Raw genomic sequence first — 72,089 nt, 5'->3', positions numbered from 1 at the left:
AACAGGGGCCAGTGTGCATCCTTGTCCCTTGTATGTGAGCTCTGCCCTCAGACCTCGGAAGAGAACCTTCAGAACAGAGTAAATCACCAACTGTTTTCCCTTCTTGGTGAACTGATCTCCTAGAAGGCTTTCTTTGTCCTTCCACCCCCCACCCCCTGCTCTCTCCCTTCCCCTCACCCAAAGCTTGAAATCCCCTGCCTTCCCCCATCTCAGCCTCCTCCCCAATCCTTGCCCGACAAAGGAACATTAGAGAAGCAGCAGAAGCCCTACCAGGCGAGGGGAGAGCGCTTCCGGTTTCTTCTAGAGGTCCATTTTATCAGTCCCATCGCTTCTCCCCTGGGAACGCAGGACCTCAAAGGTTAGTGATTCACCTGGGGCAGGCTTGGTATTGATCGGCTGGCAAGCAATTGCAACTTAAAATGGCTAAACAAAGACGCAGTTCCTTTACTCATTTTAGTTTTCAAAATCCTCTCTCATTCAGATTGCCCTCTCGATTTCCCTGAAGCAGTTACCGTTATTATCTTGTTACCATATCCGCCTCACAGAAAGCAAAGCAGTGCTGAGGATGGCCCTTCTCGGACTCCGGCGAGAGCTGTGTTTCAAGGCTGCCCCGTGGATGGATGGTCTCAGAGCAGAGTTTCGTCAGTCATCTCGTCAGAATGATTTGGGGGGTGAACTATTCAGATTCCTGCTCCCTCATCCCCTTGTGGAGGCGTAGGGGAAGGAGGACAATTCTGATTCAGTAAGTCCAGGCTGGTGCTTGGGAATTTCTATTTCTCCAAGTGTTCCTGGCCATTCTGATATATAGTCAAATTGAGGACTCATCGCTCCAAGAGCATATGAGCAGCTTTTCTTCCCAATTCAGAAATTAGCTGGGTTTTTGTGTGTGTGTGTTTTGTTTTGTTTTGTTTTTTAAACTTGTGGACTCTCAGACTCTCTGAAAGCCTAGTTTTCCCTCTGAAGAGAACGGCATGTTGAGATGTCTCCCTGCTCGGCTGCACACCCTCCACCTCCCTGTCCCTGCTCACAGCCAAGCAAGGGACTCATCTCCCAGCTGGTGGGCAAGTCCTGTCTGCCAGACCGCTCTGCAGTAACCTCTTGAAAATTCATCATCGAAATGTGCAGAAATGACCGTTTGGAGTCGCTATCCTATTTCTCTGCGATGTGACACTCGTCCAAAGGGATCGTATGTGGAGGAAACGTGCCCCTTTGACAGAGATGTTATTTCAGTGGGTCTCCTCTTTCAAAGGGTTCCCCCTTTATCTGCACTATCAAATTGTTCCTGGTTCCATAAAAGCAGGACAGCTATTGTGATGGAAATGTATATACACCGCTTAAATTCTGAGCTTATTTGTTGTTTGAAAGAAGCTGCTGGAAACTGACTAGATCAGGTGTGTCCTGGGCCTTCATCCAGGCGGCCAATTCAAAGGCTGGTCCTGAAGAGAAGGCCTCCGCCCTCTTCCTTATTCAAGTTACAAAGGCCACCGAGGAGGAAGCCTGAGCCTCGAACCAGCTGAGCACAGAGCCAGCCATCTCCTCACCCTCTCAGAGTCCTGAGTGCCTGCTTGGCGGTAAGGGCCTGGGCTTTGCGGCAATAATCTCACAATTCATCTCCTGGGAGAGCTCACTGATCCTTTTTCAAGTACAGCAACACTTTTTTTGGTATTTACTTTTCCCATACCAGAGGTGGACTTCTGCTCCCATGTACCAGATTTCACAAGAGATTAAGAACTACTCCTGACACACTCCAGAGTGAATACCTAAGGTCTGGTCTGCGGGCAGCAACCCATGGTCATTCTTGAGAAATTTTCTGAGCGGTCACCACAGGAGAGAAAAGAGAGCATTTCTAAATTTGGCAAGGACTTAAAGTCACAGTAGGAACAGAAGCGTTAATACCTGAAGCACAAACATATTAAAGACAATCATAAACACAGTCACAGCTTCAAGGGATTTTTAACTTATGTGTCCCTGTTGCCAAAACTTAAACTTAGACATATCGGCCCAAGTATAGGCCACACTGCTCAATATCTGTGAGCAAGGTGGAGACATCCATTTTTCTCTTAAAATGAGTGGGGAAAAATAGATAAATGAGAGGCCATACATAGGGTGTAATGGACTAGAAACTGGGAGATGAGTTCACATCCCAATTCCATCATCAGTTGTGTTTTTGCCCATGTACCTCAACCCCACATGTATTTCTTAATAAATGATAACAGTGAAAGAAGGCAGATCGGAAGGAAGTTTAGGGATAACTTCACTAAGTCCCACATTTGATAGATAAAGAAGCTGACCACTCTGAAAGTTAACTGATACGACCAAGGGAACTCAGCAATACTTAGCGTGGGCCAAACCCTGTGCTTCCTGACTTCTAATCAGTGCTGTTTCTCATAGTGGCCTCAGTTTTATCACTCAGCACATGGGGACATTAATGCTTATCCTACCTACCTCATAAAAGTCTTGGAAAAGTCAACTGAGATAATATGTGGGTTGGATGGAATTATCTCTAAGGTAAAGTGGTATTTAAAGACCATATATTGGTTCTTTTCCTGTTTTCCTTATCATAATGAATGGCCCCACCACCCATTCTGTTACACAAGATAAAAGCCTTGATACTTCCCTTTCTCACACCTCCAAATCCAATCCATCACTAAATCCTATTGAACTTCCTTTAAAGGCATCTTGAGTCTGTCTACTTTTTACCATGCCTGACTCACTCATCTAGCTACCACCATCTCTCACTTGGACCACTGCAACAGCCTCTTAATTGGTTTTCCTTCATCTACTCTTACCCCCTAAAATGAATTCTCAACACAGAAACAAGAGTGACCTTTAAAAATTCAATCATGGTCATGCTCATTCCTGCTTAACACCCTTCAGGGACTTCCATTGCTTTTTAAGTAAAATTCTTAACCCAGTTATATAGCATCAAAAAATAAAATACTTAGCAAAAAATTTAACACAAGTATAAAGCTTATACTCTGAAAACTATAAACATTTTTTTAAAGAAATTAAAGAAGAACTAAATAAATGGAAAAACACCTCATGTTCAGGGACCTGAAGACTTAATATCATTAAAATGGCAACTCCCCCAATTGATCTACAAATTCAATCCAGTCTCTATCAAAATGCCAGCTGGCTTCTGTGCAGAAATTGACAAGCCTGTCTTAAAATTCATATGGATATTCAAGGGAAACAGAATAGCCAAAACAATCTTGAAAAAGAAGAACAGAGTAGGAAGACTCATACTTTCTGATTTTGAAAACTACTACAAAGCTACAGTAATCAAAACAGTGTGGTTATGGCATAAAGATAGACATACTCATCAGCAGAATAGAATCAAGAGTCAAGAAATAACACTTTCACATTTACAGTCAATTACATTTTGACAAGAGTGCCAAAATGATTCAATGGGAAATGAATAGACATTTCAATAAATATTGCTGGGAAAACTGGATATTCATATGCAAAAGAATAATGTTAAATCCCCTTCCTCATACCATACACAAAAAATTAACTCAAAATGGATCACAGATTTAAATTTAAAAGCTAAAACAATAAAACTCTTAGAAGGAAATATTGGAGAAAATCTCCGTGACCCTGAGTTAGGCAAAGCCTTCTTAGATATGACATCAAAAGCACCAGTGACAAAAGAAAAAATTAGATAAATTGTATTACATCAAAATTTAAGACTTTTGTGCTTCAAAAGATATTATCATGAAAATTAAGAAAACTCCACTGAATGGGAGAAAATATTTGCAAATCATACATTTAATAATGGGCTTGTGCCTAGAATATATTAAAAACTCATAATTCAATAATAAAAATACAAATAACCCATTTTTAAAACAGGTTATGAGTAAGGATCAGTCCAGGCAAAGTATAAATAAGTCATCAAAATATGTGATTCCTAGAATAAAATTGTCCTAGGAATTCAGAGAAAAGAACAATGCACATAGGCTGGAGGAACAGAGTTTGAGCTCTGTCCTTTGGGGGATTATTAACATCATGATCTCCAAGTTTTAGGGCCTGTGTGTCCAGTAAAAATAGAAACCACTGAGTAGGGTTTGAAGAGAAAATGATCTGGAATTCTGGGCACAGGCATCTGTTGGAGGAATAGTAAGGAAGCCATTGGGGCAGGGCAGAGTGAGGAACAGAGGGAGATTAGTAGACAGAGAAAGAAGGTTACAGAAGCCAGATTGATTAGGGCTTTTAGGCCAAGGCACTGACTTTGTTTTTCACTCTGAGTGAGATGAAGAGTCAGCAGATGATTCCAAACAGAGTGACATGCTCTGGCTTCAGTTGACATCAAGGATATCAGTTAGAAGATTGTATACAAAAACTCAGGTGAGAGATAATGATGGCTTGGATCTGAAAATAACAGTGGAAGTGGTGAGAAGTGGTCAGATTTCAGAATAGTTTGAAGGTACAGCCCAATGTAGATACCCCAGAGGAGATGGCAAAAGTAGGCAGTTTTTCAAGGAGTGCGACCAACATTTGAAAAATGCCTCCCAGGGCAGAATCTCTCAGAACCCAGGAAGTGGGAGTTCGAGAAGCATTCATTGCCAGTGACTCCAGCCTTGCAGCAATTGCTGCAGCCTTGCTGCAATCCCCAGAAGACAACCAGGAGAGGCCATGTCAGAACATCTTCATTTCATACCCAGGCTGCTCATTATGGTCCTTATGGATTTCTCTTTATCTGATCTGTCCAAGCTACACACAGACAAGCACCCATCCTAAGGCTATTCTTTATCCTTTACATGGTCATCTTATCTAACATGGTAAAGAGATTATTATACACAGCAATTTGCTTCATGATTTAAGATGCTGGACTACTCCTAGATTGAACAGCAGAACTGTTTAACTGTGGGAGAGCTATCAAAGTTCAGATCCAGAAAGCCCACTACCAACTCAGCTGGGTTTTCAAAAACACATATTATTTTATAATAAGTACCTTGGGAACTTTAAAATCATGCAGCATTTTCACTTCTTATAGCTCATAAACCATGTCCCAAGCGTCAACTCAGATCCAAAGCTTGGCCTGATAAACCCAGATGCTAATTTTTTTCCAAGAGAAAGGAATAAAAGTTTGCAGATTGTGTACCTTTGTGCCACACTCTTTTATGATATCTTATAAATCTTCCTTTTGAGAAGTAAGCTCACACTTGGAGAGGTTAACAAACATGCCAGAAGTTACACGGCAAAGAAGTGGCAGAATCGGAAATGATAAAATCCGTAGCTCTGCTCCATCACGCATCCCAGATCTGCACAGCATTCCTCTGCTCCTCAGAACTCATCAGCCCTTTAGCTCTCCTGGTGCAGTCAAAGGAGGTCCCTCTGGAATAACCATATGTGGATTCAGAAAAGGCAAGTTCCCCTTGAACCCTTTGTGATATGAGATATATGACCCCAAAGAATGAGTCACGACTTGCCTTTATTATTTTGGTCCTTCTTAGATTTTAAATATTTGAGACGTTTTGGTCCACAAACAAGGTCCATGCCCCTACAAAGTTCCTAGAGCAGGGCATGTGGAGCCTGCCACAATCTTCAGCAGCAAAGACATGATCAATCACAGATTTCCATTTCCAACAAACACACTTGTGTTTAATAACAAGGCACAGGCTGGGTGGTGGGGGGGGGGGGGTTCTGATTTCATCCCCATTTTACAGATGGGGAAAATGAGGTTCGGAGAGGTTAATTCACCCCAAACTCACACAACTAGTAACAATAGCAGGGCCTTTGCTTAGTGCAACAGCACAGGATTATTCCCATTGTTTCTATGAATAACAAATAGTCAGTGTGCTCATCTAGAGCTTACCGCGAAAGAGACATATTAACTAATTCAGCCCTCACAACAACCCTGTGGGCGGGGTGCTAGTATTATCATCCCCATTTTACACATGAGGAGACTGAGGCACAGTGATATTAAGTAAATTGTTCAAGGTCACAGAGCTGGTAGGAGGCAGGTTCAGGATTCACATCCAGACAACCTGGGTCCACCGACCACATGCCACTAACCACCCTGCCATGATCCTCTCTCTGCCTCTCCCAGCAGTGCCAGCTTTGGACAAGATTGTCTGACTCTAAGTTGTGGGCTCCCTCATGTCTCTTTTGGCAAATGCAAAGCCCAGGTTCCAGCCCAAGGGGACGGGCACACAATGGGAGGAGAAAGTATGTTGGGTGAATGCAATCTGCAGCAGGTGCACGGCTCTGCAATGAGGCAGAACTGGTTCCCCAGCCCAATGACTCTGCAGGCAACTAATGAGTTACACAAATACACACCCAGCTGAGTGATGCCTGGGAGACTGGTCCTCGCATGTGCGCTTGCGCTGTCTCTCTCTCTCTCTCTCTCTCTCTCACACACACACACACACACACATGCTCACACTCACCTGCTGCATATTAGAATTTCCTCCATCACCCACCTTTACAAGTGGCCCTGCCAGTGGAGGAGAGGAAAAAAAACAAAGATCTGTAGATCTGGTTGGTTTGCAGCTGCCAAAGGGACAGGTTTGCTGGCAAGCAGTGAATAGAGTGCACACTCTGTGGGATCCTGGCTTTGTCCAAAGCCGGGCAACATGGTGTTTTCTCCAGAGGGGTGTCAGGGTGAATGTGTGTGTGCATGTGCGTGTGGGGGGTCACAGTAGGGACTACGGCACCAGAGGAGTAAGTAACACATAAGGAAATAGATCCACAGATATCAAAGGCAAGAAATACAGGCACAGTGATCAGGAAAACACAGTCATTCTGACATGGGGACAGAGATCGCGTTTCTCGTTCATGTGGAGCCAAGAACTTATGCCTATATTGACTGAGAAAGCCCCAGTCACAGGGACACAGGTGAGTGTGACCACAGCAGGAGGTGCTGTACCTCTAGTCTTAGAGCTGCATCTACACCCGGATGGTAATTGAAGGACCTTAGCTGGGACCGGGCCCCTCAAACTGCTACCCCCTTGGGTGCCCCTGGGTCCACACAAAGCCTGATGATCAGGCAACTCACTTGGAAAGATCCCAACGCTTCCGTAAAGAGCCAGGGAGACCTTCCATTCTGGACCATCTGTCCCAGCACAGAAGTGCTGGGGCAGTGGGAAGTGGTCCCAGGAATGGCTAGTGGTTAGGAAAAAAGAATAAACACACAGGGAAGAGGAAATGAGCATAAAAAACACCTCCCAAAATGCAAATCTTGCACAGTGCTTCTGACCCAAGGGTCCTAGTCACACACTGTTTTTAGTGATTTGAGGTAAACCAGGAGGCAAGGTGGGAGTTCTAGGAATGGGACATTAGGATCACCAGTGAGGTGAGAAGTGGTAAAGAGTATACTTAGCTGTAAGCATTTTTGATCTCCTCCCAACCCCTCCCACTCTCCACTCTTAATGGAAGAAATTCATGAATCTTGCACTGGGCTGCTGTTACCTGCCTGGGACGGTTAACAGAGTTAATGGAGTTTTAAGGGGGCAGAATGAGATAAAACTGGAGAAGAATGAGAAGCTGAGATTCCCACTGGACGGGACTGAAGGAGAAAGGGACAGCTCTGCTAAGGAGAGGGGAGGGGAGAGGGTTGAGAGTAGAAATCCCACCCTGGATGCTGAGTTGAGGAGTCTGCACGTAGTGAGTGGAAGGGAGGAAGGGAAGGACCTTGGAAGCAGGAAGGGGAGGTGGGGCGGTGAGGGGAGTTGGGGACGGAGAGAGACCCAGAGAGAAGTTATGCTCTGGTGATGAGCTGAATACCTTTCTTGTCATTTTCTTTTTATTTCACTTGTTTCATATTTTAAAAACCTCGGGAAACATTTAAATCATTTTCCAATTAATTTGCACATTGGGTCGATGTCTTCAAGTGAGGAGGGGGGTTTAGATGAGTCACAAGGCAATTTTATTAGGGTTTCATTCCCTTTCAAACTCCATGGGCTCCCATGGAGTTTAAATAGAGAAGGAGCAGGGCAAGGCTAGCAGACGGAGGCTGGGTCTTCCTCTATCTCAGCCAGAATCACTATGCTCCGTTTTTAAAAATCAGTTTCATGGATAGCAATGATTTAGTTCGTGTCCCTTATCCTATCAAGAAATAAACTGAGCCCTGGAATTCGTGACTCGCCCAAGGTCCAGCTGCTTAGCTCTTGAGCCAGCACCAAGCCTAGAGTCCATCTTTCTCTCCATATACATTTCTACCTCTGGACACACAAATATTTCCGATCCATCCTGTGCTCTCCTCCCTATCTGGGCGCAGGCAATTTAGGCTTTCATTGGGAATGTGAAAAAAAAAATCTAAAACCTAGAGAGAAACTATCCCACAACTACGACATCCATTATATACAAATGCCACCAAACCAGTTGGAACACTAGCTACTAGAAAGAAAAAGTGCACCAATACCCAGTATCTTGTGTTTACTTTCAGAGCAATAAAGTTTGATTCTATGTATTTATTTACTTAATTCTAAACTCAACCATGATCATCTTCAAACAACTCCCTGCTTAGTCCAGTGACAACCTGGAAGTAAAACGGCATCTTTCCTTGACTCCCTGGCTGAGAATTCAGCCTTACCACCGGCCCCAGCAGCTCCTTAAAGACACCTGCACTTTCCTTCCTAACACCTCAGGTCCAACAGCTACTGTCAACCAAATACCATGGAAGCTCCTTTCCCTATTAAATAAAAACAGAGAGTTAGGACTCTGAGAGGTGACCTAACCAGCCCCAGGCTTAGTAATCTCTGACTCCTATTTCTCACCTGTTCTCTGCTTTTTATGGAAAGGTATGCGCTGAGGCCGTCTCTGCTCCCCAACTGTTTCTAAGTATCTTCAAAGACTCACTCAGTCCATGATTCAGCACAGCTCAGGAATCTGGTTTTGTAAAAAAGGTGAGACCGTTTGGAAACACCACCAGCCTATGCTGAACAAAGCTGCAGCATTTAACACACTAATTAATAATTAAGGAGAAACAACAATGAAACAGCTTTCTTCACACTAAAAAAAATTCAAAATATTCAGGCAACTCAAACAGAATCTGAAATGTGTTGATTTAATTTCAACCAACATCAATCAGTAGGTTGAAAGAATTATGTCCAATTTAAAAATGTCCTTTTGACCAATCCAAAAAGATGAGGCGTGACTCTCATCTTTGGGCACCTTGTGTCTTACTTTCCTTCCTAGCACTGTAGCTAGGAGTAGCCTTTTTCTTTTAAGTTCTATGTGGGCCAGTCTAACCCCCTCCCCCACATCCTGTGCTGGGGACTGGAGGTTCCCATGTGATTCTGACTCACCAGCCCTAAGTTTGCCATCCAGGAAGGAAATAGAGCCATGGCATCTAAACAGAATAGAGTCAATCCCAGCATACTGTATTGTGCTGAACTGTGACAGCAAAGATGAAGAAGTAATTTATTCTCCCTGGAGGCATCATGAAGGTTCTCTGCCCCCCTTAGAGTACTGGGTTTTCTATCCGTGGTAGAAGTCTCTGGGGATTTGGGACAGAAGGAACAACATGTATAAAGACATAGGCTATGAGAACACAGGATCCAGCTCAGAGAAGGCTGAGGTTCTGTGCTGCTAGAGCAGCATTGGGAAGGTGATGGGTAGTCAAGGGAGGTGAAAATGGAAAGGAAGATGGAAATAGACAGCATTTGCCACATTTAGAAGATGTGACTTTATTCTGTGTGGATAATTTTTAAATATATGCATTTATCTTTTCTTTCCAAATTACAAAAGTAATACATTCTCATTGAAAAAACTGAAGAATTTTTAAATGGTGGGAAGAATCACCCATAATCCTATCTCCATTGAGGACAACTGTTAACATTTTCACTCAGTATTTCAGATCCACACACACTCAAGGGACCGGATGTACAGATGGTCTTGTAACTTGTCCTTTTCATTTAACCACATATTGTAAATATTTTTCACTTTCTATTATGGGATATTAGACCATTTGTAATTTCGCCATGTTTTAATGAAGCTATAAGGAGCATGCATGTACAATTCTGTTTGTGTAGTTGCTCATTTATTGCCATAATTTAAAGTCACAATTTCTGACTCAAAGCGAATATACATTTTAAGGCCTTATGTGTTTATTGCAAAATAGTTCTTGAGAAAGACTGCACCAATAACTAAATATGAGGAATTAACGTAAATGAGGAAATGTCCTCATTTTCTTGCCATTATGGGTTCTTCCTATTTTTATAATTTTTGCTAATTTGTTGGCACAAATGAATATATCATCATTTAACTTATTTTTGATTACTACAAGGTATAACATTCATTGACCTTTTGATTTTTCTTCTTTTGTGAAATGCCTATTCTTGTTCTTTGACTATTTGTCTATTAGGAGATTTCTTTTTCTGATTTATAAAAGTGCCCCATGCATTAATGATAGAAACTTTTTGTCTGTTGCAAATGCTTTTTCCAATTCATCAATTCTTTGTAATTTTTTTCATGGTAATTTTAGACCTAAACAAGCTTTTACATTTCTACATAAGCAGAACCATTAATCTTTTCTTTTATGCTCAAAAGGACCATTCCCCTTTCTGAGATCAGATGACTATTTGCCTTCATGTTCTTCTATTTAAGAATTTAACACGTTATCAACTTATTTGATGTGTAAGGTGAGATGAGAATCTAATTTACCCCTCTAGTAGGCTGAAAAATTGTCACCCAAAGAGATGAGGTCCTAACCCCTGGAACCTGTGTTACCTTGTAAGTAAAAAGGATCTTGATGATTGAGATTGATTTAAGGATCTTGACATGGGGAGATTATTCTAGATTATCTGGATGGTCCCTAAATCCAAACACAAGTGTCCTTATGAGAGAGACACAGAGGGAGATTTGACACACAGAGAATGGGATAAGGTGATAGCAGATGAAGACAGGGTTTAGAGTGATGCAGCCAGAAGCCAAGGGATGCCAGCAGCCACCGGAAAGTTGGAGAGGCAGGGAACAGATTCTCCCCTAGAGGAGAGAGAGAGGCCCTGACAGTGGCTTGGTTTTGACACGGTAAAACTGATTTCCAACTTCTGGCTTCCAAATCTGAGGGAATAAATTTCTGTTCTTCTAAGCCACCAACTTTGTGGTAATTGATTATAGCAGCCCTAGGAAACTAACACAACACTGCACCAAATAGTTTTCCTAAAACAATAAATATCTATCACTTTCTTACTTGTCTGAAATGTCATCTCTATCCCATATAAAATATTTTTATCTACATGTATGTTTGGTTTTTATTCTTTTTATTCATTAGTCTATTCTTATGTTAGTAAATGCTATTTTAATTATCATACCGTTTCAATGTCATATCATGCAATACAAGAATCCCTTTATTAGTTTTTTAAAAATATATTTATTATTCTTAACAAATTAGTCTTCTAGATAATAGAATTAAGAATAACTTTTCAACTTCTCTAAAAACTTTCATTTGATTAAATGCATTAAATTTACAAGTTAACTTGGAAATTGCCTTTTTAAAATAGTACTGTTCCCATCCCTGTTCTCTTGTTATAAAACTCTTGTTTTATGTCCTGTAGGAACTCCCAAAGTTTCCTTCCTATAGTTCTTGTACATTTCTTAAGTTTCTACCTAGTTTTTCTGTCCTTCCTTCCTCCCTCCCTCCCTTCCTTCCTATCCTCCTCCCCTTCACACTCCCTCTCCATCCCTCCCTGCCTTCCTCCTTCTTCCTTTTTCCTTTTTTTTTCCTTCTGTTGCTGCTTATATAATGTTCTTAAACAGAAAAGTGGCATATGATTTCTTCTTTGGCAGTTAATTTAAATGTCTAACTTTGTTTTGTTATTCTCTTAGGCTAATACTGAAACTCATTTTTAGGTTCTAACAGATGCCACGTGGGTGGTGGCAAAAGGCAATGCAAGTGATGATGTGCGTGTATGTTGGGGCAGGGGAGGGGAGAGTGTGCAGGGGACAACAATGCCTCTTAACTTTTAATTAGCTCCCGATATTTAAGGTATCATTATTCTCATATTTTGAAATTGGGTACAACAGGGCCTTATGACTTTTTAAAAAAAGAAAAATATGCCTCCAAGGGCCATAGTCAGAAGCTCTCCTATAAAGACCTTACATTCTAATTGTTGTCAGCCCTTCGTTTCAGACACGCGTCCCTGTGAATTCTGAGCCTCAATCCGGCCTCAGTTATGTTTGTATTTACACGACGATTTGGCTTCCCAAAACCCTGGGTGTGAGGGTGAGGAAGGCTTTCAAAGCAGAAGAGTTAGTCTACTATTCAGGTCTGAGAAATTGCCCTCTTATCACATCTTCCAGACCAAGACAGTTATAAGATAGAATTTGGTGAATACTTGCTCTGCAAAGAGAGGAGGGGAAGATGTGATTCCATTTTTACCAGTGGGATAAATGAGAAGAAGAAAAAACAAAGCAATCTGCACTTCATTTTCAGCATCCTAAAGGAATAGGCAATGCTGGGCAGATGAGCTGAGACAGTGGTTTCCAACCTTGGGAATAAAGCAAAGCAGATGTTTTAGCCGTACCTTATGCAAAGCACCACATTAACAGTCACTAAAGATTAATTAATGATTATGATAATGACGAGTATTAATTTCAGTAAAGTACTAGAGCAATCTGTAAAAAAAAAAAAAGATATTGTTTTCTTAGCGAGGCAGACTTTTTCATTTTCTTTAACTAATTAACACTCTGCCAAGGAAAAGGGAACATTTATGCCAGAGTTTAAACTGAAAGAAAAAAAAGTCCTTGGGCAAGCTTATATAAAACCCAAGAAAAGTGATACGTAATAAATTAAATATATTGAAATAAGCAAAGCATGAATATTGAACCACTAGACTATTTTCATTTAAAAAGGAGCCATGAGACTAAGGTTCACTCTTAGAGGATGGAAAGTTTCAGGCCTGATTGGCAGTACAAGAAGCTGTCCTGCCTCTTTCTTTATTTGGGAGACTGGCAAACAAAACGCGGCACCAACGTGGCATCAAGCTTCGGGCCAAGCCAAACGTTTGCCAAGGGCTGACCACGTCCCAAAATCTACATGGCTAGGGAACTTGGACACAGAACATCCTGTGCCTCTAGCTGCTTGCACCATTCATCAGCATCACGTAAGAAGCCTGCAGGCACCAAATGACCAGCCAGAATCATTTTGTTGAGGTCCTGGGATGGGGCCAGCCCTGCCTTTATGGAGACCAGTTCCCCTGGGTCAAACCCCAAAGCAGGGGGGTTGTAAGTGCAAACACATGGAGGCACCAACCAGCCAGTGGGTTGGATGGGTGAGGAAGAGTCTTGGGGTCAGAGATAGCAGTTGAGGAAGGGCCCAGAGAGGCAAAATGAGATCCCACTGCCACACAGAGGGGCATCTGTTCCAGCCTCAGCAAAAGGAGGCTCTGTCTCCACAAGAACGTTATTCTCTCTCTCTGGTCCCAGTTTTCATCTCCGTTTGAAAAACCTTCCCTTGGAGATTTATATACAAGTGATTCTAAATGGAAATTTTAAGAAATAAACTATGGGTGTTCAATTGTGCGCCCTTCTGAATGGGGTGATAAAATCTCTTGCGGCCCCACCCCGTCGCTCCCAGGGACGTGAACCCCCTTTGTCCAGCGGACCCTGCCCCTTAGTCATCTGGCAGCCTCCTGGCTTATCAGATCGACTGTCATGGTATCGCAGCGCTTGTGTTCAAATCACCCTTATTTTACTCAATAATGGCCCCAGCTCACAAGAGCACTGATGCTGGTAATGCAAATATGCCAAAGAGAAACTATAAAGTGCTTCCTTTAAGTGAAAAGGTGAAAGTTCCCAACTTGATACGGAAAGAAAAACAATTGTATGCTGAGGTTGCTAAGATCTGTGGTAAAAACCAGTTTTCTAACTGTGAAATTGTGAAGAAAGAAAAAGAAAATTGTGCTAGTTTTGCTGGTGCACCTCAAACTGCAAAAGTTACGGACAAAGTGCATGGTGAGGGCTTAGTTAAGGCAGAAAAAGTGTTAAATTTGTACAATGAGGTATTTTGAGAGAGAGAGAGAGAGAGAGACCACATCCACATCACTTTTATTACAGTATATTGTTATAGTGGTTCTATTTTGTTATTTCTTGTTGTTAACCTCTTCCTGTGCCTAATTTATAAATTAAACTTTATCACAGGTATGTATGTCTAGGAAGAAACATTGTACACGCGGTGTTCAGTACCATCTGTGGTTTCAGGCATCTACTGGGATCTTGGAGCCATGAATAAGAGGAGATTACTATATTTTTTTGGAGACATGCATACCCATGTAAAATTATATTACATTTACTGGTTTAAACTGCCTTATGCCTTTTCACTTAAAAATGTATAATGAACCTCTTTCTACTCATGGATGTATGTAAAAAAAAATAATTTTTAAGGCGGCAGAGTATTCTACTGTTAACCACCACTGTCAATTCTAAGTGTTTCTAACATAAACAATACTGGAGATAAATGCCCACGCATTTTCATAGGAAAAATCCCGAGATAAGGAGATTTTGGATCAAAAAGTCATGTCTTCCCAAAGGCTTCCCATGCCTATTGCCAAACTGCCCTCCAGAAAAATTGTGCCAATTCATCCTCCCTCCAGCAGTGTGAGAGCACGTTTCCCTATGCTCTGCCCAGTGTGATATTATAATTCTTTTTAGTCTTCACCAATTTGATAGGCAAAATTAAAATAATATCTCATTGTTTTTATTTGATAGGCAAATATAGAATGGTAAATCCTTATTTCTATTGAAGAAATTATTAGAGAAACTAAACATTTTTCATTTATTTTTGATAACTTGTTTTTCTTCTTTGGGGATTAGCTATTTATATTCCGTTTTTCTCCCCTGTTTATCCTTTCTAATTTAGTTGTAAAAGTTCTTCATGTATTGAGTACCAGCTATTTGTCTGTCATAATGTTGCAAAAGTTTCTCAGTTTTAACTTTTCCTAATTTAACTTATAGTGTTTTTAATGTGCTGAAGTTTTCATTTTGCCTTAGTTAAACCTGTTAGTCTTTTTCTTTATGGTGTCTACCATTGGTGACCTCTGCTACATATTGATTGAGATTGCTTACTTTATGGTGCATCTTATAGATGAAATATGGGATAATAAAACATACCCTAAGTCAGCTCAGATGCCAAGCTGAGCTCCAGGTATGCCAAATATGCTTTGGCAGAAAAAGGCATGAAATTTTTTCTAGAATCAGAACAAAGAGCCTGAGTGTTAAGAGCCCCAAGATATTCAAAGCTATCTGGAGATGGTATAGTTTTACACTGAAGAAAACTTTACAGGGTATCTCCAAAATGTTACTGAAACGTCATCACTGTGGCAGATTATATTTTCTTCCCAACATGTGACTTTGACCCACCTTCCATGGGGAAGCAGGGTCTGTGGTCCTGCCCCTTGAATCTGGCATTCCAGGGGAAGTAACATTCTGTGACTTCAGAGGCTACGTTATCAAAAAGCAACATAGCTTCCTCCTGGCTCTCTTGGGATACTTGCCTTGAAATCCCTGGTCATCCAGGTGATAATCTGATGAATCTGAAGACACCCTGGGAGGGAAAGTTCAAATCACCCATGTGGAGAGACCACACTGAGAGACCCAAGTAAAACTCCATGAAGGAGAGATACACAGCCAGCCTCCAGGTGCTTTAGCAACTGTCTCCCCACCCCAAGCTGTTCCAGCCCCAGTTCCTTTCAAATCTGAGAGTCTAATAGATATGAAAAATGTAACTACCAGTGTTCCTCCCACAACTTCTTCCCTTCCCATTTGAGGGCACACCAACATTACTTCTAACTGCTAGCACCTACATTTTCCAGCAAAAGGACTTTCTCTGACCCCCGAAGCCCACTCTACATGCCTATTCTATGGATCAGAAGTGCCAGGAATTTATTCCATCCATCTTGCTGAGATTAGCCCTCAACCAATGGCTAATGCACATGGTGTATCAATACCCCAGCTCCCTCACCCTCAGGTTGGATAACTGCAGTTCATGTTCTAAACTGGCCCACAGATTCCCTAGAAGGGTCACATTCTGGTTACCCACAATGATAACTTACTTCATAAAGAAGTTTCCCTTATTTCCCACATTTCTTTTTCTCTCACTTCCCTACTCCCCTGACATTTTGGGGTTTTGTTTTATCTAGGATCACCTCCCAACTAAACTGCATGCACTCACATCTTGTCTCAGAGTCTGCTTCTGAGGGGACCCAAACTCATTTTTTTAAGTGACAGGAAATTATCACGCAGTATAAAAGGGAAAATACCTGATATTGAGATAACATAGATGGGAACCTAACCTAGCCCTGGGGGTCAGAGATGATGCAGGGATTGAGTGAAGGTCTGAAGAGCATGTAGGATTAGGAGTGGGAGGGACAGACTCAGCTTGAAGGGAATTCTAGTCAAAGGGATCAGCATGGCAAAGACCTGGAGGCAAGAGCAAGTATGATTGATGTATTAAAAAACAAAAAATGGAAAAGGTTCAGTGTGGCTGAGACATGGATCAGGAATGGTACAGAGATGAGGGATGAGGCTGGAGAGATAAGAAATGAATAGATCACGAAGGACTTTGTTTACTAGGCTGAGAAGTATGGAGAAATGTGCCTATTTTCAGCAGAAATTTTTAACATTAACGTTCCCAAGCTTTGCTAGGATTCAGACACAAAATGTGGGACTTGGATAGTCTAAGCATTTTCCTGTGTATTTTTCTCAAAAACTAATTCTATCCATCTTGCTCTGCTCTCCCTTATGGTACTTTTTCTCATTCTACCAGAATCCATGACTTTGTCCTTAAGCTCTGGTTTAAAGCTAAGCTTCTCAGTGTGGGGAACATGTCCTGTTGTCTTTGTATACCCAGAGTGCCTAGCACAAATCCCAGGTCATGGTAAATGCTTAGGCATCTTGGTGTCTTAACTTGCCCATCCCTTTCCTGCCTCCCTCTCTCTCTTTCTCTTTGTTCCCTCCTCTCCCAATTCAAAGCATTTTTTGCAGTCAACCCACGTGCGTGTGAATCATCAGTAGCATCTCCCAAAGGGGAAACCCCCTCTGCCAACCAGCTGGTCCAGCCTCATTCCATAAACATTGCTGAGTGGGAACATCCCCATTACACAACCATGATGCAGCCCAGTGTGAGCTGAGCCTTCCTCTCCCATCTCACCAAACTCAGCTTTTCCACCATCTTCCATCTTGTCTTCCTTTTCCTTGAGGGTTTGATTCTTTGCTTTCAATTGCTACTTACTGTCAAGTGGGTATGTCTCGGCCTTCAGAGGGAAAATAAGTACTCATCCAATCGTGAGACACAGCGAAACACTTAAAGAAAAAGATTAGTTCAAAATATAGAGGAATTGTAGGGTTTAGAGTTTAAATGATAGAAATTCTTTAGACCTGGTTGAACAAACGTTTCCAGTAAAGGATCAGATAGTAAATATCTTCAGCTTTGCAGGCCATAGGTCTATTTCGTAACTACTCACTCACTTCTGCCTTTGCAGTGGGAAAGCAGCTATAGACAATACCTACATAAATGGCTGTGGCCGTGTGCCAATACAACTTGACTTACAGTAATAGGTAGTAGGCTAATCGGATCCACAGACCCTAGTGGGTCAACACCCAGTCTAGACCAACTCTCTCATACAAATAAGGACAATGATCCCCAGAGGCAATGGGTTCCTGTTCACCCTGGTAGTTTATGGCAGTGCTGAGCTGAGGACCTGGGCCTCACGGCCGACTAGTCCTTAAGACTTAAGTCCTGCGTTTTCCACTCTGACCTGTATTCCTCACCATCACTCATGCCCAACCAGTTTGTCCCATCCTGATGGTTTAATAAATGTTAATACTCAGGGGTCAAAGACAGATATCAAAACTTTAAAGGTTGTGGACTCTTCCCCAGGTTTCCTGTCATTTCTAATACAATGTATGTCTGTTTTGGGAGTGATCAGCCTCCAAGTTCAGCGGAGTGTGTTTGTGACCCCATGTAGAGGAAAATGCACACTTACAGATAGGCAAGTATATAGACAAAAAGATGGATCTTACTCAAATGAAGAAAACTTTTTCTAGTTTCTTTTTTTGGAACTGAAGTGTGCAAATTTTTAGGAAGAAGGATTTTAAATAATACACATTTGAAGAGGCTGAAGTTGAAAAACCAAGTAAACAAAGCAATAAAACCTAGCTGAATCACTGGTAGAACATTCCAAATTGCTTAGTGTGCTATTAATGACTCTAAAAGGCAAGAAAGACAACATAACTGGTTCCCACAGAGAGCATTGTTTGGTCTCACCTGTCAGCCAAAATTGGCCCTGTGAATTGTCCTAAACATGTTCTCCGTTATGGAAGAACTGATCTGTCCTTTTAAACATAGGTGCCTTGAAGCTGTTCCTTCAGAGTACAAAAGAGGGAGGGCGGGACATTCTTAAAGGCTTAAGCAAAGGCACTGCTGGCCCTTCTCTGACCTGGAGACTTGACAACCAAGGGTTTGGTTTGAGAGGAGAGCAGACAGCAATAAATAATGAATAAAGTCCGTCTACTCCCTTCTAGTCCCAAGGGTTTGCTCTAACTATTAGATCATTCCCAGAACTCAGGAATAGTGGCTATAGATATATAGCTAGGGACAAGTTTTACCTGTGCACACTGGTGACTTTCATTTCCCATTGGCCATTTCAGCCATTCTCCAAAAACAAGCCCTGATCAATTTCAGTAGGGTCATCTTCAAAATGGCTCAACAGCATTCCAAAGTATTAATTAATAAATTAAATGACACGGCTCTATAGCTGGAGGGGTCATGTTTATTCTAACAACGACTTAGGAATTATATCAAGTTACGGTCCTGATAATTAATGTTGGCAGCTACTGCAGTGAAAATAACAGACTTTCCTTCCCTACTCTTTGCTCTAACCACTTTTTAAAATTTAACACTCAGCACCAAAAATCTCCCACCAACAGGAAGTCAAAGAACACTGATAACTGACTAAAGGTAAAACTCATTCTTGAAAGTAAGGGATTTAAACTAAGGCACCTGCTCACCCCCACCCCCAATCCAGGTCACCAGCCCAGATTTGCACCTGTGTTGCCTAGATATTTAAATTTTATATTTACTTTCATATTTATTTAATAAAAGAAAAGCTAAATTCCCTGATGTTATTACAGCATTGAGAGATACTCCCATCTCTACATATTTCCCTGCATCAGTTTTTCTCAACTGTTCCTAAAACTTAATCAATATATGCCTAGTGAAGAAATGAATAAGAGAGTGAATAGAAGAATCATAGGAAAAATAAGAAGAATCACTCTATTCACTATGCCTGAAAAAAGAAAGCAGTAATCTTTCACATGTTCTGTTTCATAGAAATATTTCAAGGAGAGATTTTTTCCTCCAACCCATCAGAAACTATTGATAACAACATTTTACATAATATAGTAGGGGAGGAAAACTATTTCCTGAGAGCCTATTATGCCAGGCATTTTGCTTAGATTATTTTATTTATTTGTCGTCACTTTCCCGGGAGATTATTGTCATCACTATTTTATACACGAGGAAACTGAAGCTCACAGAGATTGTGTTTTGACTGAGGTCACAAAGCAGTAAGTAATGGACCCCAGATTTAAAGCTAGCTCTATTTGACCCCAAAGTCTTTATTTTCTGTAGCAACCCTTCCTCTGCTGAAGTAAGGGAAGAAACGTCTCCTGCAAAATGAAATTACCATAATACTTGTATTATGAGGGAAGAAGAACAAATTCATTATTTAGAAAAATGTTTTAGTCCCATTTCAAAGCTGTAGACACTAAAAGGACAGAATATTAAGGTTCCCCTTGAAGTTCCAGGTGACATCAATAAAAACTCGAAACTCTAAGTTCCCAACTTACTTTCTTTTGTCTAGTAAATCATATTGATTTTGACACTTTGCAGAGATTTGATGTGAACAATAGACTTGGAAAATTTTAAAACAAGTGAATGAAATTCTCGATGAAATTATTCTTAACTCAAGTCTCAAACGGAGAACGTCGTTAGTGCCATTGTAAATATTAATGAAGTGTAAAGAATTTACTAGAACACCTGATCAATGATGCAGCTTCACGAATGGGCAGTCATAAATAATATTTTTATTAGTAGTGAGAAATTTCTTTTATTATTTAAATCCATTAAGGAATGACTTTAGTGCTTTGGAAGGCCGGTCTTATAGATCTGTCTGTGTTACACCGTTTGGGGGAAGAAATGGCCTCTCTATTACTGTTCTTATACAACCCACTGGAACTCACGCATTGATTTTTATGTATAACTAGCCACAGAGTCGTCTTCTTCTTTTCTTGCTTTTATGGGACACTGGTCATGCCTGAAGTTTAATGGACTAAATATTATGTATTTTTTTGAAATACCTGGTAGGGTACCTCCTCCACAACCAAGCCTCATACTAAAGTCTCTATTTTGCGCAGAGGTGGGAAGATGCTAATTTGTAAATAATGATAGTGAGAAATAACCACTGGATTATTTAAGCAAAGACACTCTAACACAAATAAAAACTAGGTCTACGAACAACTTCGCATACGTAAAACTCCCAGATTGCCTTGATTTAACCAGCCGTTGGGCATTGTATAGATACACCCTAAGTCCACTGTCTTGTGAGGAGGAAAGAACAAAGATAATCAAATCATCTAAGTTTTTTCCTATGTAATACGGTGATGCCGTACTCAGAGTTTTGTAGGGAGGATTCAGTCACATAATGGATAGAAAATAATGTGGAGTTCTCATAAGTAGCCACTGAAATGGTTGTGGTTGCTGTTCTTATTACTATTTCTCCTTCTGTCGTAATCACCTCACAGCCCTCATTCAGTCACCTAATCTGCTCATCGGTATGGTGCATGCAAAGTGATTCAGCTTCTTTGGGAGGATGTCGTGGGGCAAGACAGCATCGCTGCTCTAAAAGGGGCCATGGTCCAGAAAACCAGTCAGGAAAACACAAATGGTACAGCACTTTCTTTCTTGCCTTTTGTGTGGTCAGAAGTCCTCAATTCCATTCTCCTGTTACCAGTCCCTAAAAACTAAGGGGATAGCTGTTAAACCTCAAGAGATACACTTTGAGAAGGGAGGGTGCTCAGAAACACTGTGTTTTCTTAAACTTAAATTGAGTAAGAAACTGTGATTCAAAACATTTCCCAACAGAGGATCTGTGAATCAAGCACAGGGGTACATTGCTTTCTTTCAAAGCAAAGATCCTTGATGTGGTGACCATCTTCAATAGGTTGCTGATAGGGTCGTTTCAAAGACGTTGTCCTTCTCAGTCTATTCCCAGTGGCTCATCACTCAACACAGAAACTGAACTGAAAAGTGGACTCCTGGGCCAGTTAGGATCATTGAAAGGCTGGCCGTCCTGAGTTTCCATGGAAGTTTGATTTTGATTCCTATTCAAACTGGTCCAGAGTGCTTTCTGGCCTTGTATCTTTCCACCTATACTCCAAATTTTCTCCCATATACAGCTTTTTAAAGAGAATGTCTAACCCATACACATCTCAGAAATTTCTCCTCCCCTCTCTCATCTTCCCAGCTCCCAACTGTGGCCACAGTATTAGACTAGGATGGCACTTGATCCAAGCAAGTAGATCAGATCTACTCTTCCAGGGGCTTGGAGTTGAGACCTAGAGATTGGGCCAATTAGCTATGGGGACAGGAAGTGGAAGATCATATAGATTCAGAGACTGAGATGGCTATTGCAGGTGGCCATGGTAACCACCTCTAAGTTGGTGAGCAAATCAGAGAAAGGGTCTGCAGATAAAGAAAGATGAAATGCACACGAGAAGATAAGGAAAATAAGATGCAATCTTCCAGTGATTTCCCAATTCCTATGAGGCCTGGCTATCCTTCCTATACGTGTGTTTCCGTAGGATTCCTTTACATCCTGTAATAAACCTCTTATTCACTTGAGCTTCCTTGAAAGGATTTCAATTCCCAGAAACCAAAAGCGTCCTGGCTGAAACATTCTCTAGCCACTCTGGCAGGTTATTTTGAACCAAACATCTCCCTGCCCTAGTCTCCCAGGGCATCAATCACTTTCGACCTTAGGGACTGCCCAACTGGTAGAAGCTGTGTTGGTTGTTGATGAGAAATGGGAAGGAAGCAGACACAGAAACTCATGAGAAGTAAACAGTGAGTAACACTGAAGAGATCAAAGTTCTGTTCTGCCCTAAACAAGAAGGTGGGGCACTGCGACTGCCTTTGAAATGCAGGTTGTCTTTTCACTTCTGCCTTGGGTAGGTCTTTGGTTGTTTCCATAACATTTGGAGTAAGAACTAAAGGGGTCCCCACGACTCGGCCCCATTCCTTTATTCTGAGAAGAAAGCTGACCAAAATTGACTCCCATGTGTACACACACACACATATATTATTTTCTCTGGTTGAATAGATAAGAAGTCTCTATGGTGTTTAATCACTGCAGGTAATTAATAAAGTCTTCCCTAAAGAATAAACAGAATCATTCGTGAATAAATACCACCCTAAAAGGGACCTAAGGCACCAAAGAGAAGGAAGAGAGTGATTTCAAAGGGGAAAGGGGAAAAAGTTGTGGTTTTTGTTTGTCTCATTTTTATACCTCTATAGAATTTGAAGACTTGAAGACAGAGTATGGTTCAGTAGCTTTCCTTTTCCTTGGACTTGGAATCGAAGAGCTTCTTATTAGGAAGAGGAAGAGACAGGGGCATAGAGAGAACCATACAACAGGAAAATGACAAATGCCCTAAGAGGACAAAAAGGTGTGGGACATTGGAGGAGGAAAATACAAATCCCATATGGGAAATAAACAAGGAGGACATCATGGTGACGAGCAGAATCAAAGGAATATTTGGGGGCAAATGGGGGATTGTGGAATAGATGTGGTTGGAACTACAGAGCCTTGGCAGGCACATTTAGAGCACATCGCCTCCAGTGACTGCCACCAGAGGAAGCTGGATGTGGTCATCCCACAATATATGTCTCTGTGGTCATAGCAACTCTGGGAACAAAGGATTGGGTATCTGAATATAGTTGTTCCCACTTCCAGGAAAGAGAATAGGAAATGGGTTACTATCAGGAGAAAGGGGGATCACCAGCGGGCTGTGGCCATTTCCCTGGGCATGGCGGGGCGACGGTGGGGGGCGGTGGAGGGAGGGACGGTGAAGGGGGGTGGGTGGCAGTCGAAGCCCTCAGATGCTGCACATCTCCATAGACCCTGCAGGCTTCCCCCAAAGCACCGGTGCATTTATGCAGCTGGGGGAGCAAGACTGGGAGGGGGTGCTCTCCCACTGCTCAGTGAGCTAATTAGCAGGTTATGTAGAAGGGTCCCTATGGTTGTCTGTGCTTGGAACCCACAGGGTCTGCCAATCCAGGGCAGGTTTTTAGGTGGGTCTCTGGGTTCCCACACTCCAGAATTTCCACACCACACGTGACACAAGCATTCAGGCCCCAGGAGTGAGCATGTGCCAAAGAATTGGGCTCTGACTCTCTCTCAGTTAACTCTGTTTGCACCCATGGTCCAGGGCAAGGAGCCCATCTGTGCCACTCTTGGTCTGGGGTGGAGACTTTCTTATCTCCTTTCAAGAGAATCTTATCAGTTCTCAGCTTTGTCCAGAGAAGCCAGTCCTGTCTCCCTCTAACTCATGAGACCAGACAATTGCCTTTCCCATGTTAGTTATAAAACTTTTTCCTCTAAGCCACACATCTGCTGTGTGTCACCATGTGCCACATGACCTCAGCTCTTTCCCCACTATGGCTCCCTCTTTATCACTGCTTCTTGAAATTCCCCTCTCTTGCTCTTGAATTCAACCAGGTATGTTAAACTCCTTAAGTTTTAAAGCATTTGTATGCATTCAGACTGGGGTGGAGGATTCCCATGTAAGCCCAGTGTACCATCTTGGTTGAAAGCACTTCTCATCTAATAAGTGACAAAGCTGACTTTCAAAACCTAGGTATTCTGAATCTAAAACCAGGGGTAATTTTTTTTAACACATTTCTTCCTGAGCACCTCAACAAGGTTGAAAGACCTAGCCAAAGTGAATTTTAACAAAGGAAGAATAGAGGTAAACTCGTGGAATTATTATGTCCCAAAGCTATTACAGGTTAAAACCATACATTTGAGAAGGTTTTAGGAAACTGCATGGAATGAAACTACTGTCGATTAGGGTATTCTAGAGGCTGATCCTGACTTTCTGAACCTGGCATTGGAGGCAGCTGTGTGAACAGGGGTCTAGCCCAGCCAGGTAATCCCCATGTCCTTTCTGGCCACAGCAAGAAGGAGTCGCTGCTTGCAGGTGCTGATTCTCATATACGGATCATCTCCCATCGGCTGGTGAACATAAACATACACATTCCAGGGGAAAGCCAACAAGACGATGCTAAGAGCATGGTCTTTGCTTTGGGAAAAAGTGAAGCTGGTCATGCAACCTGGAATGTCTGCAGAGACAGGCTGCAGAAAAAAATAGGAGCTGCAAACACTCCTAGAAGAGAGAGAGTTTTGCTCTTCACCTGCTACAACCCTCAGGTAGGCCGTCATGTGCTTTACACCAAATTTCCAGGTACCTGGCAGCAGAATCTCATCACAAACACAGCTAGATTATCCATAATTTCCGTTTCCACTCATGCTACCTCCTATAATGCAAGTAACTGAGTAGTGATTGAGTATGGATTGTACCATAACAATTCAGTTAACTGATCTGGTTGGGAAATGGAGTGCTTGGTTAAGTGAGTTTCCTTTTTCTAAATAATGTAGGAGGTTAGAACCTGTGCCTGAAATCTCCTGTACGCATATGTAGATATACAGATTGACAAATTAATAAACATTTATCAAGTACAAAATATAAAAGCTTGGGTGTTGGCACAAGCTTGGCTTTCCATCAAGGTTGTACATCTTGTTGACCATGTGATCTTGGTGAAGTTACTTAACTCCCGAGTCTCGATTTCCTCACCTGTAGATTGGGACGATAAGCCCCATTTCCTAGCATTATCGTGGGGATTATGTGAGGCCCCAGATGCAGAATGTTTGGCATGGATCCTGATATAGAATCCATGCTCACTAAGTAGCACCTATTATTGCTGCTATTACTGTGAAACTGAAACTGCATCACTGCTGAGGAGGCTCTCACAGCATGACAGTCAAGGATAGACTCAGAGCAATCCACAACAAAAGTCACTTGGAGAAGGTGGGGTTGGAAAACAAAGCCAACAATTGCCCTAGAGGTTTGTACAAGAGAAAGTGGGCAAGTTACAGCTAGATCCCGGGCACCCCGGCTGGGGACTGAGCTGACGCTGCTTGAGTCAGTGCCCCAAAGCCCATGTGGTTCCCTGTTGACAGATGAGGGATTTCCTTGTCCCTATAAGATGCAAATCCCCAAGAGGTTCCCTTTAAGAGTCATTTTTGGACTGGATGCTATAACACAGCATTTGGAGCCAAGAGTGCTCTTCTGTGTGATAATAGCTCAGGAAGAAGAAGCATGGCCTGGAGTCTAGCTGAGAAGATTAGGTTGTTGTCATTCATGGAATTCCAGCTAACAAACTGTCATCCAGCAGGACACAGTTTAGGCAGATCGGGAGACATTTACTCTTAAGAAAAGCCACCCCCTCTTTGGCTTCTCCCGTCCCTCCTCTGGAGCCCCTCTCTGGTTTCCCACACACTGTGTTTGTTCCTCTGGGCATTGCTTCTCAGGAGGCTGGGAAAAAAAGAGATTGGGTTTTCCAAGGTTACCAAACTTATCTGTCTTCCTTGGCTGTACAAACAACTCGTGTGAAGGCCACCCAGATTTCTGCAATTAAAGAGAAGCTTGCAGAGAAGGGGATGGCCAAGGCTGTTTCATATTCTGCCAAGTTGAGGGTCAAGTTGCCTCTGTGGGAGAACTCCCCTGCCATTGCTAACCAAGCAGCTGTCTGGCCACGGGGCGGGAGGGCGGATGTGATGGAGAGCTAGAGTCCCAAGTAGCTTTTCTGGCCTCTGTGCAATGTTCTGAACTCAGTCAGAGTCTGCTCGTGGACCTCAAGTTGAAAGTGATTTCACATTAGCAACAGAGATTCAAAGAGGGAAAATCAAATAAAACTTGATGACCTGTAGCAGCGGTTCTCAGAGTCCAACCTAGACTGGTAGCACCGGCACTACCTGGGAAACGGTTAGCAAGCCAATTCTTGGGCCGCACCCCATTCCTGCTTGCTGATTCAGAAACTCTGAGGATTGGGCCTCGGAAGTGGTTTAGAAAGCCCTTCAGGTGCTTCTGATACATGTTAAAGTTGAGAATCACGGGCTTCTGGAAACCCCGGCAGTGGGAATAAAGAAAATCATTCTAGAGTCTTATGAGAAGCACAGTGTGGCCAAATAGGTACTCCTGTCCTAATTCCTACGTCCATGTGCCCATAATGATATAAGAAAGGAGGGGCGTGTAGAGGTAGGCGATGGTTTGAACAGAGCAAATAGACAAGGTGGACACACCTGAGCCTGTGTGAGTGGTGGTTAGTGTCTGTTTTCAGTTGCTCATTTATTAATTAATGTTTTCAGTGGTATATAAAGGTTTCTGTTTATCTTTCAGAAATAGCCATCATTACGCACAGAATTCTCAAACTAGCAAGGTGGGGAGGTTGTCTAGGACAGGCAAGGAAGCAGAGAGAACAGCAACACCACGAGTCCTGAAGGTCAACACCGGAAGTCAGCAAATCCCAGTGATACGGCTCAGAGAAGAGAAGAGGAGACGCGCTGAAAAGGGAAGAGAAGCAGAGAAAGAAAATAGAAGGAGTGGACGTGCACAATCCCACCCCAACATTGCAGGGCCAGGAGCTAAAGGACAAATAGAGATCCAGATACTGTAGGTCTCAGTTTTTTAAAGTTATAAATTAATTGCACATCAAGTGAACAGATTATTAAGCAAAACATGTAATCTTCCCCTACCTCAACAGATATGTCTTAGCAAACGGAAAGTCCAGGGTCGGTAAATTCAGTACTCTTGGACTCTTCAGAGTTCCAGAAAGCAATTGTGCAAGGAGAAAGGGCACCCATCCTGGCCTCTGGCCCACAACCCCACTTCCTTTCTCTTCCTGTCCTGGCTCAGTCCCCACACCACCAGGGGGTTCATTCATACACACAGATACGCTGTCAGTGAGTCCTGCCCCATCCACGCCCCTTGTAAATAGCCCTTCTTGGCTACTACTCCAACCTAAGAGGAGCACCACAGCTGGACCAGAGGCTGGACCCAGGGAAGATGCCCATAAAGGCTCTGGAAAGACTCAGGGTCTTTGGGGCAGAGAATTCTGCATGGTCTTGAAGTGTGGGTTCTAGGTGCACTTGACCCCTCGGCTTGTGAATTCTTCACCCCATGGGGAATGGACAGGAAAACGAGAGAAGTTCCCTGGAAGCATGGGTCCAGGACATGGGCCATCTTGCTCAGGGCTAAGGGTGTGACAGAGAGAAAAAAGGAGGGAGAACAGAGGAAATAGCAGGTGATAAAGACCTTAGAAGACATCCTTCAGAAAGTGGCTTTTACTGTTACCCATACATGAGGGACCAGGTATTCTTCTGGATTTCAAGCTATGAGTCTTCCTCTAGACTGAACGAACCGCCCACACCATGGAGAAAAAAGTGAGCACCCATGCCCCATTCATGTTTTATTCCTCCATCTACATTACTTCTCAGAGACTAGGGACACCTAATTTTCCTGTGATAATAACTGTATATCCATAATATTTTCCTATACTGCACACTGGGAGGAAGGGAGGAAGGAAGTTATGATTAGTGACCAGAAGTTTCTCTGGGTGAAACAAATGAGTATTTCATTAGATAAACAACTGAAAAGTAAGATTACACAGAAACTTGGTAACTTGATGCAGCATTTTGGGTGTTGTGATGTGGGCTGGTTGTTACTTGGCTTAGCTACTGATGTTGCAAAATTTTCATTTGTGAACGTTTCTACGGGCAACTGTTTTGATGCAGATTACTTGGATTTTGTTGTTTGCTGTTTAGCAGACATGAAATACAATGCATTTGCTCTGGGAATGTTTCATTTCCTGGAGCTGGAAGTGCAGTGGGGTTAGGGGAACTTCTCCATTTCTGAGCCATGTGTTCATAGTACTGAGGACCAGGTCAGCCTTGATCACAACATTCTCGTGCTTTCCAAATCATTCTTTAAAGTTTTGTTTCTTGGGAGAAAAGAATGCTTTTTAAGGATAAAATGAACAGAAGGAATCACAAAGGAAAAAATTGATAGAAAAGCATCATGCAAAAAATTTAAAAGGCAAATAGCAAACAGGGAAATAGATATATGGCAAATATAACAAAAGGAACAGTTATTAATATATTAGAATTACACATATTTTAAAAATTATCAGTGTCCCAATTTTAAAAACATACAAAAGAGTTGTAGAACATTCACACAAGAAAAATTAGAATGACTAAAAAATATTTTAAAATATTCAAAGGAATGTAAGTAAAATAAAAATGAGATGTTAATTGACATAACTTCCCTGGATGCAGCTTTCCAAATGTGTCAAGAGCCTTAAAAAATGTCTATGGTCTTGACCTTGGCAATTTTTTCCTAAGAACATGTTAGAGATGTGAGGAAAATAGGTGGTCTGTACGGCAGTATCTGCAGTAGAATTAAAAAAACAAGACAAAACCCTGTCTCTTCTCCCATCAGAGTCCACGTGTGCTCTAGAACTTACACTCTGGCCCAACTCCCTGGGGTTTTCATTGCTTCTATCATTCTCTCTCATTTATCATCAATCTCTTCTAGTGGATACATTCCATCGGCATACCAATATGCTCAGTATCTCCCGAATTTTTTAATCCTTTTCTGTTCCCATCTGCTACAACACCATTCCTTTGCTTCCTTTCAGAGGGAAATGCAAAGGAATTATCCCCACCCACTCCATTCATGTCCTCGCCTCCCATGCACTCACGGACTTGCTCTCTCTTTGTCAACACGACCGCCATCTTGCCAAGTCCAATGAGCTCTTTACAGTTCTATCTTCAAACTCTCAACTGTATCGCACGTGGTTAGCCACTCCCTTTTGTGTCTTTCCTTGGCTTCCAGGTCACCACTTTCTTTTTTTCCTCTTACCTCACTGGCTACTCCTTACCAGGCTGTTTCCCTGAATCTTGCTTCTCCATCTGCCTTTTAAAGAATAGAGTTCCTCGGGTTCAGTTCAGAATATCTCCTCCACCCATATTTATTTTCTTAGATGTTCTCATCTAATCTCATGGCTTCTGGGGCCATCTTACAGCAGTGACTCCAAAATTTATGTTTCTGTCTTGAACTTTTCCTCTGAAGTCTGGACTCAGATAGCCAACCTCTTAACTGATATTAACACTTGTATATCTCAGTCATTTCAGACTTTTAAATCAAACCTCTTAATCCCATCTCCTCTCCCCAAAATACTCAGATCTCCCTCTGCTCATCCCTGCTCTCCTAAATTACCACCACGCATCTGCTTAGTTATTAAAACCAGATGGTTGCATGACATCCCTGACTCCTCCCATCCTTCAACCTGTACATCCAAACAAGCAACAAATCTTGTTGGTGCTACTTCCAAAATATGTCTTTCTTGCCTCTGCACCACCACTGCCACCACCTTCGTCCCAGTCACTACTTCCTTTACTGTATCGGTGGTCTCCTAAACGGTCTTTCTTCCTCTACGCTTGCTGCTACCTCTACAATCCTTTCTTTAAGCAACAGCAGGATTTTAAAAATGCAAATCACATCATGGCTCTCTATTTCACTTAGAATAATTTTCAGATTCTCACAGTGAATTGTTAAACTGCTCATGAGCCAGCTCCTACCTAGTCACCTGACTTTATCACATAGCACTTGCCTCCAAGCTCACTCCAATCCTGTCCACGCCTCCCCTCCTACTTTCTGGAGCAGATTTACGTGCATGTCCCCACATAGCAGGGTTCTCAACTGCAGTCAATGGTAAGACACAAAATGTAAGCTTTGAAGGACATGAAGCCAATTTATTTTGAAACTCATTAACATGAGTTTATTAACATGCATGTTAAATTTTGCAACTGATCTCAAATTCCACAACAGTTAGGAATTATTTGGGGCTAAAATAACAGTAACATAAATAATATAGAGGTTTTTTTTTTTCTCTCTCATGTACCATGAAGTCCTGGTAGACACTCCGAAGCTGATGGGCACCTACACAATGTCGTCCATGCCCTGGGTGTCTTCTGTTTTTCTCGCCTTTACCTTATATGGGGTTTCCAACATCAAGGTCATCTCCTAGTCTCAGGGTGGCTGTTGCCATTCCAGTCATCATGTTGACATTCCAGAAGAGAGGAAGAGAATTGTTGGAATTCCTTCTGAGACTAATGAAGTAGTATCTTTGAAAAAGAAAAATATTAAGATAGATCATATTCCCAAGATTTCTCACGAATAATTTCTTGGGAAGAAAAAGAGGGAAAGTTAAATTGAGGGTAAAGGAAATGCATTGCTTTCTACCACCGAGGACAAAGGAATCTCGAATTGAGAGAAGGAAGAAAGAGAGCTAACATTTTTAGCATCTTTATTGTGTACCAGGAACTTTATTTACAATATCCCAAAACACCTTTTTAGGATAGGTGTCTGTTACAGGCTGAACCGTGTCTCCTCAAAATTCACATGTTGCAGCCCTAACCCACAGTACCTCAAAATGTGACTGCATTTGGAGATGGGGTCTTTAAAGAGGTAATGAAGTTAAAACGAGGTCATTAGGGTGGGCCCTAATCCAATATGACTGGTGTCCTTTTAAGAAGAGGGGATTAGGACACAGACATGCACAGAGGGAAGATCGTGTAGACACAGGGAGGAGATGGCCATTTACAAGCCAAGGAGAGGGGCCTCAGAAGAAACCAACCCAGCTGACACCTTGACCTTGGACTTCTAGCCTCCAGATCTGTTAGAAAATGTTTCAGTTGTTTAATCTACCAAGTCTGTGGTACTTTGTTATGACAAGCCCAGCAAACTTATACATGTGATTATGCCTACTTCTCAGATAAAGAAACTGACACTCCAAGAAGGTAACTTGCCCAAGTTCACAAGCCAGTAAGTGGCAGTGCCAAGATCCAGTCCCAACTCCATCCTCTGTGGCTGTGCTCTTTCAGTTCTGCCAGGTGATTCTTGTCTTCATCCACCCTCACCTGAGAGCTTATTTCCCCCAAAGACTCTTCTGATATTCTCCTTGAAAGGAGGAATGCAAAAAAGAAGTGCCAGTCAGGATGAAGAAAAGAATGTTTCCAGGCTCAACATCTGGAAACCAATCAGGACAAAAGGACAATGAAAATCCTCTGTAAAAGGGCATGTTCAGGAATATTTTAAACACTTAAAATCCTCTGTCAACCCAGATGGAAGATGATCAACTATTTATTCCCCATTTAACAAAACTGTACTATTTTAGGAATTTTAATCTTTTGGTTTTGACGTTCTATTTACAGATTCTGGTGTTTTGGAATTGTTGATTCCACGTGAAATTAGGAAGGCATTATTACTTTTATTTACCCTTAGCTAACACTCTGCTCTGGTTACTTTGTGCCGAGTTGCCTTGATGGATTGAAAACGTTTAGAAGTAATTTATCCTACCGATAGAGCAGATGAGCATATATATATTCTGCTGAATTATAAATTAATGTCATGTATGCACATAGGCATGGCCAAAGAGTGTAAAAGAGCTGGTCTTATGACAAGGGCTCATCTGATAAACTCATCCACACTGTCACGTGAATAAAGGATGGGGATTTAAGCATATAACACGGTATCTGCACTGAAAACGAAACCACTGTTTTCTGTTCAAGGTGGCAATTTGAGGCCACATTTTTATCTTCTCTTCCCCTACAGTTCTAATGAAATGACCAACAAGAATACATTTTTTTTAAATTTTAAATTCTTTTTATATAAATAAAATAAGAAATAAAAAATAAATGAAATAATAATTTTATCAGTACAAGCCAGGGAAGGGTAACATGAAAAGCCAGACGTTTTGGAAAATGTTTGCAATATATGGAAATGGAATGGGACTGAAGAAGTCCCCACCTGCAAGCTGACACAAGTTCCACTCATCTGCTGCTGTGTGACTAGGCACCCTGAGATTCATGGCTTAAAACAACAGCATTTATTTTTCTCCTGGATCTGCACTTGGGGCAAGGCTGGGCGGGATCAGCTTATGTCTGCTCCGTGGAGTGTCGGCAGCTGTATTGTAAAGGCTGGAGCGTGCAGTCATCTGGAGGCTCACTCACATGTCTCGCAGGGCATGCTGGGAGGACTCGTGGGGATGCTGGGGCACTTCTACCTCTGTGTGTAAACATTCAAAATTTGAATTTAAAGACTATGGAAAACCACAATGTATATATATTGGTATGTAAAATAAATTACATTTAAAATGGAAATAAATTAGATTATCAGAGTTTCCTGTAGTACTAAATCACAAAAGGTAAGTCAGTCATATAATGGCTCTGAATTCTGACAAATAATTAGAACAAATAGGGTAACCTAATAATGTGGCTGGTTACAAAATGAATAATCAAAAGTAAACATCTTTTCCTATTCTGGACCATATAACAAAGTAAACTCAATTCTGAAAAATGCTGGGAAGTGAGAGGAAAACCGAGGACCCCAGAGCCTAACATAAAACTGAAAAGAAACCCGTAGGCAGATACGAGGTGGCTGGGTCTGGACTGAGGATTGTCTGGACTGAGGATTGGGCAGAGGGCCTGGGAATCACCCACGGGGCAGGACTGCTAGTGTTCGCTCTTTCTGTGACCCCACCTTGCCTTGAGCAGGTCAATGCCTACAGCCCTAGCGGGACAAGAAGCATCAACCTCAGCCCAGTGCCAGCTGCATCCGTGGCGGGTGATGGGGCAGCCCCATAGTAACGTCACGGGCTAGCCGAGCAGAAAAGAGAAGTGCAGGCACAAGCGTGATGGCCAGCCCCTACCAATGTCCCCCTCCCCCAGATCACTTATGTAACACCACGTGATCCTGCCTGCACAGAAGGCCAATCGTGTCTCCAGGGAACCAAAGATGAACACACTCATCGTTTCCTTACAAATAAATCTCAAGAACCTGTGTCATCTAGTATTTTCTCTCCTCAACTTAGGATGTCTGCTCGATTTCATCTGTGGTGGAGAATGTATATCAGGAGAACCATGTTGAGAGATGCTCACTGTTCACCTATAAGGGGCTGTTTCATTTAATTATGAGGAAACAAGAAGTCTTCCCTCCGTGGTGTTCACAATACCTACCATTACACCACGTACACCCATGCGCCGTACACACATACACCACCATCACCACCCCTACCCCACATCATGTGACACACATGCCACCCCATACACACCACACCACACACACGGCGCACACTCATTTGACGATTCTATTTGTCTCCATCATAAACCAATGTCTCTCCCAACATTTTTAAGCTAGTGTATAGCCCTGGGACCAATTAACATTTACTCGTGGTTACTAACTAGAATGGAGAAAGGGCTTTAGGCGAATATAAGAGGAAAAGTGTGTTGCCAGGGAGTCACTGTTGCTTCAGCTTGTGTTATGTTGCTCAGGGAGCAAAAGGCCGCCCCTGCTGACTGTGAAAATGGTTCAGCGCCTTCCTGAATCTCTACTCCCCCACACTGCATACACACTTTTGGATTCACTCCCTCTCACATCCTGCTGTAAAATATTTCTGAAGGCTGAGCCATCTCTCCCTTACAATGTGTCTGTCAAGCCAGCTTGCTTAAGAGCAGCGCTTGGTTAGTGGTTCCACCAGGGTGTCTCCCTCCCACGGGCTTGGAGGAGACTGAAGAAGATGGATGGGTTGGGAAGGAGCAAGGCAGACAATCTTCTCACTCTGGCACTTGCCCGTGAACTTTTCTCAGGTCCACCAGAATCATGGCAGATGTTCCCATGTCCCTGTTGGAAGGGCCCCAAGGCAATGGTGCTGGTTGGACCCAGTGCCTCCGTGAGGATTTGCAGCCCCACTGGAAGGGTCTAAGAGGCCAGTTGGAGGAAAGTCAGCCCCAAAGTTGGCTGGATCATTCAGGAAATAACATAGCTGCCAGGGCTGGCAGGGGACAGTCTCCTTTTGACCTCTGTCCTACCACACCCTGTTCTTAGCCAGAACAAATCCAACCTCTGAGTTGCTCCTAGAATTATCTCAAGGAGAGAGAAGGGGAGCAGGTGGGGAGGGATGGAAGGCAGATGTTCTAAGAATCAGCACAATATTTAATCAAAGCTTTTTTTTTTTTTTTTTTTGGCTTTATTTCTTGGGATTGTCGTCCAAGACCACAGTATTTAGGAATAAGGAAAACCCCAAACTGTGCTCTGCCCTTCTGCCCTTTGGCCAGGCTCCAGCTGGATTTTCCTAAGCCTTATGTTTAGAATGATGAGGACATTTTTCCTTAGGGATGGTGTCATATGTTAGGGTCAGGGGCCAAGGACACACAAAAGCCTATGTCATTTGTGATGCTTTTTAGTTTGGAGACTGACTCTTGGAATAAAACCTGCCAGCCACATGGGCTAGGACACAGTGAAAGGTGAAAGCAGGACCACCATGGCCTGGGTTCTAACCCCAACTCTTCTCTTGTTAGCAGTGAGACCCTGGTCCCAATACCTGATCTCACTCTGCCTCAACTTCATCCCTAAAATGAGGATAATAATAGCATCTATCACCTAGGGTCACTGTGCAGCTTAAATGAGATAACACGAGTAAAATGGTTAGCACAGTTCCTAAGTAGCTATAAATACTTAAAGTATTTTAATACTTTTGATTTTAATATTCAACAAGTATTGATTGAGCATGGCCAGGCCCTGTGCTGGGTGCTGGGATATGGCATGAGTGAAGATGAAAAATCCAAACTGTCTCCCTTGCTCTGCTGCCTCTCACGCTTTGGGTGCAGGGATGTCCAGTTGGCAGGGGTCCAACTGGATGGATGAGAACATTTAAGGGGAGAGGACCGCCTGTCAGGCCAGCTCCTGGACATCTCTGTATCCTAGACTGACTCCCCATCACTTTGTTTCTGGCTCAAGGCTTCAGGGTGCATCTCCCCATTGCTTCGTCTAGGCCCACCTCTCCCCGGGTGGTTGCCAGGTTATGCAGTTTCCTCCTCCTCACTCCCTTGTCTCTAGCAGGCAGTTTTCACGGGATGTTTTTTTGCTTGGGAACAACAGAAGGCCCACTCCCAGGCTCACAGAAGCCTTCTCCTCATTGCCGGCGCCACCGCCCCCCTACCCCACCCTCCACCCCCGCCCCCAACCAACTGCAGTGGGTCTGCAGGGAGGTCCAGGCAAAAGTCTTTTTCAGCAGATCCCTGGCGATTCTGACGGTCGGACAGGTTCTAGTAGGCTCAGAGGGACACCCAGCCCCCTGGGACTGCTGGCCGCTGCAGGCTGAGGGTACCACCACAGGTGTGAGCAGAGTGAAGCCTCAGGGGACAGGTCGGGGAGGCAGACCACAGCCGCGATGGGCTCCCTCCCATCTGTTCCCTCAGTCAAGGCCGCCAGGGAGAGGGGACAGCAGGAGAGGTGGCAGGACCCCTTTAAGCAAGAGGTAGAGTGCGTGGGGAGGACAAAAGAGGAGGAAATCCCACAGCTGATGGGGAGGGTGGAGAATGCCTTTGGTCACAGGGCTGCCTCAGCCATTCTCAAGATCCCACGTGATGTCCGGCCTCCCAGGAGTGCCTGTAAATCAACTCACATAAGCCAGACACTGCCTGCATACTGGAAACCGCCTGAAAGTATTTTTCAGTCAAAAGTTCTGGCCCTCTTTTTTTTTTTTAAGTCACAGGACCCCAACTCTCCTGGCAGATCCCAAGAGAGACAAGTTACTGCTGAAGGGTGGGCTCTGTGCCCTAGCCTCTCCACTTGCCGGCCGTGCAGCTGCCCTGCGTGAACTGGGCTGTTGCTATTGCCCTGGGGACAGCCATGGGCCTCACCTCTCCCGCCTGGCAGGTGTGTCAGAGAGGCAGCAGGAGTCTGGAAAAGACAGAGCTCTGGACCTCGAAGCTGATCCAAGCTACGTTATTATGAAAAGTTATTAACTGATATTCGGTTACAGGATCACGGGCCGAACAAAGAATGAGGCCCAGAGCAGCCGAAAACCATATGGTCTTGAAGGCTGCACACACCTGCAGAGAACGAGCAGGCCTGTTTAGAAACCGTCATCAACTCTAGGAAAGCCATAAAGTTCCGACTTGCTTCACGGCACTTTCTAATTAGCTGCGCGCTGAGTTTTCTCCACTTCCTTATAAAGGCCCATACTCCCTCTCCCACCCTGTCCATCTCCCACGGCCCAGGACACCTGGGGAGGAGGTTCCCACCCAGACTCCCCGCCCTCAGTCAGACCATGGAAGACCTTGCAAATAGGAAGATAACATTTACATCTGGATGCAAAGCAAAAGTAGAAAAGAAACGCTTAGGAAGTTATCATGAGGAAATAATCCCAGAGGGAAAAAGCATAGTGCTTTCCTATAACAGCAAGAAGCTGGAAACCATCCATATTGATTAAGTGTAGGAAAATGGTTTCATCAATTATGTACATTATATCCACCCGATGGGTTGAGTAATCAAAGAGTAGAAAGATAAACGCAAATGCTGTGTGATGACATGGAAAAAGCCTTGCCATATAATGTTCAGCTGAAAAAAAAAAAGTTGATGCAAAAGGTCTCTCTGCTATAATTATGCCAGTAAAGTTCCATATTCATGTGGCTCTGAGTAGGAGAGGGTGACGAAAAACTGAAAACAGCCTGGCTGCTTGTGGCGGTGGGATCGGGGATGATTTTTTTTTTTGCCTTTAACTTAGAATTCTGTTAATGCTTTTGTGTGCATAATGCACACTTAAAAATAAAAGGAAAAGGAAAATAAACTAATGAATATTGATTTTAAAAGAGGGGGAGGGGAAGAAGAGAAAAACAGACAATGTGGTATCTGAGCCAAACCTACACCCATGGTTCCCAGAATATAGCCATGTGAAGCGACTTTTGTAAAGAGGAGTTCATTTACACCACTACGCATCCCCCTAAGAAAAGAGAAGAGAAATGAATAGTGTCTTGGAAGGCAGCAGAGGTTTCCACCAGCTTCTCCTTGGCCGGTAGAGATGCTGAAGTCACTGGTTGGCAGTTCTCAACCCAGGGTGAGGCTCTGCCTGGGTTTCCTCCACTGAACCTGTGTGATATGAGCTTGTCACGGAGATAAATGTCAACCAAACGCAGAATGAGGCCCCCAGTGCCTGGGTAGATGAATGCGCCCCAACAGCTGCTGGGAGAATGCAGGGGAGATTTGTGAAGAATTCCCGGAAAGCACGCTCAGCCCCCTCCCAGGCGGGGCCCCCTGCTCCGGGACCAGCTCCCCCAGTGCTTCACCAGAAGGCTTGGCCGCCAGCCACCTGGCTACTGGAATGGCGGAGCTGGCTGTGCCCGGGCCCCAGCCCACACTGTGCTTTGCAAAAGGAACTACCTGATAGGAACCCAGAACTTTACTCTTGGTCAATGAAAATATACATTTCTACTGCCTTTGGATTCATATGCATTCAGAGTCAGGGGCCAGTCCCTTCTCCTAACCTTGAGGACTGAATAAATAAGTCTGGTGTTTAATATTCAACAGACTCATCACAGCAGGGAAACTCATCTGGGCCTAGGTTTCCATTCTTTACCACTCTGGGGGTGAGCACAGGACGCGGAGGAAGTGTTTGTGCATTCAAAGGAGGAGGAGGACAGAGTGTGTGGGAAGGGTCAGGCAAAAGCGTCCCCCTCTGTGCTTCAGAGGATGAGACAAGCTTACAAAATATCTCATCTTCCAGTCCCAGAAGGGAGGCGGCTGCACCGAGTAATATTTCCAGTTAAGGGAAACACATGTACGTTCAAGAAACAGCCTGGAACAATCAGGGTTATAATTCCTGGCTGCAGCAAACAGAAGGGAGAAGCAGAAGGAGCCACGCAAGGGTAATTAGGCAATGGGTGAACCCAGCTCAGGACCTGATAACAGAAATGTTTTAGGGCCACGCTGCGTGGAACACAGCTTCTGTATCTGAGAAGCATTCAGACTTCGCCCTTCTTAGGAGGCAACGCAAAGCTTGTAAGCTACAGCTGTGATTCTCACACAGCTCTTTTTTAGGCGAATGTGCTTGCTGCCTCCTCCCTGCCCTGCACGTCGTAACTGCCATTTACATGTCCTCTTTTGAGGGCTTGGTCTCTTGGCACTTCCAGGATGCTTTAGAGACTGTGAAAATAGTTTTACCAGTTGCTGCAACCTGGTCACTCAAGGATGAGATGAAGTTTGGGGGCAGTTAACACCCCCTGGAGAAATGAATCTGAGAGAGAAAAGTCTTTCTTAAGCCCTACAAGATTCTCTGTGTTCAAGCATCTTGGGTGTTTTAAACACTTCTCCCTTGCTCTCTTGCCGTGGCATTTATCTTTGTGTTTCAGCAGACAGTTGGGAGACATGATGTGCATGGGGATTTCCACTGGAGGTAGGTCCAAAGGAAGAAATCCTGCATTCCCAGAATACATTGCTCTCTCCCGCCCTGTAGTCAAAGCTTCCCAAACTCTTGCATCTTTCAGCAGAGCATCATGAAGGAAAAAAGAAGAAAAGCAGGAAAATCAAATGTAAACACACAATAGATTTTATTTATTTAGCCTTTCTCGAGTGGAGATTGCATCCTACCCTCGGCAACATTAAGTCGTACAAAAGAAACAGACCACCTGGTCCCAGACCTTAGGACTGTCACAGATGTGCTGGTATTCAGAAAACACACCTACCCTTCAGCTGAAATTCATGCCCTGCCCCTGTTTCCAAACAGCCAAATCCTGGCTATTGCTTCAAGGTCAATGCCCCATCCTCCACGAAGCTTTCCCTGATCTTCCACTCCCGTGGGTGTGAGAGATGTCACGGTGTACTGAGTAAAAACACAGACTCTGGAGCCAGACATTCTGTGTTCACATCTCAGATGCCACCTGACATCTGTGCAACCATGGGCAGGTTGCTCAGCCTCTCTGTGCCCCAGTCTCCTGGCCTACAAAACAGGGATGCAAATAGCATCTACTTCATAGCTTTATCATTTAAATGTGTGAATACATGTGAAGCTCTTGCAAGAATGCCTCGCATACAGTGATCACTTAAGTATTAAATTATTACCCTCCTGACCGTGTTTGATTTTTACAGAATTATCCCGATTCTCTCCAGTGGCACACTCATTTTTGTGGGTTTTTGTTTTTGTTTTCTATTTTTGTCTTGGACTATTCTTAGTTGAACCATATCTTCTGTCCTATAAGGAAAGATTTGGAGCCTTGTTTTTTGTTTTTGTTTTTTTTCCACTCAAATTCACCTAGTAGCAAAGAAGGATTGGCTACTAAGGGAATGAATGAAAGACAGAAACACGAGAACAAATCTCTACAGTATTGTGCCAAGCTATGTAGCCTTCCTGCCTGCTGGGGTCCCGGTGCAGAGAAGAGAAAGCGAAGGAAACATCATAGAAGTTTGAGAACTTGAGAAATTGAGAACTGAGCAGAGGATACAAGAAGAGAAGGGCATGAAGTAAGGAGAGGAGAAAAGACCTCAGGGTAGCCCAGGCTGGGGAATGACATGTGGGAAGGTGGAGGCCACTTTCCGATATTTATATAACATGTATGTGCTGAGCTTACCATGTGCTCAAACCTGTGCTGAAAACAGGGTGTAGGGGTTGGGGCAATGATGGGAAAAAAATTCATAAAACTCTAACCTCAGGGAGTACTGTGACTTTTGGGGGAAACAATCTCCTTCGGCATCCAAGTAACAACGCAGTCTGTTCTCCCCAGGTACTGCCCTCCACCTTGGCCAGTTCCTTCCCAAACAGCTCTCTTTTTGCCAAGGGGAGAGGAGGACAAACCCAGGGTCCCTGCATTGCCTGCCAGCACCCTCTCAGTGACGCCTGCCGCCCCCCTAAACCTGCACCCCCTACCACCTCTGCCCTCCAGAAGTCACTCCCTAGCCCCAAGCCCTGTGCCCCATTCTGCCAGTGCAGCTCCCTCCCCCGCTGCAGCAAGATGAGCATTCCCAAGAGGGGCCTCTTGCCTGCTCTCCCTCCGCGTTCAGTCCGGGAGGGTCCCTGCACTCTGACCCACTCACGGTGCTAGGACTGGAGGGCAGCAGCCCAGGTGGGTTTGCCCATCCTCGACATTTCAGGAATGGCCTGGACATCCAGAGTACCAGAACCAATGAGAAGTCCACAGATGGTCTGGCTGAGCCTGAAGGGGTGTGGGACATTCACCCCAAAATATGCTACTCTGGCATAAGGAGTATTTTGAGCTGAGGGCAATGGAGAAAAGCAGGCACAAGAAAAATTCTCAGCCCTCCCCTTCTCTACCAGGAAGGGCAGGACAATTCTTAATCACCACAGACATTTCCAGACTCTTACCACCTCATAGACTACACTGGAGGCAGCTGCGTAACAAACCTCCTTAAAAGCAACCCTTATCTTCCATTAGTTTCCCTTATATACTTACCTTCCCAGAGTTTGCTGCCCGTAAAGCCCTCAATCCCTTTTTCCTCGCCTTGTCACTTCTCTAGAAATGCATTGTTCTTTTGTTAAGATGCTACATAAGCCCAACTTCTAACCAGCCCTTTGTGTCACTCTCCACGGAGGCCTCCCCCCACCCCCCACCCCCGCCCCCGGGTATGCTCAGATGCACACATTAATAAACCTCTGATTGTTTTTCTCCTGTTAATCTGTCCTTTGTGGTTGTCTAATTTGCAAAGCCCCAGCCAATGAGCCTAAGATGGGAAGAGAAAAGCAGAATTGTCTTTCCTCCTCTAGAAGCCCCTCAATTTAGAAATATGCAAAAGGAACTGTGGGGATTACGGGACCTGCCGCGCAGCACACAGCCCGTTCTCTGCAAAGCTAAGGCCGGCAGCCAGGCTCTTTGCATGTCTTTATCCTGTGGGAAATGCCACTTCCCAATTCAGATGCTATTGCGTTCTTCTACTCTCTGAACTCATTTCCCTCACTGAAATTATGTTGGCTTTTCACAAGTAACATGTCAAAAGCACTTAGAAACTCTGTTGACCACGACCCACAGGAAGAAATAAATTCTTGTCGTGACCCAGTATACATTCATATATGGAGCTGAACCAAAGCAGCCATGATCCGGGACTTACATTCACCACCTGGGATGCACAGTGGTATTTGCTATTGTTTGAAAATGCTGGTTGGGTCCAGCACTGAATTCACGACAGACAACTTGAAAAACGTTGACTTAGGAAGGGTCTGTGTGTGGGAACCACACAAAAGCAGACGCTGAAATGAGGAGTTGTGTGCAGGTAATGACTTGGGAGGTGAGTCCAAGAAACACACCTGAGTGGGTGGGGAGGTGAGAAGGGAAGGGAGGAGAGTGCAGGTCACTTCCTTAGGCAAATGAGGACTTATCCCACTAGGATGCTCTGAGAAACATTTAGAATGCATCCCAGAACTATCTCAGAAGGGCTGGGGAGCCTGGAGGACTTATCCATTGTTAAGGATTATTGAGGATTTCCCTGGGAATATTAAACCTGTAAGACTTGTCACTGCTCTGGTAAGGCTGAGATGCATCCTTGGTGCCACACAGAGCCCTCAGGCAGGAGGAAGCCAAGCAAAGCAGAGGGTATAGATGCTTGATGTGGGCTGTGGTGGACTCGGAGGGGAGCAAAGAGAGGGGACGTGGAGTGGAGCATCACAGCTCCTGCCACAGAAAGTGCCATGGTGTCTGGGGCTGCTATGCCCTCTCCATAAATCATCCCAACTAGATTTCAAAATGAAAAGGCAAAAAAAAAAAAAAAAAAAGTCAATTCAATAGGAAAGAAAATGTTAACAAAGTAACAAAGAGAGATGCTGTGAGATTCAGACCCAGAGAAAATACAAAGCACACCCTTCTCATTTTTCACTTAATTGTAATCTCGCTGACATACAGAAAAGGCAAGGATAAAATTAACTGCAATCTGTAATCAAACTATGCAGCATATTGTTGCTTGAAATGTTATGATCTATGTGTCTGTGACAATAAATCCAGACATCCGTGGCGTAAAGATTTCGCCTACAGATTTTTCTTTCCCTCTTTTGGATTTTCTACCCACACTGCAGCAGTGGCGGTCCCACAGCTAGCCACCTCCATGATGCTGGAGGCTGCAGAATGACTCACGAAGCCAAGCAGAAGGCATTAGTATATTTATCATCTAAGAGGAGTTTGAGGGCTTTGAGGTTGAAGGACTCTGTGTAATCACTAATTGTCATCATAATACAAATATGTCTGGAGAGACAAGTCCAAGGGAAAAGTGGGTTTTCACCGAGGACTGAGTCCTCGCCTTCATTGATCAAATACACATTTCAGATTTCCCGGCTGGCACGTTCACACCGCAGCATGTGCAGTGCACCTGGAACACATGGTCAGTGCAGGCAGACGGGCTACAGAGCTCTGGGGAAAGAGACCTGGATGCTTGGCATGCTTCTGTCCACAGCTGTGTGTGACCTTGGGCAGGTTGCTGAAGTTCTCTGAACTTGTTTTCTCGGAATCGTGAAAGCACTTTGAAGAGTAAGATAGGGCGATATCATAGTCCCAATAAGGGATCAAAACAGAGAATGACATGTTCTCTTAATTGGCTAACTTGGGATGGCCCACATGGTCACTGCCCTGACTCTTTCATCCCGTTTTCAGATGCAAACACTATGCAAATAAAAGCAAATGTCAGTTTTCTCAAAGGGAATTCTCTTTATCTTGCTTTAAGCTCCATATCAGGCCCGAACAAATCAAGGTGCTCCCTTTTAATCCTTATTTCTTACCTTATTGCCATCATCGTTTCCCATAGCACACTTAGTGAGCACCTACGGTGTACAAAGCACTGTGCTGAGTCATTAGCGGGGACACCAGGGCTCATACACATGGTTTTCAACAGGATTTGATTGACAGATAAAAATCGTGTACGTAAATAGAGACACAACCATGTGGGGTATCACGCACTAAGGCCCAGATGAGTGGCCTGAATAGCTGATGGAGTCGGAGGTCAGGAATGCTCTCCTCGTATATAAAGCCAAGACCCTGTGCTTTGAACCCCATTTCCTTCCACATTCTTAGGCACCACACCCATCAACCATCTGCTATCCTCCCGCTATATACAACCAGTTCCTCTCACCCGATGCTTCTCAACAGGAGAGGCTCAAGTATTTTCCATTTAAAATAAAAGCCTCTCTGGGCCCCTTCTTGCCCCCAGGCCCATGACCACCATTTTCAGGTTAACATCTCAAAACAGTCACCCACACTCACTCTCTCCATCCCTTCCCTCATCACTCCCCCCTCACCCTCTTCCAAGCTGACTGCCACCCAGAAACAGTAGGGTTACAAGTACTTCCATGCTGTAAAACCCAAGGAATGGACTTCCTAGGTGGCACAGTGGTAAAAAAATCCGCCTGCCAATGCAGGGGACACGGGTTCGAGCCCTGCCCTGGGAAGATCCCACATGCCGTGGACAAACTAAGCCCATGCGTCACAACTACTGAGCCTGTGCTCTAGAGCCCGTGAGCCACAACTACTGAGCCCATGTGCCGCAACTATTGAAGCCCACGTGCCTAGGGCCCGTGCTCCACAACAAGAGAAGCCACTGCAATGAGGAGCCTGCGCACCGCAGTGAAGAGTAGTCCCCTCTCGCAGCAACTAGAGAAAGCCCATGTGCAGCGACGAAGACCCAATGCAGCCAATAAATAAATAAATAAATAAATTTATAAAAAAAGAACCCAAGGAATGCTTTGTCCTCCCCATCCTTCTAACTTCTGCTGACTTTGACACGCTGGCTCACTCCCTCCTTTCATTCTTAAATAAGCTTTTTGTATTGACATATAATATAGAAAAGCGCAAAAATCATGACGATAAATGTTTACAAAGGAAAATGCCCTTATCACGACCGTGTAGATAAAGAGAGCATCACCAGTACCCTAGAAGCCTCCCCCCACCTTGGTGCCCCCTTCCTGGCTGCTGAGAGGCCATCACGAGCAGTGAGCGCTGTAGGGGGGGTCACTCAGACCCCACCCCCAAGATAGGAAGCAGGCATTCCCCCAGCTCCTGGGCGCCTTAGTGGCCAACAGCTCTCAGCCTCGCCCCCTCCAAACCGTCCTTGGGATAAGGGGAGCCGTATCGAAGCTCACACACCCTCCTGGGGGACCACCCACATCCAATGACTGGCTGATGTGGGAGTGGGAGTATAAAGGCCTGGCCCCTCATCCGATTCAGTACAGCTCTACAGGGCTGCAGCAGTTCCACAGCCCCCTTTAGGTCAGCTGATGCCTTTGTCGTGACTCCATCATGGTTCCCCGTGTCCTTCTGCCCTCTCCGCCTGCCTCATCCCCTCGCAGGGGCTGAGGTTAACTCCCCGAGCACTCCCCCCAAACGTCCGCACACCAATCTTGCTTCCTGGGGCCCCAAGGATACCACTAGCCGAACTTCCAACATCATGGCTTATTCCACGTGACTTTGAACTTTAGGATGAATGGAATCATACGACACGTCCTCTTTTGTGTCTGTCTTTTTGTTCAGCATCACGCATGTGGGGTTTACACATGTCGTGCACAGCCGAGTCTTCTCTGTTTTTATTGTGGTGCGGTATTCTTTAAATAAATGTACCACAGTAATTTATGTTGTTATTCCTGTTGATGGCATTTCAGGTCTTTTCTAATTTTTGGTTCTTATGAATAATGCCGCCATGGCCATTTGTGTAGGTATCTTTTAGTGCACAAATGGAAGAAATTCTGTTGGGTATATACCGAGAGGGGTCATTTCTGTTATGTGACGTGTATGTGTGTTCGGTTCTAGTGGAGACTACTAAGGGGTGTACAAAGTATTTGTACCAGTTTATACTCCAATTAGCAGAGCATGAGCGTTCCAGTTGGTTTTGCTGCTTGGAAGTTTACAGAAAAAGTTGGCTGCTCCCTGATCTAAGCCAAAGAATGAGAGGGACAAAAACAAAGTCCTAAGACAGAAAAGTACCGACATATCGTCAAGGAAAAGTAAGAACACCGGTTTGTCTAGGTAGATAAGACTGGGTAGGAAAATACAGTTTATGTCAGAGATTGGCAAAATGTTTCTGTAAAGGGCCGGATGGTAATTTTCAGCTTTGCAGACGTTATGGTCTTCACTGCGACTGCTCCACTCTGCCGTCCTAGGTCAAAAGCAGCCACATACAGAGTGAAAACCTGAGAGTGAATACGTACCAATAAAACTTTATTTGGGGACACTGACATTTGAATTTTATACCATTTTCACGTTTTCCCAAAATATTATTCTTTTAATTGGAAAAAAAATCACTAAAAATTATATACACCATCTCATCTCATGAGGTAAACACGGCAGGGATTGATCCAGATATGGCCCAAGGGCCAGAGTTTGCAGATCCTTTTTGTAGATCGTGGAGACCTAAGTAAAACATCGGAACTCTATTTGGTCAACACCTGTTGGGATTTTTGAGGAGGGGTATGATGTGTACAAACAGTGTTTTAGGAAAATTGAGGTGGCATCAATATTTAGTGTGAATTGGAGAAGGAGAGATTGGAGGTGGGCCAGCTAGGTAGGAGGTGGCCTAGTAGACCCGGTGAGGACTAGTGAGAATCTGGACCTTGTGGTGCTGGGGTGGGGGGAGGGGGGTAATGAAAGAGACGGGGTGTGCGCAGGAAGGTATTAGGAAGGAGTAAGACAAGAATCTGATGATCGATGAGAGAGAGAGAAAGACGAATCAGTGCCTGGCACCAGGGTCTCAAGCCTGGGAGGCTGGAGGGCGGGGAGTCTGACGTGAAATGGTGGAGGGACAGCAGGGCTCAGCATCAGGGGCACAGGAACCGACGCCAAGTGCTGGAGTCCAAAAGCTGGCTTCCCCACTCACTAGCTGTCATTGCTCTGCTTCCTCCTCCAAAACAGGACTAATAGGAGCACCTGTTTACTGAGGCTGTTATGGGGATTACATGAGTTAAGACATCTAGAGCGCTTAGAACAATGGCTGGCACGTAGCATACATGAACGACTGCGAGCTCTTCTTATTAACCACATAGTCTCATTTCTTAAAATCACACACAAAAAACTTTTAAGAAAGAAAGCAAACTGAAGGGGAAAAGTGAGATCTGGCTTTAGATGAATTTCAGCTCACTCTGCGCAGCATACAGACAGAACACTGACAATGGAGGCCCAGAAAGGCCAAGGGAAGTGCCAGAGACACGCGCTCACATAGATGCAGATGTGTGCTCATGGAGGAAGCAACTTGACTCCATGGGAGCAGATGACAATGCTGGAATGTCCAAAATAGAAATGTAAAAACACACGTTGTGGTCGAGACCTTAAGCTCTGGAGAGGAATTCTTTGGCGATCCAGTGGTAGGACTCTGCACTTTCACTGCTGAGGGTCTGCATTCAATCCCTAGTCAGGGAACCAAGACCTCAAGCTCTGGTTAAACCTCTTCCGGGTCTCTTCAAGTAGCTATGAACCCTTGGGTGGGTTATATACCATCTCCAAACCTCTGTTTTCCCATCTGTAAAATGGGTATAACTGTAGTACTTACTATATAGAGTGGTTGTAAAGATTAAAAAAGTAAATATGAGGCCCAAACAGACTCTACCACAAAATGAATGTTGAATTAAGTGTTAGCCTTTATTATTAGGACCACATTTATGGAAACTCTGGAACAGGGAAGCACCAGGAAAGGAAGACCCAAAGGCACAAAGGAACTCACCCAGCAAGCTAGTCCTTGCAGGATTTCCCTGTCCCCACCTCTACTCCATCACAGGGAGGTGAAGAAGAACGATTTTATGAGAACTCGTTCAACTCCTTTAAGATCAATGGCAAAAACCCAAACTTTCCGTTTAAGTGCGGTCGACCTAAATCCGCTGAATGACAGCGTCTGTAGGAACAGCCCCCGTGTTCTTCAAGCGGCTGATTGGGCTGCCTGGAAAAATCTTCTGCTTACGTAAATCTCCTCCTTAGGGAGGCTCACAGAAAAGCCCCAAGTTGCTCCTTTTCAGTTCCAGCTTAGGGGCTGCTCGCCATTTCAGAGACAGCGTGGACTCCGCCTCCAGCTCCCACATGTAGCTCTGTCTCACATCAATCAGGATCTTACACTACCAAGTTGCTCATCCACTAATCCACAGTGACTGAGGGTTATTTCTTTTTAAGCTTCTTACTTTGCTGCTTAGAAAATTACTTTGGGTGGAGGCAATTAGCGTTGCATACTTTTGAGGAGAAAATTGCAGCCTAGTCTGCTCTAGACTGCATGGGTCAGAGATTTCCTCAGCTCCCCATTCGATCATTCTCTTTCTTTCTTTTTTTTCTTTTTTTTCCTTAACCCCTGTTCAAACAATCTGGCCCCTTCAAAGTTCTGAGATGATATCCTGGCGCCATATTTAAAATTCATCAAGCAACTCTTGGCAAAGGAGAAAAGCTCAGATATAAGGCATGCAGGTGATAATCTCCCCAAATAGGATTGGCTTCAGGAAGGTTTTCCCTGCCCTTACTAATTGGCATACTCTGTGGGTGTGTTGTTGGTGTGGTGCCTGTGTGCTGGAGTGGGTAGGGGTGGGAGTGTCTGGGCAGAGAGTGGAGATTGACTTAGAAAACCTTTTTTTAAAATGTTCTTAGTAATCACAGCCTCTCTCTGTCCTCTTGGTCATTTCTGGAAAAGTCATAGTGGAAATCTCTACTGCGCCAACTAAGTAAAAATCACTGATGGGATAGCCACAGGGATACAGTCATTCTTGGAGGTCACCAGGAAGGGACACTCGGCCCTTTGTAGCTTTGCCTTCTCCGCTTGTGGAGGGGACAGTGCTAGCCAGAGTCTGCCTGTGCCTCCACTACGTGACCTCCCTGAAAATATTGTTCTCTGTCCACTTGCACACTGACTAACTGCTTGGCCAAAGGAAAATTTGTGTCCTGAACGCCTAGCTGTGTGGACTAGAATTGCAATTAGTGTGTCCAGGGCCCTTCTCTGCTGTTTTCTGCCCCAGATCCCAGGGTCCCCGGATCTCAGGGTTCACAGGAGACAGTTCTCCACCTGAGACATGTTCTCCAGCCCAGACACTCGGCAGACACACTCGTGGCCCCTTTACCTTCTCACAGCACAGGATATGGGTCTTATGGTGCCAAAATCACCTTGACTTTCCTCCAGGGGAAGCCCCAAGACCTACTGGGCTTGTAGAGAAGTAGCAGGCCCCAGAAGGCACAATGGTAGCACGTTTTATGACAGCTCTGGGTAGAGCCCAGCAGGTCTGTCCTTCGAGCAACCCTGACATGATGTCAAAGAGGCATGTTCCCTCTTGCTGCCCACAACTTTCCCTTGTCCCTGTGGCTTTTTTTCTGAGACTTTAATTTTGTTGTATCTGGCTCCTGGGGCTGTGAAAAATCACACCTCTTACAGCCCTAGCATCTTTACCAGAATAGAAAGATAATCTGGACTATAAGTAGACTCCTGAGATTTAGTCCCTGGAGGTTTATTCTCTTAAGAACACAGTATTTATTAAAGGAGAGAGAATGAATGTGCTATCTCCAAATATGTGGGAATGCTATTGAACTGTAATCAATAAGAAGTACACCTTTAGTGAGCAGAACAAACTTTTCTCCCCTGATGGATTATTGCGTTTCTGGAAATTGGTGGGACCATTATACGAACAGGGCTGAGTCTGGATTCTATAACCTTTGGAGGGGTTTACTCAGTGGATTCTTTCAGTCTTACAATTAAGTCTTCCCCGTAGACACCCCTCCCAACAATCAACTTTCTCACTCATAAATCCAACCCTGTTTTGTCTGAAATACAGCAGATTTGCTTTCGTTTTCATTTGAGTTTGAAGTGGGAGGTTGCAAGGGTGAGGTCTGGACTCCAAGAGTAAGTGTAAGTTATAATTATATTTCTTCCCATTATGCCTTTATGTTTTGATTTGATGAATTGCATACCTCCCCGCTGCACACACCAGGATCCTTCTGACACATACTTTCATTAACCTTCCCAGGGACTTCCCAGAAATACCTTCTGAAAAGTCTCCTAGTGTTCCATGACAGCCTCTCTTGCTAAACTCTTAACTCGAACCCACAAAATTACTAGTTAAGAAATACTCTCTAGAAACCTTGTGATGTTTGTCTTCTAACAGTCTGTGGAGGGCCACTAGTGTTATCATTTGGATTGAGTTCATCATGTGCTTTATTCAAATAATAGAATGGACTGATGATTGCCTCCCTCAACTGAAAGAATGAACACTGAATCACCAATTTACGGGAGCTCGTATAGTGATGACCTCAGAGTCCTGGTATCTGAGGCCAGGCTCCCCTTCCTTGGTACAGGACCACAGTGAAATCACTTCCTGTCTCACTTTTCACAACTGTGGGATGATAAGCAGAGAATTCCACTTGTGTCCCCCGAAATGGTCAATCAATATTCAGAACTGATAGGCTGGGATATCTATTATTAAGAAACATTTGATTGGGACTTCCCTGGTGTGTGCTGTGGTTAAGAATCTGCCTGCCAATGTAGGAGACATGGGTTCGAGCCGTGGTCTGGGAAGATCCCACATGCCTTGGAGCAAAAAGCCTGTGTGCCACAACTACTGAGCCTGCGCACTAGAGCCCGTGCTCCACAAGAGAAGCCGCCACAATGAGAAGCCCGTGCAACCACAACAAAGAGTGGCCCCCGCTCTCCACAACTAGAGAAAGCCCGCGCAGCAACAAAGACCCAATGCAGCCAATAAAAAAATAAACAAATTTTTTTAAAAAGAGACATTCGATAATGTTAATAATGATTATTGTTATTCCTGGCGTGTATGTGCCTTGAGTTGATAGGCATGGAAGATTTTGTTTTCAGGGCTGAAAGTGGGTGAAGAAAGTTGAGAGGCTGTACATTTGTTTGAGTTTTTCAAAGCCCCCATGCCTGAGAGAGCATGAGAGACAAGTTGCACAGAGGAAGAGAGCCTGTTATCTGTTCCCCATCCCTCCTCTTAGGCTGGTGTTAACTAAGCTCCATGGGGAGTGGGTTAGAACCGCGATCGAAGGAACTGGATTTCTGAGACTTTGTGAGATTCTGGGCAGCAGCCATGCTCTGTTAGGCCAGGAGTCCTCCAACTGAGAGGAAAGTTCGTCTCGCCATTGCAACGTGGAACCTGGTCCCCTCTGACACTTGGAAAACTGACAGCAACATTAGAGACAGGAAGACAGCACTCCAAAAGACCACGGGCATTTTCATGTGGCCCCAGCAGGGCCAGTGGTAGGATGGTGGGCTGCCAGCACAGCCGAGGTACAGGTGGGGTCCACGGCAGGTACTGAGAGATGGACTCAGCTCACGTGCTCGTCCCAAGAAATGCGTGATTCTCTTCAGAAGCCCCAAGAAATACCTACAAAGAAGACACATTCAGGTGACTAGCGAGTTGGGGAAACTGGAGACTCTTCATAAGCAAGTAGGGAGAAAAAAAACCTGGGGTTATTGACATCATTGTGATTTCATTTGTATCTGCAGAAAATAACAAATCAAAGTTGTTTAAAATATTTTTAAAAGAAACAGAAAACAATCATAAATGTGTGGGTTTCTTTCTGAGCTCAGTTCTGTTCCATTTTTCTATATGTCTATATTTACAGCAATACCTCACTGTCTAGTTTACTATAGCTTAATAGTAAGTCTTAATATATAATTTATAGTTCGTCCAATAAAATAAGGCCTCAAAAATTGTTTTTTTTCCCCACAATTGTTTGGGCTATGCTAGGTCCCTTGCATCTCCATAAAAATTTTTGAATCAGCTTGGTTAATCAGCTTGAATCAGTTTGGTTAAAAAGCCTATCGGGCTGTGGATTGATTTTGACAAAAGTACAAGGTAATTCAATGAAGAAAGAATAGTCTTTTCAACAAATGTTTCTGGAACGACAGGCTAGTTATATAGAACCAAAAACAAAACAAAAAAGAACACTTTGAACCTTATCTTACTGTATACAAAAATTAACTTGAAATGGATCCTATGAGAGCTAAAACAACAACACTTCTAGAAGAAAACATAGTAGGAAATTTTTGTGACCTTGAGTTAGGGAAACAGTTCCTGAACAAAATATAAAGAGCAGAAACCATTAAAGAGTTGATAAATTGCATCAAGATTTAAAACTTTTTCTCTTAACTAAGACAATCTTAAGGAAATGAATAAGCAAGCTACAGACTGGCAGAAAATATTTGCAAACATATGTCTGACAAAAGTTAGAACTCAATAATAAGAAAAACAACCACAAGAAATAAATGGGCAATAGAGTAAATAATAATTTGGACACTTTCTCAAAGAAGATCTAGGAACAGCAAATATATGCACGCAAAGAGGCACGATACCATTAATCATTAGGGAAATGCAAATTAAAATGAATGGTAAGCTACCAATACACTTCCACTAGGATGGCTGAAATTAAAGACTAACAATACCAAGTGTTATCAAAGATTTGGAGCAATTGGAATTCTCCTATGTTGCTCCTGGGAATGCAAAATGATAGTCACTTTGGAAAACAGTTTGGCAGTTTCTCATGCACAGACATGTGACCCAGGCTTCCCATTCATAGGTACTTACCCTAGGGAATTAAAAATACATATCCTCACAAAGCCTTGTAAAAATCACTTTCCAGTGTTAGAAGGACATCTTATCAATATTCGTTTTGCTATTTTTTAAAAGCTAACATTTTTCTTTAAATAATTTTACTTTTAATATTTTAAGTGACTCTGAATTTGGTTCCTTCTCCCCTTCACGGCTTCCTTAAAATTTAGAATACATAAAATGGTACTCTTTCATCAAAATTATTACAGACTGTTAAAGGGTATTATACTTCTCAACGGATTAGAATAGGGACTTGAGACTCCAAATTGATACATACTATTGCTAGGTAGCACATACTGCCACCAGGATCCTAAGAAGGTTCTAGGTTTTTAGAGTTTGTGTGTGTTACCATCTCTGGAACCCCTCAGAATCTTAATGGGACAATTATGATTCCCACTTCCTTTGATTTTTTTCTTTCAGATTACTTTTACATGCGAACTGTCTTTACATGTTGAAATGTTTAACCACACGAATGGGGCCTTCTTTTAGATTTTCTTGAGCGTTAGATTCTCTGTGGGCCCTGACATCTTTGTGTGAAGAGAACAATGGTCAAATCAGCGGTCATTACTCTTCGGTTTAAGAGGAGGTCAGACAGGACAATGAGCTAAAAGTCAAGGTAACAAAAGAATTGAAGGCTGTAGTGGGTCCTCTTCACAAGCCAGTGCACTTGATTCTGGCTTATTGGGATGTGAGGAATCTGGGGCTATTTCAGGAATGTCAGCAATTTTGCCCTAAAACAACTTTGATCTCGTTGCCCCTCCCCCGCCTGGTCATTAACTGGAAACGTGGGGACCAGCTCCATGGCTGCCTCTTAATCAGAGAGCCACTACTTCTTGCTTATATAAATCTCTTCCCATTGTTCTCTTTTCCTGGAGGAAAGAACACCAATCCTCCCAGATCCCCCTGAGAGGAGTGCCGACTGCTCATTTTAAGACGGTTTACTCCAGCAGATGCCCTGACTTTGAGGCGTGCCTTTGAAACCAGTAAACAAAGCCCAGAGGAGGAAGGTGACAGTGTCCAGCTACAACTTCCTAAAGTGATAATTCCATCGTGTCTTCCCCCAGCCAAGCTCAAATCCCAACAGACGCGGGGGCGGGGTTTCCTGTGACCTTAGAAAATTCCTTCAAAGGGGGGAGGAGGAAATTATATATAATTTCTATTGTATTTCATCACAAAAAAGTAATTGTCTTTCCCACCCTTTCTTTCCTTTAAGCTTTTAACTGTTAAAAGTGGCAATTAATGTGAATTCCCCACAACAAGGATGTTTTATGCCTCATTTCTCTGGAAACAACTAGTTTATGAACAATTAGGCCTACTTACCTCCTACAGAAGCCACATGGGTTCTTTGGATGAAGAAACCCTCTGATAGTCTCATGTTCCCGCTTACGCAAAGATCAAAGCCAGCATCCCATTGTCTCCCTTTTAATTTCGTTTCTCAAACTATAGCCTGGGCAGAGCCACCTTTCATTCAAAACTCTCTCCTCGTATGTCTGAGGTTTAGGGTCTGTCATCTACAGGGTTTAGAGATTCGCATGGATTTTATGGTGTTGTCAAAAATTAAGAGGCCAAATTCCCTCAGAGCAATTATTAAGACTTGTTTAAGAGTCTCTCACCTTAGGAAAAGAAATAGCCAGCACACTTGTTCAAACAAAACGTGTGCCAGTTTTCTTTATTTTATAATGGTATAAAAATGTTTTACTTACACCATGGGACCCTGAACATGTTTATGAACATTTTCCAAATGCTTTGAAGTCCAGAGTTGGAAGCCCTGTGATTGTCAGTTGTTGAACTGGGGGAAGCCATCGGAGGGCACGATAGCACCACCCCGGCTTCCTCTTCTCTCCCCACTCACCAAGACCTTGTCTCTAGAAGGTTCTCCATGACCTTGGCCTGCTCGGTCAAGGCAAGCAATCGGGGCCATGCTTCACAGTGAGCAGCATGCATGCCATCAGGCTGACGGTTTCCAGAACGCTCTCTTACTCGCTATCCCGGTTCCCTCAGTAACAGAAGAGGGTAGGCCAACGGCACGAAGTTTGAGACACTGGGATGTTTCATTAAGTCCAGTTTTCTAGTTAATAGAGACTTCTGTCCTCTCCTGTCCAATCAATCAATCAAAATTTATTGAGGGCTTCCTAATTGTTCAAAGAGTTAGTACTCAGTAAGGCATCTTTAAAATTTTTAAAAATTTACCTGGGCAAGATTTACCTGTCTTTTGATGGTGCAAAAAGTCTACCAGAATTCTGCAGCATTTCTGGCTCATTTTGTGGATGTTCCCTTAACTCTGTTCTTAGCGTAGACCGCGGAGACACTCGATGCTAGAGTATCTCAGTCGTGAATTCATGCGCACATTTGTGGAGCTCAGTGTGGCATCCAGCACTGCAGCAGGCCCCCAACAAGTGATACTGCATGCTTATGAGACAGGTACATGTGGCAGTAATTATTCAATGCACAAAGCATTCACTTGTAGAATTCCTTTGCGTGGCATTTAAAGACTAAAGTCATTTACATAATTTTGAATTACACCTATAGCTTTATGAACATTTTTGTGGTGCGTATATACTCCTTTTACCCTCCCTTCAATATCAACCCCCCCCCACACACACACACCCTACATATATATACTCAAACTTCCCTCCCAAGCAGTAGAGTCATAAGAATAAGATGAAGAAGGACCTCATTGCTCTCCTAGGATTATTCTGCCTTCCGTCTAAAATCAAAATACACTGCATGAGGTCTTTCCGATCACCTTGTGCAATCTCATTGTATAGATGAGAAACTGGGGCCTAGAGAAATGATTTGGCCAGAGTCACAGAGCTCATTAGCAGCAGAGCTGAGACTACCACCCAAGCTGTGAGCCTCACATCACAGCCTCTGCTCTTTCCACTAACTTCTGTTCCCACACCTGGGAAGATAAGTGCTTCTTTATTCAGAGACCTGCAGAGAAGACAACTCTACAACCTGCCTGAGAAACTCAGTTCCAGATTCCATAATGCACACTCTCCCAGAAACCTCGCTCTGAATTACCCTAATCAGAAATGGTCCATAGGATAGAAAAAAAGGTCATGTCCAGATGGAGATAAGTCAAGATGAGTCACCATTTAGTGCAACCTACTGCTTCCTCTGCCTGAAATGGTTCATAACTTAATCTTCGAGGATAGCCTAACCCTCTAGGTCGTTTTTTTGTTTTTCCAACAAGGCTGAATATTCTAAATTCTTTCAGCTTTGTCTCCAAACCCTACGTTTCATTCTTTAATTATCTTTATAGCTTCCTCAGAACCCACCCTACGTCCTTAGCATCCCTCTTGAATGGTGCCTCAGACCGGAATACAGGCTTGTACACAGGCCCTACTTAAGGCTGACCTTTGAAGAAAGGTAGCACAGATTTACTAACAATTTCAGCTCTTTTTCATTTTACAAAATTTTCGTACTGTCCTTTGATGAGAAGAAAACTCAAGCACCTTGAAATCATTTCTTTGAGGCATGTGTGCTGAAGCGGCCCTTTCCTAGGGGCTGTGAGTAGAAGCATACAATTCTCATCCTCACAACTATGGTTGCAGCAAACTTTATTTTTAAGCTACTTACTATACTGCTCAGAGGCCTGTTTCGACTTCTCTTTGAGGTGGAAATATTTGTCACAATCTTGCTCTGCAGCCCAATAAATCAAAATGTTGAGCCTCTAGTAATAAAAATAGTTGCTTTGAAGTATAACCTTAAATGTCTAATTTCCTACCAGCGATAATGAGGCTTTCTCCAGCCATTTGGGGGGACTGGGTTTTCTTTTCCTTTTTCTTTTTTTCTGTCCTTTTGTTTTTCTAACATGTGGGCTGTCTAATGACAGGATTTGGTATTCCAGATGTTTGGGCGAGAGAAAGCAGTAAGTGACGGGTACACATCTCAGAGTTCCATACCACCCAAGTGGCTGTTACATCACTGGCCAGCGTGAGCCTGTCCAGACGGTCTCCACCAAGGCCTGCCCTCGCCCCCCTGTATTTAGTGTTGCTAACCCTTTAGTCATCAACGCAAAATAACAGAAATTCTTTCATGCAGCTATTATTGCGCAGACATCCAAAGAAGGCGGAAAGCATCTACAACCCCACAGAAGTTAAAACCCATGTGGTTTTAATAAGAAGAAAAGAAAGAGATGGCTTAATTCAGTAATAAGACTAGACTCCCTGGTGGTTAATAAGGTAATTTGCCACATGATTAAAGGTGGATGCAAGCGGAATTTCTGTGGTAACATTCTCACTTGGATGCATGCTTTGGGGAAACTGAGATTGTTAGTCACTTGAATACCACGATTCTTTTGAAACAAGAGGAGAACAACAACAAAGAGTGGCTTTTGAAATTCTCTCCTCGTTATCTCAACCTCTTCAAAAAGACGGAGGAAACGGAGGACCGCCCAGGAGAACACAACCCTGCAGCAGGGCTGGCAGGTTGCAGAGCGCACACCTCGCTGTGTGCACAGCACCGCGAGGGACCGCAGAGGCCCCCGGAGGCTCTCCAGGGAACAGAGGCCAGGTCCTGCTCTGGCCGCGCTCTGGAGCGGAGGATGATGAAGGCTTGACACACTGGCGCCTCCAGGACACCAGCTCAGTTAAAAGATGCTTCCGTTTATTTACTCACCATCCATCTTCCTGCCTCTGTCTCTCTTCCTCCGCCTCGCATTGTCCTGTCTCCGCTGCTTCTTGAAGCCTTTGCCCTTCCTGGGGAATTCTCTTTCTTAGCTTTGCTATGTATTCAGGTGACAGGGCCCGTGCAGAACACCAGAAGCCCCTGCTGCTGGCTAAGTGGTGAGAGCTACCCAGTTGCAGGTGACGATGGTGACTCTTTTTCCAAAGCACTCTGCCAGAGGCCGGTGTGCTCAGAGGCTGAACTGTCCTATCTGGATTGCAGGCTCCTGGATCTGGAATCCAGCGCCTGCCTGCTGCCATCTGGGCGACCCTGAGGAAGCTCGCTGCTTCGTATCTGTTAAACGGAGGCACATAATTCAAAAGGCTCTGTAAACTCCAAGGATGCTGCATACACATGTCAGATGACTTTTGCTGTTTTCTCCCCTAACAGCCTCCGTGTCCCTGCCCACACCCTACAGATCTGCAGTTCTTCATTCATTCACTCACTATTTCAACAAATATTTATTTTTTAATTTTTATTCAAGTATAGTTGATTTACAATGTTGTGTTAGTTCCAGGTGTCAGATATATATGATATATATATATATATGTTCTTTTTCAGATTCTTTTCCATTATAGGTTATTATAAGTTGTTGAATATAGTTCCCTGTGCTATACAGTAGGTCCATGTTATGTATTTTATATATAGTGGTTTGTATCTGTTAATCTCAAACTCCTAATTTATCCTTCCCACTCCCCTTCCCCTTTGGTAACCACAGGATTGTTTCCTATGTCTGTAAGTCATTTCTGTTTTGTAAGTAAGTTCATTTGTATCCTTTTTAGATTCCACATATAAGCGATATCACATCGTATTTGTCTTTCTCTTTCTGATTTACTTCACTTAGTATCATAATAATCTCTAGTTCATTACATGTTGCTGTAAATAGCATTATTTCATTCTTTTTTAAGGCTGAGTAATATTCCCGTGTGTGTGTGTGTGTGTGTGTGTGTGTGTGTGTGTGTGTGTGACATCTTTATCCTTTCATCTGTCAATGGATATCTTCCGTGTCTTGGCTATTGTGAATAGTGTTGGTATGAACATTGAGGTGCATGTATCTTTTTACACTATAGTGTTCTCCAGATGTATGCTCAGGAATGGGACTGCAGAATCACATGGTTATTCTGTTTTTAGTTTTTTGAGGATCCTTCATAATGTTCTCCATAGCAACTGTATGAATTTACATTCCCACAGCAGTGTAGGAAGTCAACAAATATTTATTGAGTTAAGGCTGCCACAGTGAAGAAGAATGCTAGTTCCTGCCCTCATAGAGCTTAATTTCTAGCAGAATGATAGACAATAACTCGGAAAGCAACTAGGATCATTAGAAAGTATTACAAATGCTATGGAGAAAATTAACAGGCTGATGTAATGGGGAGTCAGTGACTTAGGAGCTGCTTGAGTCGGGCGTCAAAAAAGGCCCCTTGGAGGCGGGGCATAAGCAAGAACCAGCTGCACAAAGAGCAGCAAGAGGCCCGTTCTGAGGAGTGGCATAAAGCTGCAGGTGGGAAAGAGCTTAGCCGGGGAAGCAACAGAAGAGCAGCCAATGTCCCTAAGACCAAGTGAGTCACTGAGATGAGGTTAGGGAAACAGGCGGGGGCCAGGTCGCACAGGATCCTGCAGGCCCTGGGAACAAGGGCAAATTCTATTCCAAGTGCAAGGGGAGCTATCAGAGGTGCCGAGCAAGGGTGTGACGTGATCGGCTGTACATTGTGAGAGCATTACGTGGGCTGATGTGTGGAGAACACATTTTAAGGGTGCAGACAGAGGAAAGAGACCAAGAAGAGAATATTGAAGTAATCCATATGGATTGTGAGGGTGACCTGGACAAGGAAATTGGCAATAGATAAAGAAAGAGTGGGAGGATTTCCCTGGTGGCGCAGTGGTTGAGAATCCACCTGCCAATGCAGGGGACAAGGGTTCAATCCCTGCTCTGGGAAAATCCCACATGCCGAGAAGCAATTAAGCCCGTGCACCACAGCGGCTGAGCCTGCGCTCTAGAGCCCATGAGCCACAACTACTGAGCACACGTGCCACAACTACTGAAGCCCGCATGCCTAGAGCCTGTGCTCTGCAGCAAGAGAAGCCACTGCAATGAGAAGCCTGCACACCGCAATGAAGAGTAGCCCCTGCTCACTGCAACTAGAGAAAGCCCGCACACAGCAACGAAGACTCAATACAATCAAGAAAGAAAGGAAGAAAGGAAGGAAGGAAGGGAGAAAGAAAGGGAGAAAAAAGAAAGAAAAGAGCGGGAAATTTTGAAAGAGAGTTTGGAGATAGAGCTGAGAGGACTTATAGAAGGTGTGGGTGTCCATCGCATGTACATTATCAGGATAGACTAGACTGGGTACATAAAAAGTCAAGGCCAGAAGGAAGAGAAGGAGATTTGGAAGAAGGAAACATTCTATTTTGTGACCCGTTCTTCCCTAGGAAAACTGGGTTTGTGGACCTCTCAATTCGCCTCCTTAATGTGGTGTCTTTTGATGCATAAGGAGAGGAGACGTGGCTAGATAAAGTGTGTCCTAACCACATATGGCCGGGTAAATGGAAGTCAATATATTGATTCCCTTGAAAGGCACAGGAAACCAGCACATGTTTCAAACACAAAATCATCTTGTTGCAGGCTGACCCATAGACACCTCAGTTCAATCAGTGGAGTCTCTATCCAGCCAGAGCTTAACTCAGACATCTTATAACCACTTGGGGTTTTCCTATACATCCTGAAGTCAAACTATACCAGAAAAGCCCAAGAATCATAGCCCTCTCCTCATTCTCTATCTCTCAACTTTTTATTTTGAAACAATTACAGATTTACAGGAAATTGCAGGACATGACAGAGTTCCCATGTACCCTTCACCTAATTCCTCCAATGGTTACATCTTGCATAACTGTAACACAATATTAAAACCAGGAAACTGACATTGGCACAATGTATGTGTATAGCTTTATTCCCTTTTATCACATGCAGAGATTTCTGTAACCACCATCACAATCAAGATACAGACCACCACAAGGATCTACTGGTGCCAACATTTTACCAGTTTGAGTGAAGTGTAGAAATCTTATCTCCCTTTAAGTTCCTTTGTCGTCCTCCCCCCCAGCCACTATTTATAATGTAATGTTCTCAACTATTTCCTCTACAAACATTGAATCCCACATCAGACAATGTTATGTTTTTGCTTAGACCAAAAAAGATAATTTAGAAAACTTAAGAAGGAAAGGAAAGCCTATTGTATTTACTCATATTTTTTACTCTTTCCATTGTTCTTTTTTCCTCCAGATGTTCCAAGTTTCCTTCTTTTATCATTTCCTTTCTGTCTGAAGAACTTCTGATAGCCATTCTTTTAGGGTCGGTCTGCTGGTGACAAATCCTCTTAGTTTCCCTTTATCTAAGAATGTCTTGCTTTCCCTTCCTGAAGGATAACCTCACAGGATGGAGAACTCAGTTATTTTCTTTCAGCTCTTGAAAAATGTGCTACTTCATTCTGGCCTCCTTGGTGTCTGATGAGGATTCCACTGTCTTTGAAATTGTTTTTTCTCTTTGAAAAAGTGGCATTTCTCTCTCATTGCTTTCAAGACTGTTTTGTCTTTAGTTTTCTGATGTTTGATTATAAGGTTGTCTTGGTGTACATTTCTTTTGATCTATCTTATTTGAAATTCTCTCAGCTTCTTGAATCTGTATATTTCCCAATTTTTACCAAATTTGGGAAGTTTTCAGCTATAATTTCTTCCAGTACTTTTTCAGCCCCCTCCCCCTTCTCCTCTCTGAGATTCAGATGACATGAATGTCAGGTCCTTTGCTATAATCCACAGCTCCCCGAAAGCTTCTGTTCATTTTTTCCTTTTCAGTCTCTCTTTTCTCTATTGCTGAGATCAGGTCATTTCTATTGTTTTTTTCTTCAAGTTCATGGATCCCTTTCTTTGTCCTCTCCATTCTGTGGCTGAGCCCCATTAAGTTTTTGTTTGTTTGTTTTTCCCTTTAAGAACTTTTATTGAGATAAAATTGACATACAATAAACTGCATATATTTGAAGTGTAGAATTTGGTATTTTGATTTTTTTTCTTATTAGTAATGTATATATGGCAACCCCAATCTCCCAACTCATCCCACCCCAACCAACCTCCCCCACCCCCCGCCCCTGCTTTCCCCTACATTAAGTTTCTAATTTTGTCATTGTGTTTTTGGTTTCTAAAATTTTCACTTGGTTCTTTGTATCTTCTTTTTTTCTGAGATTTTCTATTTTTTCGTTATTTCAAGCACGTTCATAATTGCTTGTCACAGCACTTTTATGATGGCTGCTTTTAAATTCCTGTCAGATAATTCCAGCAGATGTGGCATCCCAGTGCTGGCGTCTGTTGATTCCTTCCATTCTCTTTTAGAAAACTTGTTACTCATTATCTCACTGTCAGAGTGACTTGGGCATCCCTTACAAGTTTCCCGTGAGCCCCAGGAGATTTTGATCTACATTGTTTTTTGCTGCATAACACAAGCATTTTATAGACTTTGGGATCTGACAGACTCAGGTTCAAACTTGATTCTACCCCTCACCAGCTATGTGACCTTGGACAAGTTATTTAACTTTTGAGCCTCGGTTGCCTCATCTGTAATGGGATAGGGGTACATTTCTTATAACATTTGTTGGAGGAAGGGACAGGATAAATAGGATGGTGCTTTTGCAATTGGTGCAAATTGTTCCACAATATTTGTGGAGAGAGAACACTTGAACAAAAATTTATTATGAAAAATAACACAGACAAGAACATATAAAACAGGTGTACATGTCACAGTCAAAAAATAGAACAGCCATGGTCAACAAATAGAACATCACTAGTACCTGAGAAGTGGAGTGGCCAGATTTACCAAAAAAAAAAAAAAAAAAAAAAGAATTGAATTTCAAATAAAAACTGAATGATTTTTTAAAAGTATAAGTCTGTCCCATGAAATATTTGGGAAATACTTTCACTAAAATATTTTTTCTTGTTTATCTAAAATTGAAATGTAACTGGGTGTCCCATATTTTGTCTTGTAAACCTACTGAGAAGCTTACTGCCCATCACATCACCCTTCCCCCCATATGAATTTCCTCCTAATTATCCCTTTGTTTTTCTCTATAATTTAACCACATACATACTGATTCCAAAATGTAGAGTTTAGTTTTAGACTGTCATGGTGGCGGTTGTTTTACTTTTTCCTAAACCATGTCAAATCCAGGTCCCACTCTCCACTCACCAATGTCATAAGCAGTCTAATATCTGCCATGTTTTTATGGTTCCCAACCCCTTGACCTTGTCATCCAGGAACCCAGTCAAGGAAACCCGGTGGGAAGAGGTCTCAGGTTACCAGTCTACTGAGATGACCTCTGGAGATGCATCTTGTCAGAGGTCACACAGCCTTGTCAAAGACAGATGGCCCTGCTGGTGGCTGCATTACCTTCGTGCCTAGTTCATCTTGGGGGATTTATTACTTTTGAATTCTAGCACCCACATGCGACCCTGAACCATCTCCTTCAAAGCTCCAGCACCTTCTAGAGTGCTGGGTACATATGGGCTCAGGTTCTACCACCATCGGAATGCACCAACCACTCCTCTTTCTTTATCCCAGCTTCTGGAGAACTCCACTCTCCTCTGCCGTGAGCCCTTCTTTCTCAACCCTTTAAAAGAATAAAACATATCTTCCTAGTCTTTGGTTTCACTAGGAGGTTTAGTGGCTCTAGGGGAGAAGTGCTGGATGATTTATGAAGCCAATAGCCCATCAAAGAGCTGGTTGATCTTTCCTCAGGGATGAAGGCTCAGCTTTCAGAAGAGCAAGAGTGGCCTCCCTTCCCCCAGGAATGAAGAGCTTGCTTCTTCCGAGCCGCGGAAATAAATAAAGTAGTCATAGTTGCATATTCTGCTACATTTGATTCTCAAACATTTACATATAAAGCACCAGTATCAATGCCTGGAAAATAATGAGACTCCCTAAAAATAGAGCTAGTAATATTTTTTGTGTGATCTTTTCTTGTGCATCAGAATTTTCTCCCCAAGTTGCAGAAGGCCAGAGTGTAGCCTTCAAGGCCTGTCCACAGCAAAATACACTGTGTCCCCTTGACCATGACCTACTTTTTTTTTTTTTAACCAGGTGCAAACTCGTGAAAATACATCCTGGAAGGGGAAAATCAGCGGCGATGGGGCCGTATGCAGCCTGATGGGCAAGGACGTGGGATGGAAGGAAAGGCTGGTTTGCCCTCCTCACCTTGATGGGCAGGGAGTTATGGGCTGTCTGTGTGCCAGCAAGGGTCTCTGGTCTCCTTCTCACCACCTGGCAGGTCCCTCCTCCCCAGCTGCCTCTCTGAGTCTCTGCCCAGCTGAGCACCATGGAACAGCTACTGAGACGGGGTAGGGAAGAAATCCACTTGGCCGGACCCCAGGGACTGCTGGCCCAGCCAGTATCTGTTGGCCACCACGTTGACGACTGTCTGTCAAACCAAAGACACAAACAAGGGCAAAGAAGTCAACCAATGACCTGGCTTGTATTTGACAAGGGTCAAGGCCATTAGGAAATAAGTCAGAGAGCTGGGCTTATGGTCCTAGCTCAACAAAAGGCCTGACATTCCATATCTGCAAAATGAGAAATTTTTCTAAAACTGGAAGATCTGACCTTGCCCTAGAGTCTCTCTCTCTCTCTCTTTCGCAATCTCTCTCTCTCCCTCTTTTTTTTTTTTTTCCTCCAAAATTTAAAAGTGGGGTCACTGGGACTTTGATGTCACAGAGTTCCTTGCAATTTCATCATGTCACCAGACATTTGATAGCCAGGTGAGGGACCTACCTGCAAAGTTCCATCTAAGCCAGCGCCCTTCAGGTTTCCACATCACATCTGTACTGATATTAGGAGAAGCAAAGGACTCGAGGGCTCTCTGATCAGCCTACTGATTGTCCCAAGTCACAGCACCCCAGTCTGCAAGTCAAAAAGGCTCCTGGCCTCAGCCACCCCCATGACTTATGCACCGAGCTTGCAGGACCAAGAAGCTTCTCATATGAAGATCTCTAACAGAACATTTCACTCTGTGTAAAAAGAAGGTTCTCCCATTTATGTTGAATTGGCCTTATAAACTATTTGATTTATTTGTTAATCATACCTATTCTTATTTCAGCGACTCCAGATGTCAGCGATACATCCGTTTTGGTTTTGTTGTTGTCTGAAACTGGGATTATCATTCTTCATCTAGAACCTCCAACAACTTGTCTCAAGGAAGTCACTGTCACGTCAGGAGATGAGGACTCCATAGACAACAGTGTGTCCTAATCCAAGCGGCACTGAAAGCTGCTGCTCTTGCCTGACAGAAGGTTGGTGGCCTTCTATTAAGAAAAGTTTAGGAATTCTCTTGGTCAAATTGGCCAAAGGGGAAGAGGAACTTCAGGCCCACGTAGCCTCTCTTTTGTGGAGAGGAAAATCCCTTTCAAAGGCCGGAGGCTTTCGCTGGAATGAGCCCGAGGCAGACACTCTCCACTGACGGCCTCCTGGTCGGGCCAAGGGAAGGAGCTGGACGAGCTCTGAGGAAGGACTTCGCAGGGCCCTGGGGGGCCGCCTCAGCTCTTACACTTGTGTAGCACGTACAGTTCACAGTGTCCTCCATGCCTGTTATCTTCCCAGCCCCTAGGGTGGGTGACAGCATTGCAATTCACATGGGAGCAAGGAGGTGAGGTCGTGTGACTGTGGATGACACAGCTAGGAAGGGCAGGGGTCCCTCTGGAACAGGGGTCTTCTGATTCCACCTCCCCTGCTTCTTCTTGTCTCCCTCCTGATTACAGGTGTATTACCAGCTCACAGAGGAACTTTGGAAAGAACAGGAGAATGTGAAGGTGGCGGCCACGATTTCCATCTTGCTACATTTTTCTGCTTATATTTATCTACCATCCCTGCAGAAAATTTGCAGGGTACAAAAACGTACGAAAGTAAAATCTGAAATCACACAGAGATAAACTGAGGCCCATTTCCTTCTGATCATTTTTCCTGAGTATGTTAAAAAAAAAAACAAATAACAACAACAAAAAACACATCATTAGCTGTATACTATGCCCTTGTCTATAAACTTGGCTGCTAGTGAAGATCCTACCAGCTGCACATACCACCAAGTCTTCCCAAGGCCTTTCCAGCCAATGGCTACAAAGTGATCCTATTGACAGTACGAACCCAAAGAGGGCTTGCAGGTAACAAATGATACCCCCTTCTCCAAACCTCTGTTATTTTTGAGACTTCCCAGTATATCTCGTGTTTGTTCTCAAATAATCCTGGCACACTTTTCTCTCTCTGTCCTTTTCACGGATTTCCACCATCTGAAAAAAAAAATCACTTGAGGATTATGCTGTCACTCCTCCTGCCATGAGAATCCCAGGCCTCTCTTGGTCCCATTCTATATACTGTGTCCCAACCCAGGGCAGTGCTCTAGGCAGATGTAGGGTGATGCTGCTGGTTCTCACTCTCTGAGATATACGTGGATGAGCTAGGCGGCACTTCCCAAACGTCAGTGTGCACGCAGATCACCTGGGATCTTGTTAAAATGCAGATATCAATTCACGAGGTCTTGGGTGGGTCTCAATGCTCCCAGGTGATGCTGATGCTTCTGGTCCCAGCACCCGGCTTTGGGCAGTGAGGCCCTAAACTTCCTCTGTGAAAATAACCTCTCTCCTTAGGTCTTAGAACACTGCCCATGCACCAGGGGTCCCCCTTATCCAGCTTGCCTCCTTCCCCTTTCTCTTTTCCCCATTCAAATAAACTCAAACAGATAGATGCCTGAAGACGACCCCCTCCTTCCACCCACCCGTAAGCCAAGACATTTCTATACAGCTCCTCCTCCGCCCCCCTTCCAGATGTTCTGCTCATTCTCTATTCCATTGTCAGCTCTTCCTAACCCTCACATTCCCAAAAACATCCTAGGCAGAGAATTTTAGTTATCTCCTTGTCCAGCTCCTGTTCATCACCGGAGAGCCTCACTCATCTTCGTAACCATAACTACGCCAGAAGTTGTGACCCTAACCTGAGGCAGTTTTCTCCCTTAAAGGAATTGTTTGCCAGCTCTTGGACTAATTATTTTCTCAGCGTTTTTCTAGAAAAACACTACTGCAATCAATATTTTTGCACATAAAGCTTTGTCTGCATTTCTGAATATTTCCTTGTTAGAATAGATGCCCAGAATTGTAACTACTACATCCAAAGATGTGAAAACTTTGGACTTCCTGGTACATATCTGGTCCTCTTCTACTTCTCTGGGGCCACACTGCCCATAATGAGGTCCTTGTGGCTTAATTCGAGGGCATCTGAAAAACAGACACTCCCTGTTACCAAATAGTTCCAAAACTTGCTCTTTCATAATGACTGAAATCTTCTGCACCCTGCTTTGGTTATATGCAAGAAGATGTGGGGAAACCACCAAAGTTACTGTACCATTTATCCAGCTAGAAAATGGACACAGTTGGGAAGCGTTAATACTTTGATTCAGAGCTTCCCTCTAATGAAGGTTCCCTTCTCTGAGCCCAGAGTGCCATTAAGTTTGAGTTTTATTGTTGCTGGGGAGTATATACAGAAAGATGAGAAATGGTGTGTAAAGGGGGGACATCTGAAACACGGATCTTGTTCCCCAGTCCCCAGTTCTCCCCACCCCAACTCTCCCCACCCCGCCTTGCATGAAGCAAGTGGCTGCCGTGGGCGTCCTGCTGTGGTGGGAGAGAGGAAAGGAAGAGGGGACACAGACAGAGGGTCGGAAAGCCTAGCTCCTGGCGCCCTCTTACCCACCTACACAATCCTGCCTTTTCCAGTTAGGAGATAGTGGAACTTTCTCCAGCTGCCTTCACCTGTGAACTCTAACTCTACTCTCCCCAGCTCTAAAGATTCCTAGAGGCTGACGGGCTGTGCCAAGGAGGTGACACCGGCTCTTTGAGAACTTCCCAGACACTTTGGGAATCATCTCACACAGAACCACATCTTCCCATGTGACTTCACAGAAAGCCCAGGGTCTCCGTGGGAGGCAGCCCTGTCCAGGTATTGATGAACACTCAGGGTTCATCAAAAGCAAAGTGTGCAAAGGGGAGCACACAAAAGAACCATTAATCAACTTGAGGTAATCAAAGTGGCATCAGGAGCTGGACATTTTATAGAGTCTGCTCTTTAAAAGACAGAAACAAGGAGCCCTCTGACTGGGAGCCCCTCCCTCGAGGCTGGCCTCAGCAGATCCCACCACCTGTTATCTTGGTACCTCATTTCCAAGTTGAAAGGATGCCACCTGTCCTATGGTGGCCTGCAGTAAATGGTGTTTTCTGGTTTAGAAAGCAGGAAGAAAAAGGCTCATGTTATGCTTTTTCTTTAGCCAGAGTAGCATCTGCTCTCATCCCCAACAGGACTGCTGGCTGAAGGACATATGCCAGAATGTTTTTTTCCAATAATGATTTTTGAAATTCCCAGGAAAGTTCCTATCACAGCTTTTGGAGTGGTAACTTTGCTTTACATCCTCAGCCCCTTGGCTGAAAGAATTGGTGTTTGTGGTCTCAGGACCTACCCAGTCCCAGGCTGTGAGTTGGTGTCATCACGTGACAGATCAATTGTTCACAAACGTGCTGTCTGGGGCCCTAGGATTTTTCAGATGTGATCTCATTCCCTACATGTGAAAAGATGGCTATTAGCAAATTTTTTTTTTTTGAAACAGCCCTTATTTTTATAACTAATCTTTTTGGCCTCATTTGTAAAAGAAACCTCATAAAAAATCAGTAGCTTAGTTAGTGTCCCATTGGTTCAAAAATCAGTCTTTAATGTGATGGTTTGAATTCAACAAAGATGAATTAAGGAGAGACTATGTACCAAACACCTCTTAGCCTGTGGGGTGGGTGAGCTGGAGTAAATTAAAGAAATAGAAGATTCTGGAACCACATGATATTAAAGAATCACTGGGGCTAGAAATACCCATCCCGCATCTCTTCTTACCTAGCACCTAAAAAGACAATATTCCAAATTTGATAACCAAGGAGAGAGTGGGAGAGGCCTTTCTCACTTCTGACCTCCTGGATCACATGGCTGTGGTGTCTGCTTGACGGAAAGCTTTGCAGCTTCCTTTCTGAAGCACTCCAAGGAGATAGATGCTGAGATTGTCTGTTGATTCACTTGGCAAGATGCATCTTCTCAACCTTATCTTGAGAAAGTAGTAATAGTATGGTGCCCAAGGATATACTCCTTGGGAAAATGGGAGTAAAGTCTCTGCCAGACTTTTTACAAAGGCACACAGAGCAAAACCAGGGTATCCAGAAGCCCTGAGGGACTCAGGCAAGATGGGAGAAGGAAATAACACTAACAATAACAACCTCAACAAGAATAAAAGGGCAACGATTATAACCACCATTAATGTAACACCTGCTATGTGCCAGGCTCAGAGATATGATTTCCATTTTATGGATAATAAGACTGAGGTTTTAATGCAAAGACGTTAAGTAATTAATTCAAGGTCATAAAGCCAGTTAATGTGGTAATTAAAAGAGTGAGTTTGAATGGGAGTTTGGGATTAGCAGAGGCAAACTATTATATATAGGATGGATAAAGAAGAAGGTCCTACTGCACAGGGAACTATATTCAATTTTCTGTGACAAACAATAATGGAAAAGAATACAAAAAATTATATATATATATATATATATATATATATATATATATATATATATATATATAAAACGTGTATAACTGAGTCACTTTGCTGTACAGAAGAAATTAACACAACATTGTAAATCAACTACACTTCAACAAAAATTTTTTTTTTAAAAAGCATGAGTTTGGGCAAAGGACTGACTTAGGTTGAAAACCCAGTCCATCACTTAATAGTTAAGTGATTTAGAGCAAAACACGGAACTCTCTCTGCTGGCTCATCTCCATTTGACATCTTATAATAAAGAACCTGAGCTTTTAAGACTCATCCCTCCCTCTTCTCCCTCTGACCCCTCATCTGGTCAAGCTAATTAGACAGCCCAGGCGCTCTGTCCTTTGGCGCTGGCCAGAAGTTTAAACCATGCATGCAAGTTTAAACCCTCACTCTGGCCCCACCCCCTAACTTCCATAAAAATACCAAGCCAGTCTCCTTTCTCTGCTCTCTCAAGCGGTCTTTGGACCTGCTTGGGAGCTGCCACGCTCTCCCTGAAATCCTCATTTTGTGAGCTCAACTCTGCATACCCCTTCGGTGTATGCATGGCATCACCCGTGTTAACATCCAAACCAAATTCTGGGTGCGATCCAATCTGTTTCTTCAGAGTGTTCCACCCTCAACCCATCCTCCTCATCCTCTAATCTACCTGTGCCCTGGATCTGCAAAGTGTCATCAGTCTCCGTTACCCTCTGGCTTCCCACTGGGTTTAGTCAACAAGAGGCATAGACAGGGGATCAGGGAGGAGCAGAGAGAGAGGTTGAGGTACTCTCCCCACTTCCTCCCTGATCTGATGACACATTCCTGGCTCTTGCAGCATCCCTGCACCATGACATCAGCTCCCACCAGGCAGGCCCTCCCTCCACCAGCTAGCACGCCGCCGTTTCCTCCTCCTGCCCTTGCAGCACTAAGGGTCGGAACCGATCTCCAAGGCTGCAGCCTCCAGGGCCTCAGCATCCTTTGTTGGGTCCCTTATCCCTGCCCCACCTCTGTTAGGGAAGGCTCCATGTCGGAACCATCTGCATTCAATTCTGTTTCCTGCCAGGACCCCAACTGTTCTCTAAGCCTTAAACTTCTCCCTTGTAAAACAGAAATGACTAACAATGGCTCATGATAAAACATCAGAGGATCGTTGTGGTGGTTAAATAGATAATTCAGGCAAGCATCTAATACACTGCCTATATATGCAAAATAAATTAGACTATTATTATTACTATTACTTACAACAGCAATAATAATAACGAACAGTGACACTAGAATTAAAATTCCAGGTCTTTCTACTTATAAAGCTCATGGTTTTCCCACCAAGCTATGCTCTTTCCTTCTTTTGAGAAAAGAGGTCAGACATCTCTCTCCTAGCCCATCTTGGAAATATCGTATTTAGACTGTCACATGAATTAAATCATTCCATGTTCCTTACTTAAACAAAGCTTCTCCAGCTCAACGGATTTGTCAGTTAAATGGGAGCTCGCCAAAAGAACAAAGTGTACTGTTTTCCTTTTAACGTCTCAATGCCAGACGTGATTCTATGTCTTTCACCCGGCAGGGACTTTCTGGAACATCAACGTCTAAGGCAGCCAATGAGAATTCAGTATAAATCATAGTAATTAGCATCCAAAGGATAGGTGTTTGCCACAAGTCCATTATCAGAAATCAGATATCCGCTAGGCAATAGACATGACCTTTAGAGCTTCTAAACATTTATGACCACTGCTTAAGACGCTCTCCATCTGCCAATGCTCAGAGAGGCGATCTCGTATGGAGGATTGTGCAGTCCTTAAAAATAGCCAGGACATAGGATTCTCAGTTAGAAAGACTCCCAGGTCATGGTGATACAAATAATTCAGTGTGTGTGTGTGTGTGTGTGTGTAGATGATGAGGAAGAACTAAGGAAGCAGGTAGAGAAGCTGTGGGAAATTAAGGGGACTTGGGTGACTGTAGAAAAAACCTGAGTTGAAGAGGTCATCCGGATCTGAAGGACCTCCACCCACTTTCCCAGATGGTTTTCCTACAATTGTCTCCTGTCCTCCCTGGGGTTCAGAGAGCAGTCAATTACAGAGGCAGTGCTTTTTGCAACCTATCTACCTGGGGGAAGGCTTCCATCACTGAAATAATTTTAAATGATCGCCTCTCCAGGGCACAACCTCACAAAGGATGAGTCAGGTGTAAGAACCTGGCACTGGGTGTAGTGGCAGCAAGGTATGACAAAGAATTTGGGCTTTGAAGCAGAAAAACCTGGTTCAAATCCTGACTCTGCCCCCACTAGCTGTGAGCTGTTGAGCAAGTTACTCAACCTCTCCCGACCCTTTCTCTTTAATAACATGAGAGCAATGATACTTATCATAAAGGTTATTTGGAGTCATAGCAAATTTAGGAAAACCACTCAGCACAGACATAGTTTATGTTTAATGAATAGTAGCTACTGTTATTCTTGGCCTCTAAGTAAATCATTGGAGCAGAGCTAACACATGAGTTGACTCCATGGGAAATTGTCCATACACGAGTAGAAGAGAAACAGAGCACCCAGGGTATATGGGAGTCACAACACCAGGATTCCAGTCTAATCATATTGCTAACAACTTGCTGTGCCCTGGGCGAGTCACAGTATTTTAGATGCTTGTGGGGGCTCTTGTGCTATTTTCAAAATTTCAGAGAGTCCAGTGGAGAGCATCTAATTGTTGGATCTGAGGATGCACAAGTTCTGCCTTTGCTTCCAGAAGGAAATATCTCAGAGTCCCATAATGAGTCTGGTTATTTTCATTTTGATCTGATGTGCTAATGGACATTACATATATATTTAAGTAATATAACTGAGAAAATCAATGGATTGTTATTGAAAAAGTATAAGGTTTTGGTAGGAAAGTCCGACAAAATACATGAAAGAAATTTAAAAAGAGACCTTTGTTGATGAGAAGTCCAGAAATCTTTTCCTAAGGAAATTTTAGCACCACCATCTTACATTTCTATTGTTCTCCTTCCTGATTGTTCAGAATTTTCTCCCATAGGAGGAAAGTAAAACACATTTCAACTTGTTTTCCTGTGCCTCTCCTCACCACATGCATGTTTCTAGTCATCTAACACCAGCCACCGGCAACACATCTTTATACGATGTGTTATATATCAGGCCTTTTATTATCCACAGATGAACAAGGATATGAAGTATTGACTTGTCTCCAGAAAAATTATTGAGCACATGCTGTTCTAGATGATGGGACCATAGTGAACAGAACAGAAAATGCCCTGCCCTTACAGAGTTTACTTCCCAGTGGGGAAAGATGGTCAACCCAGTCATCAAACAGATGATATAATGTTAGTGGTAAGTGACTTGAAAAAGGAAAAAAGGCTAGGTGAGGTTGGAGAGGGAAAGGCACAGTGAGGGGAAGGCACAGTGAGGGGGAAAAATCGAGTGGATGCTTGAGGGTGAAGGGCTGAGACGTGTTGATGGCTGGCAGGGAGCGCCCCGGGGGGAGAGGAGAGTCAGTGGGAGAGAGTACTTGGCACATCCTAGGGACCGCTGGCGACCGTGCCTGAAGAGAAGCCACGGAGGAGTGGGTGGCAAAAGTTGCAGGGAGGTGGCTGCCAGCCAAACCCTGGGGGGCTCCGTGAGCCACCGTCAAGACTGGGTTTTAGTCCAAGTGCGTGAGGGGAAACCGTTAGAGAGTTGTGAATATGGGAGGGACATTTTCCAAGTGTCATCTCTCCAACAGCAAGCCTGGGGCAGCGACACCAGTAAGATTCGGGACCACATACAACTGTGGGACAGCCTCAGTAATAAAAAGCAGCAGAGTCTGCTGCCCTCGTGTCCCTGGATTTGAATAGAGTTTTCTCGTAACTGAACAGAGGGAGTCTCTGCCCTGCTTGAAACCCTCGTGCTGCTCTCCAACCCTGGCAATAGCTCAAAGGAATTAAATGTAAAGACTCATTTTTTTTAGTCACTTTATTTTTTTAAGTTCTTCTATTATATATATATATTTAATTGAAGTATAGTTGATTTACAATACTGTGTTAGTTTCAAGTGCACAGCACAGTGATTCAGTTACACACATAAACATATTCTTCAGATTCTCTTCCTTTCTAGATTATTACAAAATATTGAGTATAGTTCCCTGGACTATATAGTAGGTCCTTGTTGGTTAACTTTTTTTTTTTTTGAAGTATAGTTGATTTACAATGTTTCAAGTGTAGAGCAAAGTGATTCAGTTCTATATATGATATATATACGTATACTATATTCTACTATATATATATTCTTTTTCAGATTCTTTTCCATTATAGGTTATTGCCAGATATTGAGTATAGTTCCCTGTGCTATC

Source organism: Hippopotamus amphibius, chromosome 1, assembly GCF_030028045.1.
Source record: "Hippopotamus amphibius kiboko isolate mHipAmp2 chromosome 1, mHipAmp2.hap2, whole genome shotgun sequence".
Lineage (NCBI taxonomy): Eukaryota > Metazoa > Chordata > Mammalia > Artiodactyla > Hippopotamidae > Hippopotamus > Hippopotamus amphibius.
Note: the sequence above shows the minus strand (reverse complement) of the source record.